General features: G+C 33.1%; 1 protein-coding gene and 4 long non-coding RNA genes across 5 annotated transcripts; 3 read left to right on the top strand and 2 right to left on the bottom strand.

Moving 5' to 3' along the window:
• Positions 1–22,162: 22,162 nt before the first annotated feature.
• Positions 22,163–37,047, bottom strand: LOC114717830 (uncharacterized). Its single transcript, XR_003737756.1, has 3 exons — positions 36,860–37,047; positions 36,289–36,295; positions 22,163–22,173 (listed from the first exon to the last, which is right to left on the bottom strand). It is a non-coding gene; the product is annotated as an uncharacterized LOC114717830 (long non-coding RNA).
• On the top strand, positions 35,134–37,243 carry LOC114717829 (uncharacterized). The gene is made up of 4 exons (XR_003737755.1): positions 35,134–35,503; positions 36,413–36,463; positions 37,033–37,114; positions 37,229–37,243. It is a non-coding gene; the product is annotated as an uncharacterized LOC114717829 (long non-coding RNA).
• An 8,725-nt stretch (positions 37,244–45,968) lies between these two features.
• Positions 45,969–46,547, top strand: LOC114717801 (uncharacterized). Its single transcript, XR_003737749.1, has 3 exons — positions 45,969–46,056; positions 46,149–46,264; positions 46,445–46,547. It is a non-coding gene; the product is annotated as an uncharacterized LOC114717801 (long non-coding RNA).
• Positions 46,548–53,024: 6,477 nt separating this feature from the next.
• Positions 53,025–54,913, bottom strand: LOC114717802 (uncharacterized). The gene has a single exon (XM_028902997.1). The coding sequence runs from the start codon at positions 53,918–53,920 to the stop codon at positions 53,324–53,326; it is 597 nt and encodes a 198-aa protein (XP_028758830.1). The 5' UTR covers positions 53,921–54,913; the 3' UTR covers positions 53,025–53,323.
• A 6,731-nt stretch (positions 54,914–61,644) lies between these two features.
• LOC114717803 (uncharacterized) lies at positions 61,645–64,857 on the top strand. Its single transcript, XR_003737750.1, has 3 exons — positions 61,645–61,778; positions 64,334–64,448; positions 64,577–64,857. It is a non-coding gene; the product is annotated as an uncharacterized LOC114717803 (long non-coding RNA).
• The last annotated feature ends 7,232 nt before the right edge of the window (positions 64,858–72,089 follow it).

The following is a 72,089-nucleotide window of genomic DNA, read 5'->3' on the forward strand; positions in this document are numbered from 1 at the left end:
TTTCAGTTTGGAGTGATGCCATGTATATGTTCACGACCTATGAAAAAGATTGAATTTATATGTTTATAGATCTTTTAGAAAACTAATAAGAGAAAGAGGAGATAAGAGTCCAAAAATCTTTATGTCATCACTAAACCATTTATCCTCATCCATAAACTTAGACAATGCTTTCTTTGAAAGTATCCAATGATTACAGTCGGCACACTTCGACGTTTTAACTATCAAGAATAAATAGAAATTAGATTACACTGTTTTTAGAATAATGCAAGTTTAAAGCCTCTGAACAATGTGGACTTACTTCTCAACAAGTTCATTGATGCAGCCATGAACAATGTTACGCAGCTATTTCTCATTAGACTATTCGGTTGTTACATCTTTCAGGAAATACACATTGCTTACCTTTACAAGATCTTTTCTCTCAACACTCTCCTTAAGCTATTGTATTTGTGTTTCCTAGGCAATAGTCATTCATGAAAAAAAAATTCAAATTCAAATGCAAGCAGCAAATGGTTATTAAGCTAAACCTTTATAACTTACAGGTGATATAGACTCGCCTGTTACTTTTACAATTCCAATTCCAATGCTCTCTGCCTTTGGTGGGGGCTCCTTTGGTTGGGGACGTGTAGTTTTGACGTGCACCACAACAAAAATTATAATAGATCAATATTTTCATTTTTAAGATTTTACTAGGACAAAAATAATTGCAGTAAACTCCCTACTCTTCTAGTATACACTTTTGGTGGTGTTACAAGACCTCCACACTTTAGTGTCTTCCTCCTTTAGTGCTCTTCTCCTTCTAGTGATGGAAAGGGTCTGCTGTTAAGAGTCTTTATAAGCCACAATAGAACTTTTCTTTTTTCACTTATCTTTGCTTTTTTTTCTACATGTTGGTTAGGTGATAGAATGGTATCTCCTCTTTCAAGCATCTGCTTGTATTGATCCACATCCATGACATCAACTTGCTCCATTAGTGGTTGTGTCAACTCTAATTCAACCTGCTCCGTTAGTGGTTGTGTTTGCCGTTGGATCTTATTTCGTGCATCGATGACATCAATGGACAGTATCCCTTTCCATACATCATAGTAATCTTTTATTCTTGGTCCTGATACATAAAACAGAGAAGTGAGACTAAATTAATGTATAAAACAAGCCTATATTCTAAAACAAGAACAAAAGACTTGAATTTGATTTCATAGTAAATAGAACAAGACTAACATAGACAAAGCAATTTTCAGACAAGAGCAAAGTTTACCTTTTACTAATTCACTTATTAATAAACTACATTTTTTTCCTTGCCTTAACCTCATGCTCTATCAAATTCTCCATCTCTCTAGATTGCATTTTAGAGAGCTGAAAATGTAACGGACAAACATAATGCCTGTTATAAAGACCTAGGTTCAACTTGAGCATTGGTAGTATTGCCAATTCCATTTTTTCTTGTTGTTGATAGGAGATTGGCATATGCTCTAGATTACTCTTAAAAGGATTCCAGTTAATGTCATCTTGCATATGCACCAACATGCATTGAATATGAAATTTGCTAAGTCAAATTAAAATAAGAGTACTGACAGGAACTTACATTTGTCAAATTTCTGAAGCAACTTTCAATGTCATTGAAGTCAACCTCAAGATATAACCTCTTGAGAGTCTTGTTTGTTCTTCTAGCCCAACTACTAGCCAAGGGGAATGTTGCAGGGAACTATTACAAAGTGTATAGATTGCTTAAAGGCTTGATGTATTCAAAAGAAAAGGCCTGAAAAATTATAAAAGGAAAAGACAAGTTGAATATGTGCTAAAATAAATATAGTCCAAAGAAACATAGGCAATGTACACACTAGTAGAGTAGTTGCACTCCCTCCAAGGCTAACTTTTTTATTCTTTGATTTCCTATCCTTGTTTTGTAATATTTCTTCCACACGTGTCGTATAAAATTCCAAGTAATGGTGAATCTCCACCACAATAGCCTCTCCCTATGCAAAATTCCCTATTTCGTCTATATTTTCCACAAATTTTGCTAACAAGGGATTGACATAATGTCTAGAAGAGCTAGGAAAAGTTAAATTAAAATTCTTAATGAATACAAAAAGGTTGTCCTTTTCCTTATTCCAAACTATGAGTATAGGCATCTCCTCTTCTTTTTATGGCAATGTTTTTCAACTTATTGAAACACATGCCCCTTTCACTAACAAATACTCCAAGTTCTAGAAAGACAGTATTAGCTATAGTTTTCCCATTAGCTTCAACCTTCATTATAACAGCTCTTCAATAGCTGTATCTTTGAGCCTATTCTCTTTACATTAGCTGATAATTGCTCGTACAACTCTTTACCTCTATTCTTCTTTTGATATAGTTCCTAGCATTCCTTCAACTTTTCTTTAATCTCCCTTCTCTCTAACCACTCAAGCTCTAAAATTTGTCTTATTTTATTAGCCTCTCCTATATGTTGGGCTACTCTAGTGACCAAAATCTGCTCTACTTAGTCAAATTGTTTTGTTTGAATTGCAATTTATCTCTTGTAAATAAGCTCTAGTATGCTCATGTTGACAAATTTTTTGTCATCATCAAGTTCATCGGAAGGCTAAGACCTGTGTTTCATTCTTTTATGATGATGGTCAATTACTGGGTTGAAGTGTGCGAGACAAGAGAAATGAGAGAGATGAAGAAGATGAGAGAAACTAAGAAACTTCTTCGGGAAGAAAGGAGATGGAAATAATCAAGCATCTAATAATGTATAATCTATCTAGCCTTTGACAAGCTTTCCCCTTCATATATAAAACAATCACTTACACTTTTCGCTTTATTATCATTGCTACTAATCTTTCCTTCATTAGCCATTTCAAACTTACCAATCATATTTGCCATTTTTGCATCTAACTTGGCTCTCTCAAATTTTCTAACCATAATCATATTTTTATCATTTGCTAGATTCTTAACTTGATATAGTGCAGGTATTTTCACTACAAAGCGACACTTCATCATTTGATAGAGTCCTTGCAAGGTCATGATATCATTCTCTCTCTCTCAAATTAGTTTCAACTCTCTACTAGCTCTAACGTCATTCATTAGGTAGCCTTTTTTGTGGGGTTTTGTCTTACGTCTTTCCTGTCATTGATTATGACTACTAAGAATGTTTAGAGGAAAATAAAAGGAGGGAGGAGGAGGGGATGCATCTTTCCCTCGCTAGGGTATTTTAAATTTTAAAGCTTGTTTTTGTATTTCTCTTCTTTACTGGGTACAAAAGATAACCAGGTAGTGATATATGATTTCTCTTACTCATTGAGTGTAAGGAATTTTATTCATGTGAGTGAAACCCTACCTTTCTTAATCATATCAACTGCTATAATTCTAATACCTGATACATTCTTGTTTGGATTTTTTGAGGACTACATAATGCCCGCATAGGTATCACCATTTCTCTATGGAATATTAGAATCTATATTGTTATTTCCAGAATCATTGCCATTAACATATATTTCATCATCAATTTCTATTTCCTTTTTAACTTTCAAGAAAACCCACGATCGACACCATAATCCCTCTTGTTTTTTTGCTCCCCCATCAACAATTACATTTTGGATTCCATCATCAAAATCTGGGCATTGCACTCCACGAATTTCTCCTCATACATATTCAACTCACCCTTTAGTTTTTGTTCTTAGCCTTGAGCTCTTTAATAGTCGTACATAATGATGTTGACCATATGATCAACATTTAATGGTTAGTTGAGAATATGAAAATTTATACTTCTTAAACCAAAGGAGGAGAACCATAACTCTATATAAGTTATTTGATGTTCTTGTTGAAATTGTGAGTTTGGTTGACTAAAAGAACTTTGACGTTACATGGGGAGGACTTGATGAAGGGGTTCACTTTTTGTTTGATCCATTTGATACCATGTGCAAAACATGTTTGAATAAAGATTACCTAAATATGTAACTAAGGCACACAATACTACTAGATGATAACATTGAGCTTTTACTAATCTTGAGAGGTCTAAAATGATCATCGGAAGGCCATTACTAAAGACTAAATTCTATAGAACTTAAATCTTACAACTTTTATTTTTTCCAGGAATGTTCACATGCTCCCTTCATTAAATTTAAATTTCTCTATTTGTATTAGCTTGGTTCTTCATCCTCAGTTGAACCAATTCTTGATATGCCTCTTTGTGTTTCTTTACATCTGATAAAGTTTACTCTCTATGTCTCACACCTTGTACAATTATTTATGTTTATGTTTATGTTTATGTTTATGTTTATGTTTATGTTTATGTTCGTTTATAACCTCATATGTAGAGTATTCTAAATTTTCACTTATTCTCTCTCACTATTTAATTCAGTTTTAACTTTCCACCAGCTCTGACTTCACTCTCTGGGTAGTCATTTTTAGGGTTTTATGTCACGGCTTTTTTCTTATTAATTATGACTGGTAAGAAGGTTCACTCTTCTACTGTACCCACTTTTTAAAACTTTGATGTGTTAAAATGAGAGAGATGAAGAAGACGAAAGAAATTAAGAAACTTTTTTTAGGAAGAAAGGAGACGACAATAATCAAGTGTCTAATAATGTATAATCTATCTAGCTTTCAACAAGCTTGGATTCCTTCCTCTTTTCCTCTTATTTTTTTATCAGTAATAGATCTTAGATCCCGTGCCTATGTCAACCATAGTGTATATTTTCCTAGGTTTACTATGGGAGCTGCTTACTAGAGGGACCTTTGTCTTTGACAGTAAAGGGGATTTTAAAAAGCTTGACAACTTGTTAAATGATCCCACTCAAATAATAGTATCTTTTTTTTTGGGTGAAAACAAGTTTAGGTAGGTTCGGCACCGGTCATCCCACCAAGGCCAGGGCACAACCCCAGGGCTCAGAGAGCACTTACAAGGGACTTACGAGATCGCCTACCAACAGAGCCCTCACGACGGCACGGGGAGTCGAACTTGCGTCCTTGTAGGATACAAGGCCTCTCCTCTAACCATCTGTGCCAACGTCTGTTGGTAAATAATAGTATCTTTATAACGAAGGAATGTAGTATTTACGTTCCCTTTTTTGGTGTATAATGGATAGATTGCAAGAATAGACCGGTTTACCATGTAAAACTTTTTTTTTTGGCTTCATCTAGAGAACTGGCACTATGGGGAATCTGTTATCTTTAATGTTAATATCTTAAAATGGTATTAGTACAGCTGAAGATTGAAATCTATAGAATGCAAATCTTGCAACCTTTATAAGAGTAGGAAGATGTTTCAAGGAATGTTCATATGCTCCCTTCTTTTGATCTCATAGGTGCAAGAACATGCACATTCTTTCAAAAAAGGAGAGGAAGAGTGCTTATGTACCTTTATACTTCTTTGGTTATATTGACATGTTGCTGGAATTTATTGTAATGCATATGTAATGGATATTTGCAAAATTCAGCTAGCTTCAGGGTTAAATCCTTAGTGGCTTCATTTATGAAGATTGCAAGTGAAAGAAAAAAAGTTACTACTAATTCTATTTCATTTTCCAAGGGAGCTTATAATAGATGTCATGTGCTATAACCGTGCAAGGGAAGCCACACTTGAAGAGACAAGAACCAGTACAAAAAGATAATTAATGTTAAAATAAAAATTGATTAGGAAATTAAAAAATTTAAGTATGGAAGTAAAAAGGGTTAAAGTGCAATTTTAACAACAAAATTTACTCTAAAGGGCACTGGGCATGATAATATTCATTTAGGTGCAAAAATATACATGAAGTTGTTAGAAGGGGGCATTTGGCACCAGGCCATTAACATCCATTATGATAATGATTATTTTTATAATTAAATAGGTATAGATTTTGAAATATATTTAGTGAAATCTGTGGATAATTTATACCTATTTACTCATCTTTTATTAATGTATCTTCTTTTAAATTAATTGTAAGATAAAAGATGATTTTGCATAAAATCTACTCAAATCTTTTATTATCTTTAATGCAGGAGATATAAAATTATTGAGAGAAGAAAATATCACAAATAAAAGATGAGACAAAAAGGAGCAAGATATGCAGCAAATAATATATATATATATATATATATATTCACATCACATATGACAATCAAAGGCGTGAAGAGGGGAGAAAAGAAGAAGCCGTGGGTCCCGGTCAAGAATCAAGGAACAAGTCAAATATGATATATTGTATTATATTGATTGAAGGAAACAAGGAACCGTGATATTAAGCACAACATCATGATATAAGATAATATATTATATTCTATTGGAGATATATGGATAGATATGGATAGGAGGCGGTGGATTCAAGTCAAGGGAGAGAAGAGATGCAACACTTATAAATAGGAACCGGGGAAGCAGCAAGGGGGTATCTCGACTTCTTCGTGCTATTGAGCGGCAGCGAGAGCTGAAGGCAGAGAAGAAGCAGCGAGTAGAGAGCGGCAGAATCCATTTGTAATTCTTGGTTCCGCTGTGACGGCAGTGAGGAATCGAGACGAGCAGACTGGAGGTGGCAAGCAGAGGCGGCGATTCTCTTTCTAGCGACAGCGGAGAAGGACGCCTCATAGATTTGTTTTCCTCTTTCCATCTTTATTCTTTTGTTAAATCTGAACTTTCTTTTCAGTTTGAATTTTATTTTTATGGATTTTATTTTAGCCATGTGTGGCTAGTTTTCCTCTAGACTTAGAGTAGCTATGAACTTACGTATGGATTAGACTTTGTTTTCATTTAATGAATTATGCTTGATGTTAATTTTGGTTACTTGATCTTGGTTTAGTATATCTGTTTAATGTTTGGCCATCATTAAATATGAGTTTGAGCATTGAGGTTAGCCTTGACGAAGGAAATCTTAATTAGGCTCTAGGATTGAGTAATATGGGATTAGATTTTTATCTGATTTGCGAGTAGGATAGAAATATACCTAGGAGCCCCATATAATTGATGAAGAGTGAAATTATTTTATCCTCTTAAGTATTTGAGTTAGACATAACCTTATTACTTAGGAGAGAGTTATAAGTGGATCGAAAGACACTTTTAGCTATAAATACTCTAGATTAACTAAATTAACATTGAGACTAATTAGTTAAATAAAAAAGCAAAAGTCTATGAAACTAGTAAGGGATTAGTAACTCTAAGTTGCCTTTAATATTGAATTTTTTCTGTCTTTATTCTTTTTATCCGATCGTTCATAATTCAGCTTGCTTAACTTAATTGAAAACAGGAACTTTAGTGCCTAAACACTATTTTGTCTAATTCTCTGTGGGAACGATACTCTATACTTACTTTTTTATTACTTGATCGACACGTGCACTTGCGTTATTCACAAATTGTGTGCATCACATTAGTACACCATTAAAGGGAAAAAATAACAAAATTTTTCAACTCCCATAAATGTCCATTAATTTTATTCTTTTGGGTCCCACCAAGTGCTATATTTTTGCTCCATTAATTTCTACTTCCAAGTTGTTCCATCTTTCTCTCATCATAGTCAATACGCACATTATTTTTGTCATATCGTTTTTTCAGCCTCCAATCCTTTTACATGTATTTAAGCAAAACAACGCCTTTCTCTTCTAAGATATGAGGTTCATTGCTTACACCCAAGTACTACCTCCAACCCTTAATATAGGACTCAATAGACTAATTTGAGGAGATTAAAAAAAATTAAATAAATTACTTTAGAGTATTATATTTATTGTTTTTCTCCAAATTAATTTGCTTGGCTTATAAACTAATATATAATCAAATGATGTATATAAATATTTTAAAAAGATCATATACTATATGCTATATTTAAGTAATTGTTTTACTTATTTAATTTTTTTTCAAACGTATCCATTATACTACGGAGAAGAGGAAGTAAGAATAAGTAGAGAGAAAAAAAATGATATTTAATGGGATAAGAAAATAAAATTAATAGACGTTTATGGGAGTTGGAGATTTTAGGAAGGTCATGTATAATATTACACCTAAGTAAGTTTCATGGTGCCTAATGCCCCTTAATGTAAACTTTGTTGTTAAAAATACACCTTAAAACTGACTTTGTGGTCCCCTCTAATGGTAAACTAAAAGATGTTAATGGTGTAGTGCCAGATGCCCCCTTTTGATAACTTCACATGCATTTTTACACCTAAATAAACTTTATGGTGCCCAGCACTTCTTAGGGTAAACTTTATTAAAATTATACCTTAACCAAAGTAGAAAAGTTAATTATCACAAAACACGATCATGAAAAATTTCAAGCTACTAGCACAACAAAAATAAGCTTAAGAAGAAGAAAAACACAATAGGAAATGTAAAACTACCTAGAAGATGAAATTGAACTCATAGATAGGTGTTGGCCGAAAACTTCTTCAACTACTCTAGAGTCTTATCCAGATTTTGCAATCATTAACACAACAAATATTGAAAGAATAGACAACTATAAGAAGGTGGAGCCCTATGTATTTTTGCATTTTATATTACCAAAATATTTATCTGAGGCATATAATGCTACCGACCGTTATGATCTATTTTGGTGTGATCAACATTTAAAGGTTAGTTTAGAATCTAAAAATTCATACTTCTTAAACCAAAGGAGGAGAACCATAACTCCTTATAAGTTATCTGACGTTTTTGTTGAAATTGGGAGCTTGGTTAACCCAAAGAACTTTGGTGTTACTTGGAGAGGACTTGATAAAGGGGTTAACTTTCTCGTAGATCCATCTAATGCCATGCGCAAAACACATTCCAATAAGGATGTTGTCTTGTCATTAAAAAAGAAGAAGATGTTTTCTCTTTTAAGGGTATAGAGAAAGAAGTAGTGATCAAGTATGACTTTTAGGTAAGATTCTTGGTTAGAGATATAATGAAATCGAGATAGGATGATACATTATCTACATATTTAGTTATCCTATCCTTTGACAATGTTGGATTCCTTTATCGTATCCTTTAATTGTTTATTAGGAATAGATTTTAGATCCCTTACTTGTGTCACCCAAAGTGTACATTTTTCCAAGTTTACCATGGGAGCGTTTACCATGGGAGCTGTCTGCTAGAAAGGCTTTTGCCTTTATTAGTGAAGGGGATTTTAAAAAACTTGATGACTTTTTTATCTGCTATGTCTCTCTCATTGTACAATTGTTTAAGCTTAGCATCCACACTTTCAAGGTTTCTAATCCAAGTCTCAAAATTAGAAAAATATACATATAGAAAACAATCACTTACACTTTCTCCTTCATTATCATTATCATCAATCTTTCCTTTGTTAGCCTTTTTAAACTTACCAATCACATTTGCCATTTTTGCATCTAACTTGGCTCCCTTAGGTCTTCTAACCACAATCATATTTTTAGCATTTGCTAGATTCTTAAGTTTACGCAGTGCTGGCATATTGATTTCAAAGTGATACTAAATCATATGATAGAGTTCTCACGAGGTTATGACATCATTTACTCTCTCTCTAATTAGTTTCAACTGACTTTGACTTTATTCACTAGGTAGTCTTTTTTTGGGGTTTTGTCTCACACTTTTCCTCTCATTCATTATGACTAGTAAGAAGGTTCAGGGGAAAATGAAGGGAGGAAGGAGGAGGGGATGCATCTTTCCTCCACTAGAGTTTTTAAAATTTTACAGCTTGTTTTTGTATTTCTCTTCATTATCAAGTATAAAAGATAACTAGGAAATGATATATATGATTTCTATGCCTCATCAAGCGCAAGGAATTTTTTATTGGTGCTAAGTGAAACCCTACCTTTCTTAATGATATCGACTGCTATAATTCTAATGCCTGATAAATCCTTGTTTGGATTCTTCATGGATTGCATAATGCCTACACAGGTATCACCATTTCTTTGTGAAACATTAGAATCTATATTGTTATTTCTAGAATCACTGCCATTAACATGGATTTCATTATCAGTTTCTATTTCCTTTTTAAATTTAAAAAAACCCCATAATCAGTACCATAATCCCTTTTGTTTTTCCTCTCCCCTATCAACAATTGCATTTTCAATTTTATCGTCAAAATCTATGCGTTGAACTCTATAAATTTCTCTTCATACATGTCCAACTCACCCTCTAGTTTTTTGCTTTTAGCCTTGAACTCTTTAACAGTCGTATTTTTGAGCCTATTCTCTTCACATTAGCTAGCAATTGCTTGTACAACTTTTCATCTCTATTTCTCTTTTGACATAGTTCCTAGCATTCCTTCATCTTTTCCTTCATCTCCCTCCTTTCTAACCACTCAAGCTCTAAAATCTGTCTCATTTTGTCAGCCTCTCCTATAAGTTAGGCTTCTCTAGTGGACAAAATCTACTCCACTTGGTCAAATTGTTTTGTTTGAGTTGTAGTTCGTCTCTCATAAATGAGTTCCGGTATGCTTATGGTGACAAACTTGCTGTCATCACAAAGTTCACTAGAAGGCTGAGACCCAGGTTCTGTTCTTGTTTATTTGTGATCCATTCCTAGGTTGAAGTGTGCAAGACGAGAGAAATAAGAGAGATGAAGAAGATGAGAGAAACTAAGAAACTTCTCTGGGAAGAAAGAAGATGGCAATAATCAAGTGTCCAATAATGTATAATCTATCTAGCCTTTGACAAGCTTTTCCCTTCATATAGAAAACAACCACTTACACTTTTCCCTTTATTATCATTGCCACCAATCTTTCCTTTATTGGCCATTTCAAACTTACCAATCATATCTGTCATTTTTGCACCTAACTTGGCTTTCTCATATTTTTTTTAAGCATAATCATATTTTTACCATTTGCTAGATTCTTAACTTAACGCAGTGCAGGCATTTTCACTACAAAGCAATACTTCATCATTTGATAGAGTCCTCGCAAGGTCATGATATCACTCATACTCTCTCTTTAATTAGTTTCAACTATCTATTGTCTCTGACTTTATTCACTGCATAATCTTTTTTTGGGGTTTTTCCTCACGCCTTTCCTCTCATTCATTATGACTAGTAAGAAGGTTCAGGGGAAAATGGCATTATGAAGGAATGTAGTGTTCATATTTTCTCTCATTCATTATTCATTTGTCTTTGATAGTGAAGGAGACTTTGAAAAACTTGACAACTTTTTAAATGATCCCACTCATATAATAGTGGCTTCATTATGAAGAAATGTAGTGTTTATAGTTCCTTTCTTTAGTGTACAATGGATTATAAGAATAGACTAGTTTACCATACAAAACTCTCTCTATGAGACTCAAGCAATAGAGATGTGCATAACAGAGTTACAATGCTCACAACTAGGTGCAGTCATCTCCATGGAATTAGGATTCCGAGTGTTAGTAGGGGGAGTGTGAGATGCAAGCTTATTCAACTGTGTAGTCAAAGCAGCAATTTGAGAAGTGAATGTGTCCAATTAAGGAATGTAGACTGAAGAAGGATTAGCATGCATTGCATTGATATTTTTAGACTCCCTGATGCTATACTGTTGATGGTTCAATGTCATTTTCTTGATAAGTTCCCATGCCTCCTCAGCAATTAAATCAATAAGAGAACCCCCAGAAGCAGCATCCAACATCCCCTTATCTTGGGTCTTAAGTCCATCATAAAAGTATTGGACTAACTACTCATCTGGAATCTGATGGTGTGGACATCTAGAAAGCAAGTCCTGAAAAAGGTTCCAATAGTCATAAAGTGACTCATCATAATCTTGCTTTGCAGAGTAGATCTCTTTTCTCAATGTAGATGTCAGGGAAGCAGGGAAATACTTCTCCAAGAATGCTTTTCTGAGGTTGTTCCAGTTATGGTAGGCATCTGCCAATAGGCAAGCTCATGTACCATTCTCGTGCTTTGCCCTCCAGAGACAAGTGGAATACCTTCCAAAGAACCTCATCCAGATTAGCCCCAACCGGCTTTATGCTAGCACATACCGTAGAGAGAGATTTCAGATGATTGTATAGGTCCTCACCTGTCAAACCATAAAATTTAGGCAAATAATTAAGTAGTGGACCTTTAATCTCAAAATTAACATCAACATTAGGGCATGCAACATTAAAAGGATCATAATTTGCATTAGAAGTAGTGGCTTCCCTAATGGTTCTTCTTTTAGGGTTATCTCTATTATTCTCTCCTACTCTATCATGCTCCCCATTATGTCCATTGCTCCCTCTGTCATTACCACCATTGTTGTTACCATTAAGATTATTAACTGTTTCCATTATGTCACCTAAGTCAACCACCAAATCTAGACCAGTTGAATTGTCTAGTTGAACCTCACTAGTCCTTTCTACCCTTTGGTCTTGTCTAACTTCTCTTAAAGAACTTTGAAGCTCAAGATTGGAAGGAACTAGGGTTTTAGACCTACCCTTTCTTGGCAAAAACAATCAATCAACCAGAAGCAATTAAGCAAAAGAAAACAGATGAATGTAATGCAATGCAAGTGTATGTGTATGAGAATGAAAAATGCAATGAATGAAAAATCAAGATATTTAGTTGTATTTTTGAAAATTTTTGATGCAAAGGAAAGAAATGCTATGAAAAATCAAAAGAAACAAATGCAAACTACTAAAGAAAATGCAAAAACTAACAAAAATGAAAACTAAAAAGGTTTAATAAATGAAAATCAAGGCTACTTGACACTTAATTACTAGAGAACCAATTTCTTGGCTCTCGGCGCCACTTGAAGTTAACTGCCCTTAATTGTCGCTTTGGGGTTACTCCAAAAATTAACCGAACTAATGCAATATAGTGCACAATCCGGGTCGTATTCACTTTGAGGAGTCGAAAACAAAATTAAACCCTAGTAAATAAATGCAATAACCTAAATTATAAAAAGGATTTTTGATTTGATTTTGAAAAATTGCTAACTAAATGCCTTGAATTAAATTGAAATTAAAATACTTTTTTTTGTTATTTTCTTTTATATAAAAGATGATTGAAATAACTAAAGATGAAAGAAATGAAAATGATACACACAAATAACACTGATGATAATCAATCCTCCAATTCAACAATATAGGCAATCATCACTCGAAAAGATGTTGGAGTTAAAACAATGAATTAAGAATTATAATTAAGCTTTTAATCCAACAACCGAGCCACCTCGAGTTGCCACAAAATATTTTCCTAAAATCCCAACTTACTAACTGCAACCAGAATAGTAAAATGGGATTAAGGATGCTAAAAACCAATGCTTAATTAGAACTCTTAAATCCAAAATAACAGAATTAAAGCTAGCAAGAGACAATATGATCCAAAATTCCAAGCCACCTTAGAAAATCACAATATATTAACTCCAAAATCAATACAAATGTCAACCACAACATTATAATTGAAATCAAAGCTATAACAGCCCAATGTCAAATGCTAAGCAATAATCCAGTCACAATAATTTTCAAATATAATCAGATTAAGCAATACAATTATCCCAACAATCAAAAAAACTATCCTAAGACCTAGGAATTGTTAAACAATTATTGAGTAAGAAATTAAAGCAACTAAAACTCCCCTTTGATGATCCAAGCTCTTGCCATTATTGTTGAATTAGAGAATTATGAATTAGCCACGGTTTGCCATCAAATTCGCTGCCACCAACGCTCTGTTATGGTTTTCCATGGAAGAAATGATGATGGTGATGGTGTATATGGATTGGGTTAAAGGAAGAAAGGATGGATGATTTTGAATTGATGGAGGTAAATAAATGGAGTCAGACGAATGGGATTGAAGAACACAGTGACTTCCGTTGAGCTCACGCTGTCGCCCCCAGCTCTACTGCGTCTTGCTTGTGCTGCTCGTGGGTTTCGTCTCCTCCAGCTAGAGTGTTCAGCGTCGCCCTCAGCTCATGCTCCCCACGTATCAGCTTCGGTCCCCTGTTTTTCCCAGCCGCCGTCTGCGTCTTGCTCTGTTTTCTCCAGCCGTGCCTCCAGCTTCTGTTTCTTCTCTCTCTCCTTCCAGCTAATGATGATTATTAGGTTGGGCCACCTTATTATTATTATTTTTTCTTTTAATTTAATTTTTTTCCTTTTTCTTTTCTTTTTTTATTTTTTTATTTTTGAATCTTCCAAGAACCTGTAAGCAAAATTCAAGGATAATGTAGCATTAATTGTCCTAAAAAATCAATTAGTCACAATTAAACCAAAATATGACAATTTTGCCCCTATAGAATAATAATTCAAAATAAAACATGTTAAATCCATTAACAATCAATTAAGGCCAAAAAGACTAATTAAGTTGACAAAACCCATATAAAAGATCAAAATATATAAAAAATAATTGAGTTTGTCACTTCATCTAGAGAACTAGTGCTATAGGGAATATGTTATTTTCAATATTGGTATCTTGAAATGGCATTAGTACCGCTGAATACCAAATTCTAGAGAATGTAAATCTTACAACTTTTATTGGAGTAGAAAGGTGTTTCAAGGAATGTTCACATGCTCCCTTCTTATTTGCTTGATCTCGTAGGTGCAAGAACATGAACATTCTTTCAAAGAATGAGAGGAAGAGTGCTTATGTAGCTTTATACTTCTTTGGTTACGTGGACTTGTTGCTGGAATTTACAGTAATGCATCTGTAGCTTATATTTGTACAATTCAACTAGCTTCAGGGCTGGATCCTATAGTGGCTTCATTTTTGAAGATTGCAAGTGAAAGAAAGTAAGTTACCACTAATTCTATTTCATTTTCCAAGGGAGCTAATAGATGGGACGAGGTGTAACTATGCAAGGGAAGCCAAAACATTAAGCATAAATGTGATCTTCTTGAGTACCTATATAAAATGTTGATTTCTCATTAGAGCCAAAATATAATGTAACTCAGCTGGGATTTGGTATAACCATATAAGCGAAGCCAAAATATTAAACACAAATATGGTTTTCTTGAGTGTCTATACAATAGGTTGATTTCCTATTAGAGCCAAAATATAATGTAACTCACCATTTTTATCTTTATCAAAGGAAATGACAATATATGGGGTGAAATAGGGGTTTGGAAATAAAGAGAAGTATTATCTGCTATGTCTCTCTCATTATACAATTGTTTAAGCTTAGTAACCACACTTTTAAGGCTTCTAATCCGAGTCTTAAAATTAGAAAAATATACATATGGAAAATAATCACTTACACTTTCTCCTTCATTATCATTATCACCAATCTTACCTTATTAGCATTTTTAAACTTACCAATCACATCTGTCAATTTTACATCTAACTTTGCTCTCTCAAATCTTCTAACCACATTCATATTCTCACCATTTGCTAGATTCTTAACATGATGCACTGTAGGCATTTTCACTTCAAAGTAGAACTGCCAATAAGGGCCAGCCCAACCCTAAAGGGCTAGCCCTTGAAGGGCTAGGGCCTAAAAGTGCTAGCCTTTTATAGCTCGCATATTTTAAAATTATCATATTATTAAAGCCCGACCGTCAGACGTGTGGGCTTAAGGCCTAAAAAGGCCTATCCTTTTATGTCATTTTTTAAAATTTAAACTCTTCTCAATTATTTTGAAATAAAAAATAAAACAATGAAATTTTTAAAAAAAATTATTCAAATTATAATATTAGTAAAATAAACTAATGATGTATAGAGAAAAACATCAAACGCCAATGAATTATTGTCCAAACTAAAAAAAACAAATAAAATAAGAAAAGCAAAAAGATAAAAACTAAGTAACTAAAGATTAACATCATTAATATAATTATTATGTTCATTTTCATCACCATCATCAAATCAACAACATTTGATTGTTCTTCACCAGAGGTGGGCTCTTCTTCAGTCATAAAAATATCAAGATTTTTGCTTTTATCACCTTTATCTATACTAAAACTATGTTGTAGTTACAAATACGAATAAGACCTAAACATTTGTTAAAATAAGAGAATTTCTATACTTTGTTAAGACATGTGAATCAATAGTAAAGGAAGATTCACTAGGTATTATAGTTATTGAAATGCTAAGAATATCAATTGTCATCCTTGAAAGAATTGGAAATTGATTTTAACTATCATTCACTAGTTCAAGACATCTAATTATTTTTTCTAATTTAGATTTATCCGTAAAATACTAATTCATAAATGTATAAATATCTTGATAATAAAAAAAGGGGCTAGTTTAAAAGGGCTAGTCCTTGGCCTTAACAAGCTGGCCCTTTTATTTTTGAGCCATATAAGGCTAATCCTTTTAAGTCCAATTTCCTTTTGAATCTCTTAAAAGTTAAGCTCGACCCTTCACTTAAAAGGGCTTAAACAGGTTGGCCCGATGGGCTCAACTCGTTTTGATGACTCTACTTCAGAGTGATACTTCATTATTTGATAGAGTCCTCGTGAGGTTATGATATCACTTACTCTCTAATTAGTTTCAACTTTCTACTAGCTCTAACTTCACTCACTGGGTAGTCTTTTTTAGGGTTTTGTCTCATGTCTTTCCACTTATTCACTATGACTAGTAAGAAGATTCAGGGAAAAAGGGAGGGAGAGAGGAAGAGAGGAGGGGATGCATCTCTCCCTTGATATGGTATTTTAAATTTTGCACCTTGTTTTTGTATTTCTCTTCTTTATCAAGTGCAAAAATGAACTAAGTATGCAAGGAATTTTATTCGTGTGAGTGAAACTCTACCTCTCTCAATCATATCAGCTGCTATAATTCTAATACCTGATACGTCCTTGTTTGGATTTTTTAAGGACTACGCAATGCCTACTGAGGTATCACCATTTCTCTATGGAACATTAGAATCTATGTTGTTATTTTTAGAATTGCCGCCATTAACATGGATTTCATCATTAATTTCTATTTCCTCTTTAACTTTCAGAAAAACCCCTCGATCATCACCATGATCCCTCTTATTGTTTTGCTCTCCCATCAACAATTACATTTTGGATTCCATGTATTAAACTTCATGAATTTCTCCTCATATATATTCTGCTCACTCTCTAGTTTTTTGTTCTTAGCCTTGAACTTTTCAATAGTCATATCTTCAAGCCCATTCTTCCTTAAATTAGCTAACAACCGCTCGTACAACTGTTCACTTCTATTTCTTTTTTGACATAGTTCCTAACATTCCTTTAACTTTTATTAAATCTCCCTCCTCTCCAACCACTCAAGTTCTAAAATCTATACAATTTTATCAGCATCTCTGTAAATCAAAATCAATCTTTAAGCTAGGGACTGTTTTGGACTTTCAATAACTAGATGGTCAGAGGGCTTTTCTTTTCACCTTTTCCCATCTTACCCATGAATTGTTCCTATTAGTTTATAAAAATCATATCTATGATGAACCTTGCACAACCATGTTTTCTTAGATTTTTCATAAATCTACATTAGCTACTGTAAATCATTTGATTCGGTGTTTTCAGATGGTAATAACTTTAAGACCTCCTTATCTTTGGACACCACCTCAAAAATTTAGTGAATCTATAGATAGTTTCTTGTATAGATATCCATACTTGAGCATCAGACCATCAAGAACCTCAAAGACCCTGTCAGTGTTATGATGAGGTCTAACATGATATGTTAAAAATTCCTTCCAAAAACAATGCACACATGTTATAAAATCCTAAATGCTCTTTTGCACATACCAATAACCAATTCTTATTGTTCCATATATTAATAAATCTCATCCATTAATTCAATGATTTTTAAAAATTAACAGTTTTGATCTCTTAACTTGACGCACTGCAAGTATTTTTACTTCAGAGCGATACTTCGTCATTTGATAGAGTCCTAGCTGGGTGATAACCTCACTCCCTCTCTCATTAGTTTCAACTTTCCACTAGGTCTAACTTCACTTATAGGGTAGTCTTTTTTTAGAGTTTAGTCTCATAGCTTTCCTCTCATTTACTATGATTGGTAAGAAGGTTTAGGGGAAAAGGGAGGGATAGAGGAAGAGGGGATGCATCTTTCTCTTAATGGGGCAAACCGTTTTGGAAGTTGGGCCCGTATGAAGTGTTATCAAGCCGTTATTAGACAAAATCCGTCTTTAAGCGGGGAACCATTCTGGATTTTCAATAACCTAACAGTTTAAGAGCTTTTCTTTTTGCCTTTTCCCATCTTATATAAAAATATTATCTCAGTTTGATTAGTTTCGAGTTATAAGGGTCCCATCTCAGTTTCATGTTTTAAGTTATAAGAGAGTCAAGTCTTTAAAATAACACGACAAAGCCAAGAGATTTAACCTATCAAGTTTTAGTAAACTATATATAAAAAAGAGACAAATAAATAAGGACTTATAAATAGGTTTATAAGGATTCTAGAGTCGTAGAGCTTACATGGTTACTATTTTTGTTGCAAGAGCTCAAATTTCAAGTTTGGGCAATCCTCCTATCAGAAAATATCCTTGGGATACACCATAGATCAAAGAATTTTTAGATCTCCATTTGGTTATTAAATAGTTAGAGAGAAGCAAGTCTAAATACATACCTGGATTTGAACAAAAAGCTAATAACATAAACTCATATCATGAACTCAAATTGTAGACTCTTATCAATATACACACATACATACACTCCCTTATATCATGAACTCAAATCATAAACTTATATCAATATACACATATGCCTGCACTCACATGCATTCATGTGACACAAATTTTTGTGTGTGTTTGCATGAGAGAGAGAGAGAGAGATGGTGATGGTATCTCAACCCTATTTGATGTTTGTTTATATAGGAGATGAAGTTAAAATCAACTGAAATTGCCTAGGCACCAAGATTGATTGATTGAAGGCTTTCTCTCTTTAGTGGCTACGTTGGGCTTTCTATTGTGTCCTTAAAAAGCTTATAACTTTAATGTTTTGATGCATATGTTTTGCAAGGAATGTAATCTTAAAGGTGCCTGTTTGGTATTTGATGAAACAGGAAATAGATGTTTGCGTCCTAGATTTTTAGTTTTAATCCTTTAATCAATGGATATTGTACATTAAGAAACCAAAGTGAGGGGTTTCGATTGAAGAGTGTTATGAAAAATGAAATTTTTTTCTAGATCTTCACTTTTTTTAGTTCTTTGATTAATGAGTTGTATAAAGAGTGCATGTTAGATGAGGTAAATAATCTATTTGATGAAATGTTTAAGAGATTATTTTCAAAATTTTCTCTCTCATGAGCCATAAAATTCCATCAAAGTTTATTAATTTTTTTTTGTTTATAAGTTGCTATTGAGCAAACTACAACTATTATCACTGGATGCTTGAATTTTTTGGGCCTACAAGTTTGTTATTTTGTTCTTGAAATCATATGCTGCTCCTACTCAATAAAAGAGAAAAAGAAGAGAAAGTATGAATTCTAAGAGAGAGGAGAGGAGCATGTAACATGGAGAATAATGTAGGAGAGAGTTTGGGAGAACTTTAAAATAATTATTAATTAATTAATTTTTTATTAAAAATAATTGATCAAAAATAACATATAGGCTATCAATTAGTGAGAGTTAAAATATTTAAACTTGTTGAGTCAACATTTTCTGTTCATAAGGTTAACGATGTTAAGTTTAAATGACTAAATGTACACTTTTTAAACTTAAATGACTAAAGTGAAACTTAGTGCAAATATAAAGGACCAAATGTATATTTTAGTCAAAATTTATTTATTAAAATTAATTTTATTTTTAAATTAATAATTATATAGCTGGACAAAATAATTAATATAATCATTCAGTAATTAAAATTTAATTAGAATAATCAATTATAATTAATTATAAATTATTTATAGTTGAATTCTAATTTTAGAAAATTTTATTATTATAATTTGGATTATATAATTATAAAAATTAGAATTAAAAAAAATATATACTCCTTGTGATCCTTAGTATAAGAGCTAGATGGATAGAATAAGGAAGTTAGTTATGTCAATTATTTGTAACAAATATGATTTGATTTTCTTAAAATGCCATCTTTAACTATGATTACTTTTAGATGGAAACCCCTTAATACATGTAATCCATAGGGAGCTTTAAGGGAAAAAATTATAAATTTGGGAAACAAAGTGGGTTAGGATTTCATATTTACGACTAAATCTAACCATCTACTAGCTCTAGTTTGAATTTTATAATTTGAATCCCTAAACCTAATTCTCTCATCAGAGTTGCTCTACGATCTCCACAATCAGTCATCCCTCCTCCTCTGCCACTCAGCGCACTCTCAGATCGGTTTTGGCTCCTCCCCCCATCACCTACCTCCATCGTTGCTCGTCCAGTCCTACAGTTGCACTCGTAAAGTTCATGGATTCCCTTTTCTTCTTCTTTTTCCCCTTTCACTGAATCCCTAACCTAATTTCTCTTATTGCAATTTCGCAATCCGACTCATTTGGTTGTCACTCCTCCTCCGCCACTCAATCGCACTTGCAAATTGGCTTTAGCTCCTCCTTCTCCCATCGTCAACACGTTGCTCCTCCACTCCTACAATCATACTCGCAAAGTTGCAGGTTCCTTTTTCTTCTTTTTCCCCTTTCACTCTAATCTAATTCGGTTTGCTCCTTATCCTTATTTGCTAAGTTGCTATCTTTGTTTGCTCCTCATCTCCAGTTTCTCATTCTCTGTAATTATCTTCTTAGATTATAAAAATACATTGCTATTGCCCAAATTCCATCGTATAAATGCATGCTAAGGTTTTTGGTTAATGTAGTTTTGTTAATATGGTGAGTTACTTTTTTTCAGCATGTTCATATTTGTAAACCTTTGATTATTATTGTAGAGAGAAGTCATCGTATTAGATATTGTATCTATTTCTAAGCATATTCTCTTTTGTATATAAAATTCAATTTTTATGTCCATTGATCATATATGTGCTTGCCTTTTCTTTCTTTGTGAAGTTGTGATTGTAAAGCCATAAAGTTTTATAGAATATAATCTAAATTGATTGTGTGACACTTATTAGATTTATTTCAATTTGAGAAAGGGCCAAATTTTGCAGTTTATATGATCAGTATCAATCAATCAATTTCATTATATTTGGGAGTGATTAATGATGGGTGTCACTATGCCTCTCTTTAATTAGTTTAATTTGTCACCTGTCAATTAGTTTCTTAAACCAGAAAAATTCAGAACAAAGGTGTTGAGCATGGGCCCAAGTATACATATGTTAGAAAGAAAGCCCAAATGTAGCCCGTTCCATTGAGTAATATAGTGATTTTGGAGTAGTTTCCATTAGAAGGCAATTTTGACTTGGACTGAATCATAGGTTAAATTCCACATCATGTTTATTCATTGCAAGATTGCGTGGTTTTGGATTGTTCTAAATTAAGTTTATAAAGTTCATCTCTTTCCTGTTGATTTCTTCTATATTTACTTGCTCTCTCCTTTATTTTCCTTTTTTTCCCCCCTCAAAATCTCTCTCTTTACCTATCAATGTTACACTCCTTTATTGAAATATGGTAAGATATTTTATGTAGAGATGGGAGGCGGCAGCCCCACTTTTGCTTCGTCTTTTGAAAGGAAAAAGGAGAAGGAAAAATTTTATGTTGTCTTTGAAGGAAGAAAAAGAGGGGTTTTTTATAGTTGGGAGGAATGTGCTAATCAAGTTAATGGTTTTCCCAGTAATGTGCATTGTTCCTACAAATCATGGGATGCCGTAGTAAGGGCTTTTAAGGCATATAAGCTTGGGAAAGCAGGAAGCTGTGGTGGTGCTTCCACTTCTAAAGGAGAGGAGAAAGAAGTAGGGATGGGAAGCAGCAGCCTTACTTTTGCTCCTCCTTCTAAAAGGAAGAAGGGGGAGAAAATATTTTATGTTGTCTTTGAAGGAAGAAAAAGAGGGTTTTTGACAATTAGAGGAATATGCCAGTCAAGTTAATGGTTTTCCCAATAATGTGCATCATTCCTACAAATCATGGGATGAGGCAGTAAAGGTTTTTTAGGCATATGAGCTTGGGAAAGCAGAAAGCTATGGTGGTGCTTCCATTGTTAAAGGAGAGGAGGAGGAATCATTTGTTCAGCTTGAGAATGCAGACAGCTCTTGTTCTACTTCAATGAGCCATAGTTCATTTAGCCTTGACTCAGATGCTATGAAGCATATCCTGTGCTTAGAATTAAAGGTTCTAAAGGCACAAAAAGAAAGAGATAAGGCTATAAAGGCAGCATGATATGTATGAGGAGGTCTTAAGTGAACTAGAGATCCTGCCATTGGAAGATTAGTTTAGCCTGATTGTCCAATATTTCTTCCTCTTTGGTTCTTTGGCTTTGTATGGTTCTACTGGAAGGAGTAGAGTAGGTTGAGGCTCTTTGGCTTTTTTAAAGCTTCTGTTATTGGTTTTTGTCTAATGTTTTTGTTGTTTAGTTTTGTTCTGGCTGTGTGCTTTTGTGCTTATCAGGTTTTGGTATGGTTTTATGGGTTTTTCTCTAGCTTCGCATGGTGCAGCAAATGAGAAATGGCTACTTAAATCTGATGATTTCTTCCTGTAAGTTTCTCCTAGGTATTTCATTATTGGATATAGGCTTCATAGAGCTCACTTTTGAATAGCTTAATTTCAGGTATGCTAATCATCCAAATGCATATTGGACTGGCTACTTAGGAAGTTTGAGACTTTTATCTAAATTTAGACATGAATTTATTGATTACAGCTTTTTTTGTATTCTGATATTCCAATTGTTTTACAGATTCAAGATTTTGGGACAGACTGGGATCTACAAGTAAATCAACCAATTGTTGGAAATTATTACCCTGTATGCTCTTCAAATAAAATGCTCCTAATTCCTATATCTAGCTTCTGTAAATGTTCAATGTTCAACTTGTAAACTATATAGCTTGAAACTTTCATCCTGGCAAGCAAACAAGTTTTCTTCCATTTTTTTTTCCAGAGGGGGCATTTGATAGATAGATCTCAAGTCCATTAAACTCCAAAGGGTTTGACTTTTACACTGACATTTGATAGATGGATCTCAAGTCCATTGAGCTCCAAAGGGTTTGACTTTTATGCTGATTCAAGCGTCAATATTTTTGGAATAAAACAAAAAGTTTCAAGTACGTTTTATTCTTGCTGTTATTTATATTTTAAACTATCTTCTTAATACTTCAAATGGACATTAATGTATGTTATGCTTCCTTTTTTGCAAGTTAATTTAGGAATACATTTGCAAGATTGTAAACCTTCAGTAGAGTGTTACCTATCCGTGTTCCCTTTTATTTCTCTGTTCTAAACTTTTTTTCTCTGCAAAATTTCTTTGTTCAGTTTGGATGTTTGGCTAATATTTCTTTGTTATAAACTTGTCTGTCTATGATGTTTTGCTAATATTTCTTTGTTCTAAACTTTTTTGTCTCTGTAATCTTTGTTCAGTTTGGATGTTTTGCCAATTTCATGTTTCCTATTTGAAATTATTTGCATTATTCTCTCTGTAAGCTACTCCCATGAAAAGGCACCCAGCCTCATCAATAAAGTGTTACAAATTTCATAGAGTACTTTAATATTCTGGAAGATTCTGCTTAGGTCTATTAGAGAGAGAGAGAGAGTTGGTGAGATTTTTAGTGCTATTTTCTAATGGAAAGCGTTCCTATTTTCTTCTTCTCTTAGTCTATAGTTCTAGGTCTAACTAGCATCATAACAGTCATTATTCTCTGTTTTAGCCTTTTCTCATTCTAGTCTCTTAATCAAACTCAACCCTTGAAAAAGTTTTAAACCTCTTGTTATAGGTTTCAAGCATGTGAGCACTAGTGGAGAAGGTTATAGTGGGCTTTGGTGTTGAAAAAAACTCACTGCTTTCCCAGATCTCCATTTTGGTACCAAGAATTATAAGCTATCCTATTTTCTTCTATTACTTAGTTAATATTACCAGTTCTAGGTCTAACCAGCATTATAGTAGTTATTGTTCTCTGTTTTAGTCTTTTCTCATTCTAGTCTCTTAACCAAAACTCGACCCCTAAAAAAACAAATTTAAAACCTCTTATTGCAGGTTTCAAGCATGTAAGCAATGGTAGAGAAGGTTATAGTGGTCTTCGGTTTTGAAAAAAAACCCACTTCTTTCTCAGATTTATGTTTTGGTACCAAGAATTATATCTTTGAACATTTCACATGTAAATCTACTGCTAAATCTTTGAGAGATTATGCATACCTTTCTTTGCTCCCTTGTTGTAGGTTCTTGTTTTTTTTTTTTTTTGCTCCCTACTAATAGTGGAGGAGACTGTAAGGTTTTCTCATTGATGTCATCAGGTTGATTACTGAGGAGTTTGGTTCTTTGAAAGATTTTAATTTAATACACCACCAACCCACACAAAAGCTAAATGTGTCAGAAGATTCCTTACTTTTTTCATGGTTCCCATGTGTTATCTAGGAGGAAGCTGCCAATATATGGACTGCCCTTGGTCCTTACGCGTCCCCATGTGTCCTCCACTCTTGGCTTTTACATGTTCACATGTACAATAGTTGGGGCTCACAATAACAGCTATGGATGCTGGAGATTTTGGTCGGTGTTGGGCCTTTTGCATCACTCGTGAGGACAATGGACTTGATGTCATTTTCATGTTGGTCTTTTCTTTTCTTTTTTTCTTTTTTACCCTCAACATTTTCTTGTTGGGACGGTAATGTGAGAATGAGATAGGAATATGCTGATGAGATTTATCATCCTTTTGAAATGTCTAGAGCATGGACTATATGCATTTTTCTATTATTGTTTAATTGGAAAAAACTATTTAATATTTTTATCTATTATTTGTTAGATAACTTTTTTTAAAATTTAATAACAAACAATCAAGGAACAAGATGCCTCTAGCACTTTAAAGTTTTTTTTAGATGTGTTAAGCATTTTAAATCATTTTTTGTGTTTATTTTTAAATTAATAATTATATAATTGAAAAAAAAAAATTAATATACTCATTTATTAATAAATAATATTTTTCTATTATTTGTGAGATAAATTTTTTTTTAGAATCTTAAGTATCTGACACTTTATCTTTTTTTTTTTTTTGGTGTGTATAGCATCTTAAAGTATATTTTTGGTGTTCATTTTGAAATTAATAAATTAATAATTATATAATTGGATTAATAATTAATTAGAATAATTAGTTATAATAAACTATAAATTATTTATAATTATATTCTAATTTTAGAAAATTTTATTATCATAATTTGAATTTTACAATTATAAAAATTAGAATGGAAAAATAAAAAAAATACTTCTTTTGTTCCTAATTATAAGAGCTGGAGGGGAGGTTAGATGTGTTTTTAAATACTACCTCCGATCCTAATTATAAGAGCTAGCTGACTAATTTGAGGAGATTAAGGAAATAAGTTAAGTTAGTTATTTGTCACAAACAAATGTTGTATTTCCTAAAATATTCTTACTAATCAAGTGTAGTGGCTAGAACTACTATTAATAGAAGGACTACTTTGGAAAAAAAATACATAAATATGAGAGATAAAGTGGATTGGGGTCTTATATTTAAGACCAAAATAAAAGTCAAACAAGACCTTATATTAAGAACTGGAGTTAGTATAAGACTTTAATCCATAGTCTCTCAAAATTATCTTTATAATAATTATATTCTAATTTTTAGAAAATTTTAGGGTTAATACAAAATTTGGTCTTTCAAATTTTTCTTCATTTTGGTTTTGATTCCTCAAGTTTTAAACCAAAAGGTTTGGTCCTCAAGTTTCTTTTCATCTAAAATATTGGTCCCTATAATCCAATAAAAATTTATATCATTTTGCCCCTTGAGGGACCAAAACTAAAATGAAAGCAAATTTGAGGGACTAAAAATTATATTAATCCAAAATTTTATTATTATAATTTGAATTTTATAATTAGGAATAATTAATATGAAAGTTCTTATAGTCTCAACCGATTTTTAATTAGAGCCTTATAACTTTTTTCTTTTTATCAAATCCTTATAATTTCACATGTTTTTAATCAAGTTCTTATAATTGTTTTCTTTTTATCATATCCTTATTATTTTACCTTATTTTTAATTAGGTGTTTTTATTTTTTATTCTTTATTCTATAAATAATAAATTATTATAATAATCTTATGTATATATTCTTTTAAATTTTGAGTTAAACATATATATCATTTATTTTTCAATTCTAATTTTTATAATTATAAATAATTTATACTTAAATATAATTAATTATTCTCTTTAATTATTAATTACTAAATGATTATATTAATTATTTTGTCCAATTATATCATTATTAATTTAAAAAGGAAATTAATTTTAAAGAATAAAGTTAATAGATAATTTTTTTTAAAACTACAAAGGACATAATTAAAAAAAAAGTGAAACTATAAGGACTTGATAAAAAAGAAATAAATGGAGAGGCTTAATTAAAAACACATGAAAGTAAAATGATATGATAAAAATAAATTTTTATAGGGATCTAATTAAAAATGAGATGAGACTATAAGATCCGGAGATTAATTAGCCCTTATAATTATGAAAATTAGAGTTAAAAAATAAATAATACTATATCCATTCCTAATTATAAAATCCATTTAACTAATTAGGGCAGATTAAGTAAGTTAAGTAAATTAGTTTAATTATAATGATTATAATTGTATTCTAATTTTAGAAAATTGTATTACTCCTCTTGTTCTTAATAAGACATAATTGTTGAGTTGATCTTAGTCCTACATATAAGACTTATTTATCACATTTATCAATTTTTCTAAATTATCTTTAGTGGTACTTTCTCAACCATAATCAAATAGGATATGGAGGAAGGATATTAAGAAAGATAATTATAGTATTTTTAAAAAAATATGACATTTTTTTTATAATTAACTAACTTATCTAAATATTTTAATCAAATCCAAATAATTAAATAGGTCTTAAATTAAAGATCGAGGAGTATTATAATTGTAATTTGAATTTTATAATTTGAACGAATCACTAACCTAATTCCTGCTCCTTGTTCGGTCGTCCCTCCTCCGCCACTTAAGTTGTACTCGCACTCGCAATCTAGTCGCAGATCAGCCTTGGCTCCTCCTCCCCCTATCGCCTCCCCCCATCGTTGGTCCTTCGCTCCCAGAGTCGTACTCTCAAAGTTCGCAGATTCCTTTTTCTTCTTCTTTTTCCCCCTTCGCTGAATCCCTAACCTAATTTCTCTCATAGCAATTTCGTAATCCTTCTCATTCGGTCATCACTCCTCCGCTCCGACAATCACGCTCGTAAAGTTCGTGGGTTCCTTTTTCTTCTTCCTTTTCCCCTTTCGTTGAATCCCTAACCTAATTTCTCTTATCGTAATTTTGCAATCCTACTCGTTTGATCATCACTCCTCCTCCATACTCAGTCATACTTGCAGATTGGCTTTGGCTCTCTTCCTCCTATCATCAACATGTTGCTCCTCCGCTCCTACAGTTGCAATCGCAAAGTTGCAGGTTCCTTTTTTCTTCGTTTTCCCCTCTTGCTCTAATCTAATTCGATTTGCTCCTTGTCTTTGTTTGCTAAGTTACTACCTTTGTTTGCTCCTCATCTCCAGTTTCTTATTCTCTATAATTATCCTCCTAGATTATAAAAGCAAATTGATATTGCCCAAATTCCAGAATACGCGAGAGAACTCTAATCTAGTTCAATTTGCTCCTCGTGTTTGCTTGCTAAGTTGCTGTCTTTGTTTGCTTCTCATCTCTGGTTTCTCATTCTCTGTAATTGTCCTCCTACATTATAAAATATCTTCAAAGCTTGCCCTGTGCTTCACGGGTATACTTCTCTCTCTCACACACACTTCAGCTCTCTCTCTCTCTCTCTCCCCTTCTTGCGCCTGCCAGGGGGAAATGAATGGTAGGGGGTATTTAACACCCCCACACAATTATTGGGGGAGGGGAATTTCAAACCCAAACCCCACGTTTTCCACCCCCCTCCAACTTTCCACCAAAATATCGGTGGAAATTTGGACCTTTTCTTTTTTTTTAATAATAAAATATTATTATATTATATTATATTATTTTTCAATTTTTTTAAGGATATTATAGTTATTGTGTTTATTGTTTAGTCCTAAAGTACATGGCACCATTATTGATTCAATGAAAACAAGCTAATAATTAAATATGTTGTTAAATAAGTTATCAATTAGATAAAAGTTCAACATATCTTTACATTTTCCACATATCTCTCATTGTATCTAACTAACTAAAACTTACTCCATGATGATGTAGGAAGAGAAAGAGAAGCAACCCAACAAAAAGATATTCATATCTTAACAAGACAATATAATCATATCAAATTCTTAGGAACTATATTCATATCTTTTAATTTAACTTCATAAGTTCAAAAAATATTTCACGTCAAAAACTTGCTCCAATAATGAGATTGATTAACTTTTATTTTCTTATGAAAAATATGTATCAATCATCATATTTTTATATATTACATAAATTATTCAAATATTATAAGAAAATTAAAAATTACATAAATTTTGCTAGCAAAAAAAAATCATAAATTTTGCATTAGCGACACAATTAGCAACGGATTTCTGACGAAATTTAGCCACAGATATTTTTTCTGTTAGAAATTCCGTCGCAAAGTTGGAATAGGCTAACCCCACCTCTTCTGCAAATTACCCACGGATTTGCGACGGAAATTCCGTCGCTAATTTTTTTGACGGAATTGCGACGGACTTGCCACGGAATTTAGTGATGGAAACATTCCGTCCCAAATTCTGTCAGTATTCGTCATTTAGCGACGGAATTCTGACAAAATTTAGCCACGGAAATTTTTTCCATCAAAAATTCCGTCGCAAAGTTGGAATAGGCTAACCCCACCTCTTCTACAAATTACCCACAGATTTGCGACAGATTTGCGACAGAAATTCCGTCGCTAATTTTTCCGACGGAATTGCAACAGACTTGCCACGAAATTTAGCGATGGAAATATTCTGTCCCAAATTCCGTCAGTATTCGTCATTTAGCCACGGAAATTTTTTCCATCAAAAATTCCGTCGCAAAGTTGGAATAGGCTAACCCCACTTCTTCTGCAAATTACCCACAGATTTGCGACAGATTTGTGACGAAAATTCTATCGCTAATTTTTCCAACGGAATTGCACGGACTTGCCACGAAATTTAGCGACGGAAACATTCAGTCCCAAATTCCGTCAGTATTCGTCATTTAGCGACGGAATTCTAACGGAATTTAGCCACGGAAATTTTTTCTGTCGGAAATTCCGTCGCAAAGTTGGAATAGGCTAACCCCACCTCCTCTGCAAATTACCCACAGATTTGCTACGGAATTGCGACGGAAATTCCGTCGCTAATTTTTCTGACAGAATTGCGACAAACTTGCCACGAAATTTAGTGACGGAAACATTCCGTCCCAAATTCCGTCAATATCCATCATTTAGCGACGGAATTTTGACAGAATTTAGCCACCGAAATTTTTTCTGTCAGAAATTTCGTCGCAAAGTTGGAATAGGCTAACCCCACCTCTTCTGCAAATTACCCACGGATTTGCAACGGAAATTCCGTCGCTAATTTTTTCGATGGAATTACGATGGACTTGCCACGGAATTTAGCGACGGAAACATTCCGTCTCAAATTCCGTTAGTATTCGTCATTTAGTGACAGAATTTGTGATGAAATTATTCCATCGCTAAATTCCGTGGCAAGTCTATCGCAATTCCGTCGGAAATTAGCGACGGAATTTCATTCAGTCGCTAATCCGTTGTTTTTTTGTAGTGGATATAGAACTTTCATTCCATTCAAAGTCCATGGCATTTTCTGAGCCTCTCGTGGTTAGTTTTTGAAAACACACCCATCTCTTATATAAATATATATATTACTCCCTCCGTTCCTTATTATAAGAGACATTTGGTGCTTATGGCATGTTCCTATATATAAGAGACACTTAAAAGTTGTCTCTACTTTTTTGTGTTGATTTCCTATTTTACCCATATTTATTGTCTCCAACTCACGCTCTCTCTCCTTCCGACTTCTCTTTCTTTTAATAAATTACCATTGTTCTCTCTCATGTTCTCTCTCCTTATTAATGAGGGCATTTTTGGAAAAAAAATTATACTTTTTACATATTAATTGTTCTTAACTAATTTTAACTGTTTTTTTTTATCAACGTAATTTGGTTATTCGTCTCTTATAATAAGGAACAGAGGGAGTATTAATCAATTAATGATTAAGGGAAGATCGAATCATGTATGTACGAATGTGGGTGAAGTTTCTATTGGAAAAGATGAAAGATGTGAAAGAACTGAGCTTCGGATGTGAATTTAACTAAACTTGAACATCTTTTCGTGTTTGGAGTTGGAGAGCCTGGAATTGAAAAATGGGTGTGATTCCTAAGCTTTCTTATTTTAAGTTTCATTCTTTTCCATTAATTTGTAATTCTAGATGTCAAACCACATTGTTTTTCTTTTACACTTGCTTTTGTGAATTGAGCTCTTTTTGTTAAATTTGTCCTTAAATTACAAGCTAGCTTATCTCTAAGATTTGGGTTCTTATTGTATCTAACGGCCATGTGGCTATGACTATAACAGGCCAGTATTCAATATTTCAAGCCGTTTAATGAAACTCCAAATTAAAAGGCACAATTTTGATAGCACATTATTTTCTCTGCCTTAAACCTGTTCTAATCAGAAACTCACTTTACACGCACACGCACGTATGCACACACAGGCACACACAAACATTTTATCTCAACGACATAAATTTAAGCTGTGTAATGAAACTTCAAAAGCTTACTGTTTAGATGGTCAATTCCTCTACCATCACTACAAAAAAATTAAACTTTCAGTGACGACTTTCAGCAGCGACAAAAGAAGTCGCCGCTGAAAATATGACTTTCAGTGGCAACAAGAAGTGTCGCCGCTGAAAGTCAAGTCCTTTTGCGGCGACAAAAATGTCGCCGCCAAAAGTGATAGTTACGGCGGTGACTTTTCATTGTCGCTGCTGTAACTGCAACTTTCAGCGGCGACAAAAGTTGTCACCGCTGAAAGTGTATACTTTCAGTGGCGACATTAGAGTCGCCGCTGAATGTCTTTTCAGCGGCAACCAAAAGTCGCCGCTGAATCTTCTTCCAGTGGCGACAATTTATATCGCCACTGAAGCGACTTTTAGCGGTGACACTTGGTCGCCGCTGAATCTCTTTTCAACGGCGACACATTGTCTCGCCACTGAAGCATTGTCGCCGCTGAATCTCCTTTCAGCGGCGACTTTGAAAGTTTTTTGCACATTTTTTAATTTTTTGTAAAAATTTTATATTATAATCTTTTATTTGTGTAATTAAGTAACTTTGATAATTAATGTTATTTTATGTATTTTTGTGTTAGAGAGAGACTAAAAGGAAGATAATGTGGTGTTTGAGAGAGAAAGGGAGAGGAAGAAAGTTTGGAGTTTATATAAATGGCATACACTATATCCAAATATTTGAGAGATGGAATAGAAAAACATTGTGCATGGGAGAGAAATGAGATGGAGACATGCATGAGAAAGTAAGCAAGTTTGAGTGATGGGGAAAGTAGTGAAGGATAGAGTGTGTGTGTGTGGGAGAGAGAGAGAAGGATATTATAATTGAAAGAGATAACATAATTAAATATATGAGAGAGATTATTATAATTAAATTAGTGTGAGCTTACTTAATTAACATAATCATATTTGATGATGAACATATGTATGAGAGGATTGAGAAATAAAATTATTGAAGGAGATAATATAATTAATTAAAAATGTGTGAGAGATATAGATAATAAAATCGTGTATATAGTTAATTAAATATTATTACTATTTATATTTTTTATTTAAAATGTGATTAATTAAATTTTGTATAACATATACGGTTGCATATTATATGTATATATATTTTCTGTTCGCTGATGGTTTCAATCAAATTCGTTGTCCTGACTGGCCAGGTCTGTTTATTCTAATCTGGAGGTCCTGTGTTCGAATCTAACAAATCCCCATGTTTGATTTTTCACACTTTCATTTTGGCTCAAAAAGGTTAAAAATAATTTGTCATCTGACTGGTTCGAACAGGGGACCTGGTGGAGGTTAATATTTCCCCCCGGCCAATGAAGCCACGCGCGTACTTGGCAAGGGTGGCGAATTGTTTTTATATATAAACTTTCTCATTTTGAAACCCAAAACAATTTAACCCGCCCCAATCTTTTGAAAATTTTACCTTTCCCTCTCGATCCCCAACGCCGCGCAGCAAAAGCTTTGAGCGTCTGACTTAGCTTCCAACGTCCATTTTTGTGTTTATTCCATCACTTCCAGCGTTCTTTCTTGCTGTCATCCTTGTAAGTGTGCCAATCTTCTTCTTCGCTTTTGAAGTCTCACTAGTGCAAAATACCAATTTAACTTCTACTTTTGGTGTCAGTTATACAGGAAACAGAAGTTGTATGTTCTTTCAACACTTTTCACTTCTGACCTCCTCGAACTTGATGCCATAAGCTTACATATGGCTTCTGTTCAATTTTGAACAAACTCCATAAATATACCAAATAATTTTAAATTATATTTCATTTCATATAATAACATTAGGACATCTTCTTCTATAAGGTATAAATGCATTATTACGTACTATGGTTTCATTTTTATTTAATTAATTCCATTAAAAATTTTAATTTTTTAAATTGAAATAATATATTTTTTAATTCTTTTTTTTCTTTTTCAATAACTGAATAGTTTTTAATGAGAAATTTTCTTTTAAATGATTTTATACAATTAAAAACTTGATTTATTTCAAACTAAAATTAAGAAATTATCTATTTATATTAGGTACAGCATCTAGTATATATCTAACCAAATGTTGTATGCAATTTTTTTTCCTACAAGCTGTATGTAATTTTTTTTATGCCTATTGCGTCTGGCCCATAATAGACCAGCAGCCGTAGTTTGCTATGGCTTCAGTCCTGACTCGGTTGATACTTAAAAAAAAATTTCCCTTCCCTCCATATTTTCATCAGCGCGCCCTCTGTCTTCGGTAGTTCGGTCATCAGCTGTGTTCTTCTTGCCCCATTCCTCCATATCTGTCTTTATGGGTGGTCTAGTAGGTCTCGAGCTAATCGTCTTGCTTTCTGCTTATTCTATCTTTGAATTGGTTCCGAGTCTCGCCTTCTTCGTTCTGTCTTCAAGGTGGCAGTTGGGACTGGCGTTCTTCTTCTTCGCGTTGGGTTCGAGCAGGTTCGTGGGTCTCACCTTCTTCTTTATCTATCTTCGAGTGGCACTTAGAATCTGCCTTCATCACCTTTTGGGTATCACCGAAGCTGCTCTGCTCTTTCTTCTTCACCTTTGTCGATGATGCCTTAGGTCCTGCATATCTCAATGCTGTGCGTTGACAGTAATTTGTTTGAAGCTTAGGTTCTAGTGAGTATTTTAGTTTTGCTGATCATTTTGGATTGTTGCTGAAACTGAAAATTGCTTGATCTGTTAAAGAATCGTGTGATTGCCGTATACTCTGTTCGTTCGGTTTTTTTTTTAAATTGTTTCTGTGGGATTTTCCACGATCTCCTGTTTATTGTACATAGAATGGTAGTTTTGCAGTTGTAAATGAGATGAGAAGTTATTTGGTTGAATGGGTTATACTTGCTAACATGATGACCAATCCTTACCGTGATTTAGGAGTACAAATTTTTGTTGTGTAGGAAGGGATGCTGTCAAGAATGCGAATGTCCTTTTTTGTATTAAATTGCACTATGTTATGCGAAAACTACATTCTGATCAAACTAGAAAAATGGAGCAATGGTCATTGAACCAATTCACTTGATAGAAACACAAACCAATAAAAGTAAAGGAATGAGGTTGCGTGATTGATAAAAAAGATCCAAAAATCAATTCTGTTGCTGAACCAATACCAGCCAATTTAGCTGTGAACCTATCAAAAATCAGTTCTTATGCTTTTGGCACCAATTAGTTTAACAAGTAAGACTTTTGCTGAAATCTTGTGCTGATGTGCGGCAAGTCAATGCACCAGGTTTTTTTTTCCCCCTGAAAACTAGTTCTGAATTCTCTTGTTGAAATATTTGTTTGTTGAAATCTGTTTCTGTTGCTAAACTCTGGGTTTTCAAATGTAACAATTTTCCTGAAATCTTATTTTGTTTATGTAGCAAGTAATAGCTTTTCAAATGTAACAGGTTTTGTTTTTTCTCCTAAAATCTTGTTCTGCAATTTCAGTTGCAGAAATATATGTCTGTTGAAAGATGTTTTTACTGCTGAAATCTTCTAATGTCATGACTTGGAGTGGATATGTTTGGTTTATGGAATAACTTTTAATTAATTTTGTTTTTATCGTGTATCTACTTGCAAAATGTAGGAAAAGATTTGTGATAGTCGGAATCTATTGATATATGTGGGTATTGAAGAAATCTTGTAAAATCTACTTAAAGCCAAGTATGAACTTCACATAGTTATGAGGATCAAGGATAATATTTCATTAGGAACTGATTTCTAAGCTAAATTTAAAGGAAATTTATTTGAGATGATTATTTCATGTTCTTAAAAATTGTTAGGTCGATCATGTTGATATAATGTGATGAATGTGAGCACTTACCAATAATCAAGTTGTTGGGGTTTCAGCTCTGCTTGAAGCTGCAAGAAGGACTAATTTTAAGGGTAGCGTCAATGAAATAACGACATGATTTGCAGCAAAAAGGTATATTTTACATCTACATCTTCTTTCATTTTATTAAACGGAGTTGTTGCAGTGAATATACATACATATATATATATATATATATATAACTATTGTTGCTGTTCGAATAGATGACTATGAGATGTACAAATAATTTTGCTTGTGTGTGGCGTGAGGAGTGAACTTTAGAAGTCAACTAACACTAGTGCAAAATACAAATATAACTACTACTTTTGGTGTCAGTTATGTAAGGAACAGTAGTACTATGTTATCCAAATACTTTTCGCTTCTAGTCTCCCAAGACCTGATGCCATAAGTGTGCTTATGGCTTTTGTTCAATTTTGAACAGAAGCCATAAATATTCAAAATAAATTTGAATTATTTTTCATCTCATAAAATAACAATATGAAATAGACACATTTTTATTTTACTTATATTTTTATTTAATTCATGTGACAAAAACTTTAATTTTTTTAACTCAAATGATTTAGTTTTAATTAGTATTTTTGTTTTTTCTTTTTACAAATTGAAAATTTTTATGAGAAATTTTCTTTTATAGCATATACAATTAAAAACTTGATTTTTATTTTTAAATTTTAATTGTCTGTCTATCAACGGCGTTTGGTGCAAAGTGGACCAGCCACTGTTGCCTGGTTATGGCGTCGGGCCCAAGCTGGGCTTTTAAATTTTTGGTGCCTGGTCCAATTTAATTATTAAAAAACTTGGATTCCCTCCATATGGTGCACCCTCCCTCTTGCCCTTTTCTCTCAATCGCGCTCCGCTATCTATTCCTCTTCTTCTCCGTTTGTGGGTGGTCTCCACTGGGTGTCACCGGATCTCCTTCCCTCTGTCTCGTTTTCCTCTCTATCTTGGAGCTGATTCGTGGGTCTGACCGAAATGTTCTTCGTTGAGTCTAGCCTTCTACTTGTTTCGTCTTCAAGCTAGGTCGCGGTTCTCTGTTGGGTCTGATCAGAAACCTCTTGCCTCATCTCTTCTTCCTCTTTCCTTCATCTTGTTCCATTTTCGAGCTGGTTCATATGGGTCTTTGATGGGTCTCGCCTCCTTCTTCGTTCTGTCTTTGTTTATGATCTCTTCCCTTTTGACAGCAGTTGCTTCAGTCCAAGTAAGTTTTTTGCTTATGCTAATCATTTTGGATTCTTGCTGTAACTTAAAAAATAGTTCATCAGTTGAGGAAAGTTAGATTCTTGTGCTGTTTTGTTAAACAATTTTGTTCTTGTGTATCTTATATTGTTGAAATCTTGCACTGAATTGTGGCTAAAGTTCAAGTACTTACTGAAATCTATGTGGCTCTTGTTGAAATTTGTCCTTTTTTGTTTCGGTTGAATTTGCTGAAGTGTGGCAAATCACTGCAATATTTTTGCTTTTGGCACCAATAAATTTAACAAGTAACAGTTTTCCAAATGGCATTGTCTAAGGAAATGAATATCTGATTCAAAAATAGAGTTGCTATAATGAATATATATATGTATAATTGTTGTTGGTGTTCAGATGCATTACAGGGGATTATTATACATATAAAAATCTGTTTCAAAAATCTGATTCAAATAGATTATTATATTAGAGCAAAAACCATTTACATTTTAGAGTATGAAATCACAACAATTTCATTTATATGTGTATGTTTTTTTTGGGGGGGGCACTAAATCCATCTGTCCTACCTAAACAATAACACCTTTTTTGTTCGTTCTCCGAATGACATTAATGGGGAGGCACACACGCACACACATATATGAGAATGCCCTTTGTTTTATTTCAATTGTTTTCCCATCCATTTATTTACACACACACACATATTCTTATATAGTCAATTCTATTTAACAATCAAAGAAACAAAACAAAACATTTTGATTTTTTGAGAAGTGAAGCAAAGCATGTATTTGATTAGACTCCATATCTGTAAGCTATTCAATTTTTTTTTAACTAACTCATTGATTATGATGATGATGATGATGATGATGTGCACTTTACATTCATTGTTTCTTGTTATTAAATTTCTTTCAATGACTTGAAGCCCATCAAGTTGAGCGTCGAGGAGCAACCTTGGAGGCTGTGACATGTTATGGTATATTTTTCTCTTTATATACGTAATTTAGGTTTTTAATTACATTGCAAATTGTATGAGGGATATAATTTTAGATATTAAAGATTCATCCTTCGATGACTATTCGGTCCTGAAATGGTGGAATAAAAATTCAATTCTTGAATATATGTATGTATATTGTTCTCTTAGGCTTAACAATAGATGATTCAGTTTCGATTTAAAAGTCTAGATTGGTCATGTCTAGTTGTAGATCTTGTAAATTTGCATAAAAGTAATGTCCCTAATAATAACGGATTATTCTATTGTTCTTGTATTAAGTGTTTGAATATTTATTATATAGAAAAGAGATGGATGGCGGTGATGTGATTACTAAGAGGCCTCTTGTGAAGGTGTTATGTTATTTTCCTATAATACCACGATTTAAGTTTTTATTAGCTAATGTCAAGTTACAACTGAGGTATAAATAACCATATGATTTCTTTCATTTCCCAATTAGCACCAATTGTAAAAAGGTATGTGGTTCTAATTCATCTCTCAATTAGGTCAAAACTTTCTTAATGATGTGGTGTTCATATAAGTTTATATTGTAGCGGTTATTGGAGGCTTGCTGCTATCTATCCATGTGATTAGGCTATATATTGGTTTTGTTCTTTGCAACGGGTCCATTTAAAGGTATGGTGCCATTAGTTTCCTACATGAAGATTTTTAGAGCATATAGCAGATTTGGTTCTGATATGATCATCAATTATTCTATCATATTCACGAGGCTTGCTATTATAACTGTAGGTACTCACAAGTCTCTGTTGGATATAATTGCCAATTTGTAGATGTTGGTCATGATGAATATGGCACTGATTGCAAGTCTCTAGGCTATCAAACGCATATAGATCCCTACTTTGCCTTGTGTGTAAAGCTTTTGTGATTGTATCTATTAGCAACATTTTGGGAAGTTGTAATTCTTCACTTTCCATTGGATCAGTTGCGTCCCCTTCTGTCGTCCTATCAGGTTAGATCTCTTCAGCATTCCAAAACAATTTAAAACCTACCAAAATACAGATTAAGTAACTCACTCTTTTAATTAAACTCATTACCTAACCCATGCTTTTGCTGTGAGAAGATTCTCTTGTTTCTATTTAAGTCGTGGCTTTGATTCTAAATTCAGTAACCAGATCTAGCTTTGATTTTGGAAAAAAAAATCTGGCTGTAATTGTATATGTCTTTTAATGTGACCAGATCCCAATAATAATTTTTGAACACTACTGCAGTTAATAGATTTTATTACAATCAAAGTCCAAAATGGGCCCTGATCTTGCTTCCTTTAATCAAACTTTTAGATTGTCTTTTATTCACATGACATCAAAAGCTAGAACCGCTTTCCCCTGTTTTGATTATTATTTGTAATAATCTACTTGCTGCAATGATATTAATTCATGGCCGAACCTTGGTTTCTTCTCCTGATAAATGGTTCAACTGAGGTTTATTGTTTATACTCCTATTAGTAGGTCTGTTTATTGTTTATACACTGTCATGTGGGGAATAATTTTAAATCACGCTTCTACGTCTTGGCCTTTTAAAGTACATCAGATATATAGTTAGGATGGATATATAGTCAGGACGGATAGAGTTTTTATTCATGGCCGAACCTTGGTTTCTTCTCCTGATAAATGGCCTTTTTCTCTGTTTTTGTTAATGCTAGACATGGAGATATTTGTACAGTGCTCAGCTTTTATGAAATAGAAATAGATAAAAGTTGGTTGGATGTTAAAGATAGAGGCAACCTAAGATATATTAAAGGAGTAGATGGTTTTCTCGAATGGGCATTCCCTCATAAGGGAGTGACAAGCAAAATACGATGTCCCTGTAAAAAATGTATGAATGTTATATTCAAAGCGAGAAGAGATGTCAGGGTTGACTTATTGAGTAAAGGTTTTTGGGATAGTTATAAGGTGTGGGACTTACATGGGGAAATTCTTAGATGTCAAAGTAATTGTGAGACTTCAAGTACAACAGCAGAACATGATACTTATGAGGAGAACCTTACAAGAATGGTATGTGATGCATATTCCCTTCTATGAATGATATGAACAATGAATTAAATGAGAATGAAGAGCCTAATGTGTATGCCAAAAGGTTCTACGACTTGTTAAAGGATGCAAAGATAGAACTTTATCCAGGTTGTGAGAAGATGTCAAAATTGTCTTTTATTGTAAAATTGCTTCAATTAAAGTGTCTTAACCATTGGAGCAACAAATCTATGGACGCATTGTTGGCCCTATTAAAAGATGTTCTTCCAGAAGGGGCTTTAGTGCCAAATTCATCCTATGAAGCTAAGAAGATAATTCGTGATTTGGGTTTAGATTACCATAAAATTGATGCTTGTGGAAATGGGGGGAACATGCAAATGAAGAATCATGTCTTAAGTGCAAGATGCCTAGATGGAAGTTGAACAGGCAAAAGGAAAAAAAATTTCCCAGAAAGTCTTAAGGCATTTTCCGATAACACCTAGGTTACAAAGGCTTTATATGGCAAGAGACACTGCCAAAGAAATGAGGTGGCATAAGGAGAAGCATATAAATGATGGTGTATTGAGACATCCAGCTGACTCTCTTGCTTGGCAACACTTTGACCCACAATACCCTAGCTTTTCTATTGATCCAAGAAGTGTTAGATTAGGTTTGGCAAGTGATGGATTTCAACCTTTTGGGAATATGAGTGCCAATATAGTATTTGGCCTGTAGTTTTGGTACCATATAATTTGCCACCATGGCTTTGCATGAAAAGTCCATACTTTATGATGACACTTCTTATTCCTAGTCCAAAGTGTCCAGGTAATGAAATAGATGTTTACTTACAACCAATGATTGAGGAGCTGAAACAATTGTGGGAAGTAGGGGTGCAAACATATGATGCATTTTCTGAATCAAATTTTATTATGTATGCAGCAGTGTTGTGGACAATAAACGATTTTCCCGTATATGGAAATCTTTCAGGATGGTCAACTAAAGGCAAGTTTGCATGCCCTTGTTGTCACAAAGACACGCATTGCATTTCATTAAGGAGCAAGTTATCTTACATGGGTTATAGGCGTTTTCTTCCACAAAATCACCTGTGGCGCAAAGATGCAAAATCATTTGATGGAAAAGAAGAACTCAGAGCTCCACCAATTCCATTAACTGGAGATGAAGCACTTATGCAATTAGAACAATTGGGTAATATATCATTTGGGAAAGGCCAAAAACGAAAGTGCCCTACAGATAGTAAGGCTTATAATTGGAGGAAAAGAAGCATTTTTTTCCAACTGCCTTATTGGAAAAATTTGTTGATACAGCATAATCTTGATGTAATGCATATAGAAAGAAATGTTTCTGATAATCTTGTATCGACAGTGATGGATTTACTTGGAAAGACAAAGGACACATTAAAAAGTAGGTATGATCTGGTGGATTTGGGCATTAGGAGTAATTTGCACCCGATTAAGAATGGTAATGATGTTTATAAGCCTCCTGCTCCTTATACGTTATCCTTTGAAAAGAAACAATCCCTTTGCAAATTCTTGGCTAACTTAAAAGTACCTGATGCTTTTGCATCTAATATCTCAAGGTGTGTCAACATTCATGAGCGAAAAATATTTGGTTTGAAGTGCCATGATCACCATGTGCTATTGCAGGAAACATTTCCAATTGCAATACGTGGTTTACTGCCTCCCCAAGTATGTGAACCAATAATACAATTGGGAAGATTTTTTAAAAATCTTTGTTCAAAGTGTTTAACATGTGAAGAACTTGACAAACTTCAAAGTCAAATAGAAATAACTTTGTGCAAGTTAAAGACCATATTCCCACCTGCTTTTTTTGACGTAATGGTTCATTTGCCTATACACTTAGCGGGAGAGGCAAAAGTTGGTGGGCCAGTTCAGTATTGTTGGATGTACCCCATAGAAAGGTAATTCACTTTAACAAGGTTACTTTACAATTATATTTATAATCTATCATTTAAAACCATTCAATAAGGCTCGACTTTTTGTTGTAGGTATTTGCGAACTCTCAAGTCATATGTTGGCAATAAGGTCCAACCTGAAGGATCAATTGCAGAAGGATATTTGGCAGATGAAAGTCTAACTTTTGTTCACGATACTTGAAAGACATTCCTACTAAATTTAATGTGCAGCATCGGAATGATGACATCAATGATAATAATATCAGTAATGAGCTTTCAGTGTTCAAGAAAAGTGGTGAAGCTAAAGGACATTTTGAATCAGTCTCTCTTTCTTATGAAGAGTATTGTCAAGCAAGAATGTATGTGCTCCAAAATTGTGAAGAAACTTGGCCATTCATAGAGTACGTCAACTTAACTTAATAAGAGTGAATTTGTTATAATTTATATTTTTCTCACTTGTGTAAAAACATGTAGGGAACATAGGAGAGAACTTGAAGCTCGGGGATTAATGAGTGAGCAAAGGCAATATAAAGAGTTTCCTGATTGGTTCTGTTCACGAGTAAGTTCTAGACTTTGAGCTTTGAAGTTTATATTAATAATATTCATGCATATTTAAGAAATGATTCTTCTTTAATAGGTGATAGCGTTGTCCACACAAGGCTTTGTAAGTCCTGAACTCAAAAGTTTATCAATTGGTCCATCAAGAGTGGTCAATCGTTACTCTATGTTTATAGGCAATGGATTTCGCTTTCATGCAAAAGATCGGGCAATAGGGAAAAAAACTCAAAATGATGGAGTCATGGCCAAGGGTGATGACACTAATGCTAATAAAGAATATTATGGTGTGTTAGATCATATTTATGAGTTATCTTACATAGAGAATAAAAAATTATACTTGTTTAAGTGTCACTGGTGGGATGTCGCTAATTATGGCAAAGGATATAAGGTGGATAAGTATGAGTTCACAAGTATCAACACTCAATGTTCATTACAAACTAATGAACCATTTATTTTAGCATCTCAAGCAGAGCAAGTTTTTATGTGGATGATATTGTTGAACCGGGTTGGATTGTTGTTGTCAAAACAATCCACGTGACTTGTTCAATATGCCGATTGAAATGTTAATGTTGGTAGTGGTATTAATATTGCAATGGTTGATGAAGAGCCTTATCAACAATTGGTGGTTAATTTAAATGCAAGTCTTATACATCATGATATCTTTATTGACTTGTGTGGAGATGATGTCCAACCCCAAACTTTCATTCAAGTAGGAGAACCATCACAAAGAAGTAATATTCATACTATGGAGACTGGATTTATTGATGATAGTGAATCCAATTCACTAGTTCATGAAGATAGTGATGAAGAAGATGTGCTTGATGATAATGATAATGATACTGAAAAAGAAAGTGACATTGAAGGTGAAATAGAAGATAATGATAGTACCACAGAGGACTCAACAGAATGAAACTATAATCCTTATAAATGGTAGTTTTTACTAATATATTCTTGACAAGTTAGATTTTGTAATTTTTGTTAATATGTACTATGTTCATAAAGAGTAGTTTTATTAACATAAAAAGCAATCTAAATTTTGTACATTATTACAGGATATGTCAAGGCTAAAGAGAGGACAAGGTGGGAGAAGCTCTTCCTTCACACAACATGGCAGCACAAGTAGTGGAGGTATTAGCTCTACCCCTGCAATTAGACCTACCATTTCACCTCGACCACTCCAAGTGCAATTTGAGGAATTGCCTGCCGACTCTCCCCTACTCAAAACAGTAGTGCAGGTAAATTTTCTTTACTTTTATATAATACAAGTAACTAATCAGCATTACATACTTTTGACTGTATTATTTGTTCACCTAAATGATAGGGTCTTCTAATATAATTAAGAAAGGTAGAGGAGTTTATAAGTTGCTCAATGTGGACTTAATGACTAAATTTGGAGGAAAGATTGAGCTTACTTTCACAGATGACATGACAAGAGCAGTAGGGCGAGGAGCAAGAGAGCTAGCTAATTATTGTGGTTATGTTATTAGAACCACAATATCTTTGAAGGATTGTGTTGAATGGAAGAATGTTTACACAAATTATATTGATGTTATGATTTTAAAAGTGAAGGTACAATTTATGTTTAGTAAATATATATCTTAGTTTATTTATGCTTTCAAAACAAGTACTTATGTTGATATTGATTTTTATTTTAGGAAAAATTTCAACCTGCTGTTGCAACAGATGAAGAGAAGTTCCAAAAAATGATAGTGACTACATTGCAAAATGCTTTCAGAAATTGGAAGACCAACTTGCATACTCACTATAAGAAATTTGACACTGATGAAGAAAGGTTGGCAAATCCACCTCAAACTGTAAGTTTTAAAGATTGGGAGTGGTTATTAACATATTTTCAGTCAGATCCATTTAAGGTATCTTACTAAATACTAACTATTTAAATGGATAATATAACTATATCATTCAACATGCTTAGTAGTTCCTCAAATTTCATGTAGAACAAAAGTGCTAGGAACACACAAAACCGAGCAAAACAAGTAACAAAGCATACATGTGGTCCTCGATCATTTACAGAGGTTGAGTTCTCTGTAGTAAGTTGCCTCTTCACTACATTTTATTTTTCTCATCAATTTTTTTTATTTTTCGAGATTTGTTATTTTTGTATATTATGCTTTATAGAGAGACCCCACCACTGGACAGCCTGCCCCCCCAGATCAGGTTTGGGAGATAACACATACTAGGAAGACCGCAGATGGCCAGTTAGAGGGTGGATCCGCAATCTGAAGAGATTCATGTATACATAATATTTGTCCTTTATGTTTAATTAAATAATTTTATTTTTTCATTAATGTAATTTGTAATTTGTCACTGCAGGATCGTATGCATGAGCTCGTTTAGCAGCAATCCTTAGAGAGTGATGCTCGAATGACCTCTGATGAGATATTAACAGCTATTCTTGATGAGAGGTCAGGATATGTTAGAGGAAAAGGTTATGGAGCAGAGCCTCAAAGGAAGAGACTTCACACTCAATCTAGTGATTCACTTGAGAATGTACGCACACAGTTGTATGAAGAGTTTGAAAGAAGATTTCAAGAGGAGCGAGAAAAGATGGAAGCAAATCTTGCTGCAGAGCGAGAGAGGATGGAAGCAGAACGTGCAGCAGAGCGAGCAAAGATGGAAGCAGAGCGTACCCAACTTGAACAAAGGATGGAGCAACTGATGGAACGGAGAATACAAGCTCAGTTCACTGCTTTCATGCAAAAGATGCAGTTAAATGCTCCTGCAGATACCCCTACTTCTAGCGTCCCTCCTTCTACATAATTTTTCTTTAACATTATGTAATGTATCCTTTAATTGAATAATTTTTTTTTTAGTTAAAGACACAAAAACACTTTGATGGTTATATAAATCTTATCATTTAATATATTATATTTGTGTGTTAATTACTTTATTTTTATTAAACCTTTTGATAATATTTATCAGGAATATAAATAAAATTTTTTGCATAATTAATATATTATAAAAATAATTAAAATCACAAAAAAAGGGTAATCAGCGGTGACATTAGGTTGCCACTGAAAATATAATCAGCGGCGACAAAAGTGTCGCCGCTGAAGCTTGTTTTAGCGGCGACATAAGTGTCGCCATTGATTATGGCTTCAGCGGCGACAAAATGTCGCCGCTAAAAAGGATTCAGCGGCGACACTTTTGTCGCCGCTAAAAAATGATTCAGTGGCACAAAAGAGTCGTCGCTGAAGCCACAATCAGCGGCGACATTAGTCGCCGCTGATTCTTATGTTTCGGTGGCGACTCTTTCCCGGTGGTAAACTCTCACCTTTCAGCAGCGACAAAAAGTCGCCGCTGATATGACTTTCAACGGCAACTTTTAGTCGCCGCTGAAAATTCACTTTCAGCGGCAACTATTTTTGTCGCCGCTGATAAGTTTCAGCCACGGCCGCTACGGCAACGACCTGGCGGCAACAAAATGTCGCCGCTGAAACTTTTCAGCGGCGACTAAGGTCGAATTTTTTGTAGTGCATCTAGCATCTAATTTTAAATTAACCTAACTAACATATATAATTTTTAAAAAAATCAAGTTATAAGAAAATTATTGAACTTTGAAAGCAGCGATTTTGTTCCGTCGACGGCCAATACCTAAGTAATCAGCAGCGAGACCGTTTAGTGGCAGAACTCATTGATGAAGAAGCAATGGTGAATGATCCATGGAGTGGCAGAGCTTGACAAGGAAATTTGGACAAAATAGTTTCAATGAAGATGGTGGAGTGTATGAAGAAAAAATGGATCCTTAAATAATTTAGACTATATATTATTTTTATTTTACTTTCTTTCCTTTATTAGTGCTTAATTACACAATCATCATCTTCGTTTGTTATGTTACTTATTTTCTGATAAATGAAACTAAGTGTTAAGATTACTGAAATTTAATTAAATTTACTAATTCAGAGAGCCAAACGTATATGCCTTTATTTTTTGGAAAAAAATGTGGAGGCTGAAACGAACACTTTAGACTTTAAAATAATAAAAATATCAAAAATCAGAACGAGAATTCGAACCGTTTAAAACTTTTCTGAGACCAAATTCGACAATCCAAAAATAAGATAGCCAAAAAAAAACAAAAGAAAAAAAACCCCAAATTTTGTTCCCCATAAGTATTGCAATTTGCCATGATAACGGGAAACTTCACCAAGACACCAAACCTCTTAGATCATTGCATCGAAAAATGGTTTGCTATGGCAAAAATGCTACCAGCATGACAACCCATATGCTTTAATTTATTTTTAAGTTACGAAAAGTAAGGCCATAACTAGTTTCTATGACTATAAAAAGGAATGACTTTTTTACATGAAAGGAAACGGAAATAATCAAATCAATCATGTTGAGGAAAAATGACACAGAAATACTATTTGAATTTCAAAATAACAGAAAGATAAGGTTCACATGTTAAAATGTTTATAAGAATAGTCAATACCTTTGCAAAAACAGTGAGCACCACCATTTCGGCATTTTAAAATTCAAGAGGTATTTTTTGGTCTTTTTTCTTTATATTTATGTTAATATGAGTTTCCTTACATCAAGCGTAAGGAATACGCTAGTATTGCTTTCAAATTGTATTACTTTAGTTGTTTAATCTCATCCGTTCATGAGACTTGGAAAACAGTTATATGTCGTACTCGTATCATTTCGAGATTCGAATTTCTTTATCGTCCATCTTGGGATTCAATCCACATTTTTCAAGAATATTAAAATGTTATGTTTTGTCCACTACTCACCAGATTAATGACTTTCATGAATCTGAGTCATTTATTGTAAGAAATTTGAGGCATTTAATTAAAATATATATATTATTTTGATAGCCCATTGATTTTCTTATCATAAACCTAATATCTGATAAAACTTCGGCACACGTTGTTTTAACTACCGATTGTTTTTTTCACCTCAAAACTTTATATCTATAAAACGCCATTAGATTATGTGTTTAGATACACAAACTTGCAAATTGATTCTTATGAAATTTTATTTGCTCTGGATTTCATGAAGAAATTGCTAATGAAATCTAATGAAGAAAAAGAAGAAAGTATCGATGCAATTGGCTTCCCCTCGAGTTTGCTTTTGAATAAATCAGATCAATGGAATACCAAAAGGTATTAAACTTAATTTAAGCATTTATTTTTTGTTTGAGTTGTTTGATATGATTCCGATGATGCTGATCCTTAATTTTTTTGCGGTCATAAAGGGATCGGAAGAACTTGGCCAGCATGTTCTTCTTGGGAACCACCGAGATGCGTAGTCATGTTGAGCATTTGGGTGGATTCGATGAAGGACAATTGGGATGCTGAGGAATTTGGAATGGTATAGGCACTAATTTCGTCTTCACTTTTCAACCCTTATATATTATTTGTGTTCTAAGATAATTTTTCCTTTTTTTACGGCTTTATGCTTATATATTTTCATTTAGTTTTCCTGGCACATTTTGGTAGTTATACAACTTGTAGTAGTAAGCTCTCTAATCAAGTTTATTTGATTATGCAGATTGGTTCCAAAGCTGTAGCATACCCAAAGGTAGACTTCCGCGCGCTTCTTGGAATTGTTTTATTGCTATAGCTCCACCCTCAGCAATGCATTATAATTAACATTCAGGCCAGTATTTCACAATACTTTGGGTTTTTTTTTTTTTTTCACTGATGCAATGCTGAAAACTAACACTACATTGTTTTTTGCTGGGTGATTATAGCAGATTTTAAGGCTAAGTGAACTTGATCGCGACTCCGATTTTGGGCTCTACATTTGTTGGTTACATGGATCGCACATATAGCATGATTAGTACTTGTCGATGATCAAATTTTTGGATAAATTGTTAACCAAGAAATTTCACTCAATAACTTCATATTGATTATTCTTTCCGGTCTGTGAACATGTCTGTTGTTGCGCAACATGGAAGAGTTCCATCTATTGACGTTATGGATGAACAAAAATGTTTGAAAAGTAGGCCAGCAATGAATGCTATTGCTTCTACAATTTCTTCAAAGCTTGACAAGATCGACCATTATTGATTAACCTCAAAGTCCAGTGGCTTGTGCTATGTCAGAAGGTAGATGATTCACCAGCAGCTATCAAAGACACGTCAATTGATTGTATTATCTGATTGTGTACAAGCTATTCACTTGATTACAAGAAACTGAAATATTCATTTTCATTTGTTTCTTTTGCAGAGAGTTTGATAATTATGCTATTGTATTAGCTAAACAGGCTCCTAGTTTACAAGTTTTTTTTTTCTTTGGTCAGCGAACATGATTGGAAAGATTCCTAAACAATGGGAAATTTCACACATGAAGGCATTTGTTCTGGTTGATGTAATATTATATCTAGCTTGGGATTTGAAAGGAACTTAAGCTTCTGGTGATGAGGTTGATTAAGGCTTGTTTCTTTTCATTTTGTGGATTATGGACCCAACTGATCTGGGTTATAATTAATAACCCTCAATATCATTTAAATAGTACCTTTCGTCTAGTCATGTAATTGATTGCTGTGCGAATTTTAGCCGTTCATCAAAAGCAAATTGAGTGATTTGATGAAACTTTTAATGTCAAAACCCACCTATGTAACGCATTCCAAAGATCCAAGTTTGGTAGTTGAGTTATCAATAAGAAGAGATCATACACAATTGGTTTTCATGGCTACAAAGGGGAAATATTTTTCATAAGGGAAATCTATAATGATAATTAAATTAATCATATATTCATGTCCATTTTATTTTATTTTATTTTTAATATCTAGTGTAAGGAGCTCAATAGTATTGCTTTCGACCGTTCATATATAATATCTGAAAAACAACTATATATCATCATTTAGAGATTTAAATTATACTTTTCAAAATGATTAAAATGGTAAGTTTCGTCTACTCAACTCATGTAATTAACGACTTTGTGAATCTTAGTCATTCATCAAAAAGATCTTAAGTGAATTGATGAAACTTTGAAAGCAAACTCTTTTGAGATGGCTCATTACATCAAAATTAGATAGGTTATGTTATCGTGAAAAAAAAGTCAAAAGACCCTAAAATTAGTTTCCAAAATTAGAAAATGGAAACACTTTTCATGTGAAGGAAACACTTATCTAGCACAAGAAGCACGCTAGTATTACTTTTATAATTATACTACCTCTGGTTTTAATTATAAGATCTCGTATATAATTAGCAAACGAAGTCTTATAAATAAGACCAAAGGTAATATTACTTTCATTGTTTAATCTCAACCATTCAAAAGACCTAAAAAAAAAGCTATTTGACATATTATTTGATGTTAAAATCACATTTTTTAAGATTATTAAAATTATTCATTTTGTCCACTCATGCAGTCGATGATATTTGAATCCAAGCCATTTTATTGTAAGGGATTTGAGTCATTTGATGATATTGAAAAAATACATAGTTTTAATAGCCCATTGTTTTTAATCAAGATCCTGAAATCTTGTGGAAGGCGTGCATTGTTTTTCCCCCAATCAAAAGCTTAAAATCTGATGAAACTTTCAGCACATAGGCAGCTCACTGTTTTCTCCATCTTAAAATCTTATTTGCATCTATAACAAGCCTTTAGCTTATGTATTTGTATGTGTTTTGACACAAACTTTCAAATTGATCATTAGTGTAATTGCTTGGGGTTTCATTAAGAAATTGCTTATGAAATCTAAGGGTGAAGAAGAAGAAAATAATGATACCACCGGATTTCACAAGACTTGCTCTTTACAGAAATAAGATCAATAGAATATCGTTGAGTTTGTGTACCCTTATTATCGTTAATAACCAATTTTCCCTCACATATATATATAATCATCTATCTATGTCTAATTCTTTTTTTCCTTTTGATATCAAAATCATATCTAGCCAACGCGGGTGATTGATTGGTGCTGTATTTTAACTCTTTATATGTAGAATAGCCTCAATGCATGGGACTGATAAAACTTTTAATCCTTTCACGGTCCATCGAAATTGGTTGGCCTCTTATGGTTAGTTTGAACATACAACACACACTCACACAAACATCTCCCTGATATATATATATATATATATATATATATATGGCACTGATATTATAAATTAATGTATGATTAAGAGAAGATCTAATCACGTATGTATGTGGAAAGGTTGGTGAAGTTTTTATTGGAGAAGCTGAAATATGTGAAATAATTGAGCTTAAAATGTGAATTTAACCCTTGTTGGAATTTTTATTGTAGAAGGCAAGCCACGGTTTGTTAATGCTAAACTTCAAGATCTTTTTATAATGGAATAAGGTTTGCTGTTGTTGTGGACAGATGAAGCTGCGTGCATCAAATCAATGTTTGAGAGTATTCTGCTGTTACTGTGATCGACTGAAGCGTACGTGCGAGAAGATTGGGCTTTCGAAGAGTCCTTTTGACAATAAAACATATTGTAACAATGATGATGATTAATTGTTGAGAAAAAGGTTTAAGGTGCAATTTTAATAAAAAAGTTTACCGTAAGGAGCACTGGGCACCATAAAATTTATTTGGGTGTAAAAATATACATGAAGTTGTCAAAAGGGAGCATCTGGCACCATGCCGTTAACGTCCGTCAGTTTACCGTTAGAGGGGCCTAGAAAGTCAGTTTTAAGGTGCATTTTTAATAACAAAGTTTGCATCAAGGGGCATTAGGCACCATAAAATTTACTTGGGTGTAAAAATATAAATGAACTTTGTAAAAGGAAAAAAATAACAAAATTCTTCAACTTCCATAAACATCCATTAATTTTATTCTTTTCGGTCTCACCAAATGCTATATTTTCTCTCTATAAATTTCTACTTCCAAGCTGATCCATCTTTCTCTCATCATAGTCAACACACATCCACACACTCTCTGTCATGTCATTTTCTGAGCCTCCAAGCCTTTTATATGTATTTAAACAAAACACATCTTTCCCTTCTAGGATATGAGGTTTATTGCTTGCATCCAAGTACTACCTCCAGTCCTTAATATAGGATGCAATGGACTAATTTGAGGAGATTAAAAATAAATAAATAAATTACTTTAAAATATTATATTTATTGTTTTTTCTCCAAATTAATTTTCTTGGCTTGTAAACTAATATATAATTTAATGATGCATATAAATATTTTAGAGAGATCATGTACTATATGCTATTGTGTCAAATAAATAAATAATATAATATTTAAAGTAATTTATTTATTTATTTTAATCTCCTCAAATTAGTCCATTGCATCCTATATTAAGGACTGGAGGTAGTATCTGGATGCAAACAATAAATATCATATCCTAGAAGGGAAATATGTGTTTTGTTTAAATACATATAAAAAGCTTGGAGGCTCAGAAAACAACATGACAAAGAGTGTGTGGGTGTGTGTTGACTATGATGAGAGAGAGATGGATCGGCTTGGAAGTGGAAATTTATAGAGAGAAAATATAGCATTTGGTGAGACCGAAAAGAATAAAATTAATGGATGTTTATGGAAGTTGAAGAATTTTGTTATTTTTTTCCTTTTACAAAGTTTATTTATATTTTTACACCCAAGTAAATTTCATGGTGCCTAATGCCCCTTGATGCAACTTTGTTGTTAAAAATGCACCTTAAAACTGACTTTCTGGGCCCCTCTAACAGTAAACTGACGGACGTTAACGGCATGGTGCCAGATGCTCCATTTTGACAACTTCATGTATATTTTTGCACCCAAATAAACTTTATGGTGCCCAGTGCTCCTTACGGTAAACTGTTTTGTTAAAATTGCACCTTAACCCTAAGAAAAATTAGTTCACTTAGTAAGAAGACGGCTAACTGCAAGACTATGAGTTCAGAACCCATTATGATGTGAGAACCTTGTTGATAGGTAATATATTTCTATTAGCATTTTCTAAGTCAGAAGGCATGCCCTGACTTTGGTAAATTTCTGAAATCCAACCCGCCTGGACTTTTTTTGTACCAAAACAATGGTAATAATTAATTACCTTGAATATGCGTGTGTGTATATGTATGTATGTATTGAACTACATGTAGATTTAATTACTAATTGTTTCCTAAGCCTCTGATTGGGAATCCGTAAGAACAGAAGAGTATTATGAGGGACTGAAGGACTGTAATTATGAATCATGCTTTTGAGTTTTCAAATATTTAATTTAAGATTATGTTTAGTATGAATTTAGAGCAAACATGGGATCGAAAAAACTAAAATCAACAAGCCGTAAATGGAGTTATAAGCTCAGATTTTGGAAGACAACATTACTAATAATTGGAAAATTGGGGTTTTATGCGTCCCAAGAGTGGCGATTTGGGTGCGATTCATTGGCCTTGTATTTTACTACTCTGTCCTTTATTATAAGGTCCTTCTAACTAAATTGTGCGGTTTAAGAAAATAGTTAAAATTAGTTAAAAGCAATTAATATGTAGCGCATATAGTTTTTTTCCCCAAATATACCCCTATATATAAATGGATAAATGTGAAAGAGTAATAGTGAGATAAATGAAAAAAGAGAATGTATTAAATACATTAAATTAGGGATAAAATAGGTAATACTGTATTAAATGCTCAGAGAAAATCAAAGAGGATCTTATAAAAATGGACAAATCTATTCAAAAAATTGGATCTTATAATAAGGGAGGGAGGGAGGGAGTAAATTCCATTTTCTTCTATTAGTTTGTGATTTATTTAATGTATTGAAAACAAGACCGGTCATTGAATCGATCAAGTTAGTGGGTTAAATTAGAGTTGACTCGAAGTCAGACCAGTAATAATTAAAAATATATAATTTATATAAAATGTACACAAAATACTTATATTTAATTATAAAACATATTTTCAAATTATCATATGGTATATAGTTTAGTAAAAATAAAAGAATTGTATGAATTTCCATTTGCCCCTTCTTATATAATTAAAAATAATTTGTATACACTGATGCATTGATTGATGTAGGAGGATGGGCGAGCTTTGAAAAATAAAGGAGGAAAAATCACTGCCACATGCTATGCATGTCAAGGAACAGCTTGAGGCTATGATTATGACCAACCTTTTTCTTTTTTTCCCCCTCTGTTTTTCTTTTCAGTTTGACTCTACACGGTGCTCCACTGCTCCCTTTGTTTTCTTCTCTCTTGCTCTCTGCCTCTCATATTCTTTGAGCAATGTGTCTTCTCCGGTGGTCTAGAAGTGCTTCCTTTGTTTTTCTAATTGCGCTCTTCCTCACATGGTGTTCTTCTCAATACATGGTACTGTCAAACAACAAAAGCTCTTACTCCTTAAGAATCATTCTCTTCTCTTTTCTATGATTTCTACATTGAAAACTTCTTTCCTTCTTCTTTTTCCTAATTGACAATAAACTTGCTTCTTCTTTCTCAGAGGATTTAAGCCTCTGCATTCTTTGGATAATTTTTTTTTTAAGGAGTGACTCAGCAACCCACCCAACCCAACAGGTCTCTCGGGCTATGACCGAGTTACCCAGGTTACGGTGGGGCTATCCCTAGTTAGAGGCCTGGTCGAACCAGACAAGTGATTGGATCACCGGTTTCTGGCTCAACTCGGGCTGTCTGATCCGGTTTTTAATCCCATGGATTTACTAGGTATCCTTTGACCCATTAGGATCCGGAAATTAACACTTGTGTTTTGGGTCTCAAAAACAGAGGTCAAGCCACTTTCTTTTTTCTTTTTTCCAGGCGCGTGCTTTTGTTATCTGGGCGCTTTTTGTTTTGTTTTGTGTTCTTTTTTCACTTTTTTGATATTGGGTTAAGCTCCAAACGCCCTGTCACTTTTATAAGCTAGCTTGTCCCAGTCATTATTGTTGATCTCTCCGACATCTGTGTTCTTGTATCCAACACTGTCGTTAATTACCACATGGCTCCGCGTAACAAAGCAAAAAAGCTCACTGTTTTGACAGTTTAAACCTAATTTTTTAATCGGACTTCTAAAGTACACGGTTGTAAAAATCTACAGAAGCAACATATTCCCAGCATAATCTCAAAAAGCGGTGTGCTCTGGAAAACACAAAATTCAGATGCGGAAGTAATGACTATTGTATTTGAATCAAGTTGTTCTAATTCTGAAAGTGCACCTGCCAGAAACAGATTACTAGCACGAACCAAATTAAGAATCATTTTTGCCAAATCAGCTTAAGTTACAAATTGAACCATCCAAGTCGACTAATTCCGCAAACATTGTTACATGTATAAGCTAGCCTGAGTTATGATACAATACAACCCTTATAACTTTCCTGTAAGGAAAATGGCAATAATAACAATGCCAACTATTTTCCTCAAATGAAAAAGAAAATTCTGCGTAAATCTCTATCAGGTCTGAGTGTATGTATGTTCAACCCTCGAATTGAACTCTAACCTTATTTATGTTAAGCGCAGTTTGAAGTATAGATCCAGAACAGCGAACAGTCAATTGTCTTCACTCTTCAGTATCATCAGATAGAAAAGATTGCTCAAAATCAGAATCCATAATAACGCCATCCATAATATGCATAACAATCTTCCTTTTTCTAATATCTGTGATTTTTGATCGAATCCTGTTCACAGATAGCATTCTATCTATGTCTTTTGCAACGTATAATTGGAACCCAGATAAAGAATCATAGGACACCAGCTCATCAAGAGGTACCTCAACTGAAGATAGCTCCCGAGGGACAGCTGAGAATCCCAATATACGAGTGAGAATTGCATAGGTATCGTTAAATTTCTCTGGTGTCAAGCTGTCATTTACAGATAAATGCAAATCACGCTTGAAAGCTTCCTCTGAAGGAATAAAAATAGTGAAGGAAAGATCTTGAGGTAACATTTCAACCATCATTTTTCCAAATTCACCTAATTTGAAATTCTGAGGCACTTTTCTGGATTTGAATGTTGGATGGTAAATCCCCATTTCCCTATTTCTAGGCGACGCCTCCGGAAGCTTCAGAACAGTAACAATCACAATAAAAAAGCAACTAACACATACCAGCATGCCCACAAGAGCAACTGAATGCTTCAAGACCAGCCTCCTATTCATTTTCCTTCACAAAAACAGTATCTTGCTAGCTTTATGGGTGCAATTTTCCTCAATTTTCAGAAAGTACGAACAAGATAATTTAGAATACAAGCTTCAAATGTTAAAGCTGAAGATTAGTGGGACAAATTTTTAGCCAAATCGCACTTTGAGTCGTATATTTGATGTCAAATATGAGACCACAAAACTCCGAATTAGGAAGCCAAGAATGACGACTCTGAAATCAAGACTGCCTGAATCCACAAGTCCCTTTGGATTCTGGATTGATCGAATCATCAAAAGGATATTTGTAACCAAAAAACTTACAGCATCAGAAGCTAAATCCACAGATCGAACGGAAGATTCTGCTTGCCAGAGAAACAGTATTGGCTCTCTCTTTCCATTTTTTTGGATGTTCAAAGTTGGGTCTCATCGAGCTTTAGAATTACCACTCAATTTGTTGCCACATCAGTAACTTTCAGCAAGTGAAAAGCTGCGTTGAATCTGGGGGGAAATCAGAAAATAATCCTTCAGCATGACCGAAGTTATTTCCCTCCAAAAACTTTTCCTCTATGTTGCCGCTAACTTAATTCAGAGAAAGAAATTTCACGGTCCAAAAACCGTCGTCTCTGTTGACTCTGTTTTCGTTCTTTGGAGGAAGAAATTGTTCAGGGTCGTAGAAAAATCCCAGATTTGACATACGGATTCATAGAATCAAATTAATATGATTGAAATGCAATCAAATCTAACAACTCAATGCTCCAATTTGAGCCAACAACAATGTGTGACTATATCAATTCAAGAAAATCTCAAAGCTCCAATGAAAATGAGCCAAAGAAACAAGAGATTGACCGAATAGGAAATTTTTACTGAAATGAAGAGAAGTAAAACCGCAAAGGACAAGGAAGAAGTGGATCTGTTGCGCCAAAACGGCGATCGGTTACTCTCAACTTCCGACGATCTGTTTCCAACGATGGAAAGGAAAGAAATAAACACAATCTGCTTCTGTTGCTTTCTTCGCTGTGAATGGGTAGTACTAAAAGGGACGATCTGATTCTTTCATCTCTCTTCGGCCTTCATGGATCGCGGGATAGGATTGTTTTTATGGAGAATTCCACAAAAGTCCCACAATCTGAACTTAATTATTTGTCTGGCCCAAGACAATCTGAAATTTCATTCCATTCTTCTTGTCCCAAAATGAAACCAAGTTTACAAGGAAAATGACCGTGTTGTTTCTAAATATTTTAACAACCTCATATATAAGGTTGGAAGTTGAAACATACATTTTAACACTAGAAAATGTTAAATATCAATTGTACGTATGGAAATTTATGACTCTCAATTTTCATAATAACAGTATGCAAGCAAACTTAAAGAATTTACAAGCGGTCGTAAATAAATTTGAAGGTCGGAATTCATAATTTTTAACAACAAAAAATAGCTAAATAAAAATTGTACATATAAAAATTTACAGCTCTCAATTTTCATAATTCTAGCTTGTGAATGTAAAAGATTTACGAGTACTTATGGATAATTTTTCAAGTTGAAATTCACTTTCAACAACAGAAAAGATAAATAAAAAATTGCACAAATGAAAATTTATAACTGTCAATTTTTATATTATACTTCTTATAAAATACCCCATTCCTTTCTTATAACATATCCACACACTTAGTTATGTGAATTTTTCATGTTCACAGCTTATCATTATGAAAACTGAGTTCTTCTTGTACAATAAACATCCATAATTTTATATACATTTTTTTGGGGTAAAATTTTCTCCATCTCTTCCTTGATGTCATTTTGTGTTGGTGGTGCCTTTACAAATATGGATAAAAATTTTTGAGAAAATAACAGAAAAAGAAGTGTGAAATAGTAAAAAATTTGGGAAGTTAATAATTCGTAATACCAAAAACAGAAGAAAATCTTAAATTGACATTTTAAAATTAAAATGAAATGACATAAAATGTCTCTTCTTTGAAAAAGAAAGTTCGCAAACTCCTTACTAACGACCCTAGTAGCAAACATTGACTAAGGCCAAAGGTCCCCCGGCAGAGTTTCGGCATCGAGACTAGTTGCTTGCAAGTGGCTTTTTACCCCCTAGAAGTAGTGGAAAGTGGTGATTTTTCCACCAGTTCCCTAAAAAACAAAGGAAATTGGTAATAGACAAATTTGTCGCTAGATTACAAGTTTCACTCAAATTTCTAAAGCGGCCCACGAAGTTTTGACAGCCCATTATTTTTCTTATATTATCTCTTATTAAATTTTTGATGAAGTCGTACGCATAGTTTTGAAGCTTATTATTTCTCTTATATTAAACCTAATCTCTTAATCAAACTTTTAAAAAGTGGCACACATAATTTTGACAGCCCATTGTTTCTTTTGCCGTAAATTTTATGTGATAAAGCTTCTAGAATACATGGATTTAATAATTCATTATTTCCAGCCCACTATTTCCCTTATGTTAAACATGATTTCTATCAGATTTCTGAAGTGCACATAGTTTTAACAACCCATTGTTTTCTGTTCCCTAAATTTTATCCACCAGCCATATAATGCCATCAACCTAGACGAGTTAAGGCACAAAATTGTAAACGAATCTCTATCAATTTTTATTTTCTCTAGTCTTTGCAAAGCAATTACGAATGAAATCCAACATAGATGAAGACGAAGGAGATGATGCCAATGCTACAACTACAAAGGATTTGCCTTCTCAAAGAAATCAAATCAACAACATACCAAAAGGTATTAAATTTAAGCTTATTTCCATGCCTATCTGATATACTGATCGATTCAAATAGTGTGGGTTTATGCTTTTTCTCTCCGTACACAACTATATAGACCATCGGTAAGTCCCAAATAAAAGGTGGCAAAAATGTTTAATGTATCAGAGAGTAGGTTTCACCTCTTATTGTAATGTGTTTTAGCTTTTACTTTCATATTCAAGTGTAAATCCGTTCTTATTACAATAAGGACCATAACAGATACATTACGAATACAGCAAAAAGACATTACAAACTCTTGAATTGACAACATATTTTAATGTATCAGAGTAGTGTTTTACCTCTTATTGTAAATCTGTTCTTATTAGTTATTATAGTAAGGGTCTAATAGTTTTGAAAAGGATCATAACAGATACATTACGAACAGCAACAAACACATTACAAATTCCTTTGTTTCAGGTTTAAGGAAGATAGGATATATAATGGCCCATTTTCAACTGGATCGATGTCAGTTAGTTCCTCATCTTCAAACTCACCATGCCTGCTTCTGTTCAGTTGAAATGTCATGTGTGCTATATGTAGTGCTTCCAGCACTTGGGCTTATTATGTTCAGTACAGCATGTTGGATTCATTTCCCTGTTCAGAAACTCATCTACAGCATGTTGGATAATAATGTGGAAACTATGTTTGGTGGCTTTCTTTGCAGGATGGAATGGGACTCATATCGAGTATTGTCCTACCTTCTTGAAGTGATGGCCATATATTATCAATGGAATTCGTCGCAAAAAGAATAATAAAAATGAACTATGTAGCTTTTCTGGTTGGAAATGGACATGTCACATGTTTTCCTAAGCTATGCAAAGTTAAATAATTACGTAAAGCTCTTTGTAAATAAGTGCAACGGAAAGGCCAAAAGTAATTGTACTTCTGTCATACAGCCCAACTTTCCCCTTCGTAATAGTTCTTTTTGTACCATAAACATTCATAGTAGTTTTAGATATATATCTTGCTTGGGAGAAATTTTTCTTCATCTCCTTCATGATGTTATTTTGTGTTAGTGTTACCTTCATGAATGAGAATAAGATTTTTTTTTTATTTAAATAGTTACTCCCTAACGACATTAGATTAATTATAGGTAGGATCAAATCTGTGACCTTCTAATTATAACAAAGTTTTTATGCTATTAGACGACAACACCATATTAGCAATATGAATAAGGTTTTTAATTCACAATAAAGAAGATGAGGGCAAGTAATTAGTTAATCTAAAGTACGTGTATACGTATATATTGCTTGAATTTGAATTAATCAATTATTTTTTATGGTTAATATATATATTCTCAATAGTTAATGGTAGCATGCAATTAAAAGTAAGAGATATCTAATATCATAACAATAAAGAATAATGCTTTGATTCATAAGTATCAAGTCTGAAACAAAATTACGGGGAAAAAAAACACAAATCTTAAAAATAAGGCGCAAAAGAGTAGGATGACTTACCTATATCATTTCTAGTGTTTCTTTAAAAATGAGAATGCTTTACTTGTCCAATCTTAATATTCAAGACCTTACAAACAACCAAGCACATATGCTCCGCATCGCTTCTAATGCCCAAGTTCAAAAGCACGATCCTTAAATTGAAAGAAGTATTGCGTTTTCGTTTAACTATTATAGTTGGCCTATTACAAGAAGTTTGAGCCATCTTGTATAGTTTTCAAAATATACAGCTTCAATATCTCCCCTTTTTCCTTATCTTAAATCTAATGTTTAGTGAAGTTTTAGGAACTTAATTTTTCTTTTTTGAACAAAAGGATAGACACGAATGGCTTAAGGTGCAAGTGAGATCAAAATCACAACATCCAATTTATAGGAGATTTTTCAGGTGACTAGCCACATAGCCATTGACTTTAAAATATAATTTTAACAACGAATTATCTTCTTTTCTGTATCTGAGATTAGAAAGTAATAAAGTCTCTTATAAATTTTAGTACAAAACATGGAGACATTGAAATTTAGCTTACGAGTGTTATTCCCTTGCTAATTTACAAATACTTAAATTGACAACATAGTTGCAAGCTACGTGCATATGACTACATGAAATTGTAGAGGACATAAAAAAATACCTCACTAGTCCATTACCAGTTTTACCAGGAAAAACAAATTAAATTGGATATGGTAGCCATTGAAGCCTAAATTACACAACAATTCCTTTCTTTCAGGTTTCAGGAAGAGTGAATAATGCCCATTTTCAACTGGGATCGATGTCAGTTAGTTCCTCGTCTTCAAGCTCATGCGTGCTTCTGCACAGTTGAATACTCATGTCACGTCTGCTGCTATGTAGTACTTCCAGCATTTTGGTTTATCATGTTCAATACAGTATGTTGGATTCATTTCCCTATTCAGTGACTCATGTACAAGGTTCTACAATATTTGATGTCAAAGATGATCAAATATGGGACCATAAAACTCCAAATTACAAAGCCAAGAATGAAGACTCTGAAATCAAGACTGCCTGAATCCAGGAGTCCCTTTGGATTCTGGATTGATCGAATCATCAAAAGGATATTTGTAACAAAAAAACTTACAGCATCAGAAGCTAAATCCACAGATCGAACGGAAGATTCTGCTTGCCAGTGAAACAGTATTAGCTCTCGCTTTCCATTTTTTGGATGTTCAAAGTTCCGTTTCATGGAGCTTTAGGATTAACTCTGAATTTGTTGCAACACTAGTAACTTTGAGCAAGTGAAAAGCTGCGTTAAATATTGGGGGAAATCAGAAAATAAACCTTCAACATGACCGAAGTTTTTTCCCGCCAAAAGCTTTTCCCCTCTGTTGCCGCTAACTTAATTCAGAGAAAGAAATTTCACAGCCCAAAAATTGTCGTCTCTGTTGACTCTGTTTTCGGGCTTTGGAGGACGAAATTGTTCAGCGGTCGTAGAAAAATTCCAGATTTGACATACGGATTCACAGAATCACATTAATATGATTGAAATGCAATCAAAGCTAACAACTCAATGCTCCGATTTGAGCCAACAACTATTTGTGTGTATATCAATTCAAGAACATCTCAAAGCTCCAATGAAAATGAACCAAAGAAACAGAAGATTGACTGCGGGAAGTAAAATCGCAAAGCACAGTGAAAGGAAGAAGCAGATCTGTTGCCCCAAAACGGTGATCGGTTACTCTCAACTTCCGACGATCTGTTTCCGACGATGGGAAGGAAAGAACTAAACAAAATCTGCTTCTGTGGCTTTCTTCGCTGTAAATGGTTAGTACTACAGGTCGGGTTAAAGGCGTAAGTTGACTAATTTAAAAAAATTAAAAAATAAGTTAAATTAATTATTTGTAATAAATAGATTTTGTTTTTTTAGAATATTCTTATTAATCAAATGTATTAGTTAGAACTATTATTATTAAAAAATATAAATTAGAAAAAAAATATAAATATGAAATATAAAATAGATTAAAATCTTATAATTAAGATTAAAATAAAAAATTTTATATTAAAAACAGGAGCACTGCGAAGAACGATCTGACTCTTTCCTCTCTCTTCGGCCTTCACCAAATCGCGCGGCAGGATTGATTTTATTGGGAACTTCATAAAAGGCCCACAATGTGAACTTAATTATTTGTCTGGCCCAAGACAATCTTAAATTTCATTGCAGTCACCTTGCTCGTCCAAAAGAAAATTGACGGTGTTGCTCCTAGATATTTTAACAACCTCATGTGTAAGGTTGGAAATTGAAATATACATTTTAACAATAAAAAATGTTAAATATCAATTGTACGTATGAAAATTTATGACTCTCAATCTTCATAATAAAAGTTCACGAATATAAAAAAATTTACTTTAAAAATCGAAATACATATTTTTAACAACAAAAAATAGCTAAATAAAAATTTTACATATCAAAATTTACAACTCTCAATTTTTATAATTATAGGTTGTGAATATAAAAGATTTATGAGTACGTATGGATAAATTTGCAAGTTGAAATACACATTTTAACAACAAAAAAGGTAAATAAAAATGTACATATGAAATTTATAGCTGTCCATTTTTATAATATACCTCTTACAAAACAAACCATTCCTTTCATATCCCATATCTCTACACTCATGTGAATTTTTCATGTTCACAACTTATTATTGTGAAAACTGAGAGTTCTTCTTGCACAATAAACATTCATAATTTTATATTTATCTTTCTTGGTGTAAAATTTTCTCCATCTCTTCCCTAATGTTATTTTGTGTTGGTGTTGCCCTTAAAAATATGCATAAAATTTTTTCAGAAGATAACAAAAAAAAAAGAAGTGAAATAGTAAAATGCCAATTTGAGGGGTAATAATCCGTAACACCAAAAGGGCAAAAAAAAAAAATCATAAATTGACATTTTGAAATTAAAACGAAATGACATAAAATATCCCTTCTTTGAAAAAGATAAAGTTCCCAAACTCGTTACTGACGACCCCACTAGCGGACATTGACTAGTGCCAAAAGCCCCGCACTCGAGCTTTGGCATCGAGACCGGCTACTGGCGGGAGTTTTTTCCCCCTAAAAGAACTGGTTCCTAAAATGATAGCAAATTGGTGACAGATAAATTTGCCATTAGAATTTCTAAAGCGGCCCACAAAGTTTCAAGAGCCCATTATTTTTCTTGTATTGAATGTAATCTCTAATTAAAGTTTTGAAGCGGTGCACATAGTTTTGAAAGCTCATTGTTTCTCTTGTATTAATCCTAATCTCTTATCAAATTTTTGAAGCGGCGCACACGGTTTTGACAACCTATTATTTCCTTTATCATAAATCTTTTTTGATAAGGCTTCTAGAATACGTGGTTTTAATATGTTATTGTTTCCGGCCTATTGTTTTCCTTATGTTAAACATAATCTCTATCAAATTTTTAAAATGCACACGGTTCTAACAATCCATTGTTTTCTGTGCCCTAAATCTTATCTACCAGTTATATAATGCCATCAACCTCGATGTGTTGGGGCACAAAATTGTAAACAAATCTTTATCAATTTTTATTTTCTCTAGTCTTTGCGAACCAATTACGAATGAAATCCAATGCAGGTGAAGATGAAGGAGATGATGTCAGTACTACAACTACAAAGGATTTGCCGTCTCAGAGAAATCAAATCAACAACATACCAAAAGGTACTAAATTTTTGTAAACTTATTTGCTTGGCTATCTGATATACTAATCCATTCAAACAGTGAGTTTTTGCTTTTCACTCCTTACAAAACTATTTGGATCATTGGTAAGTCCTGCAAAAAAGTGGCAATATTCTTTAATGTATCAGAATAGTGTTTTACCTCTTATTGTAAATCTGTTCTTATTAGCCATTACTGTAAAGGTCTAATATTTTTGAAAGGGATCGTAACAGATAAATTACAAATAGCAAAAAACACATTACAAATTCCTTTGTTTCAGGTTTAAGGAAGAGAAGATAATGCCCCATTCTTAACTGGGTCAATATCAGTGAGTTCCTCATCTTCAAACTCATCATGCCTGCTTCTATACAGTAAAAAAAGGCACGTGTGCTATATGCAGTGCTTCCAGCACTTGGGTTTACCATGTTCAGTGCAGCATGTTGGATTCATTTCCCTGTTCAGAAACTCATCCACAGCATGTTGGATAATAATGCGGAAACTATGTTTGGTCGCTTTCCTTGCAGGATGGAATGGGACTCGCCACAAAGGGAACAATGAAGATGAACTATGTTGCTTGTTCTGGTTGGAAATGGACATTGTCACATATTTTCTTGTACTATGCAATGTTAGATATGTAAAGCTCTTTGTAAATAAATGCAACAGAAAGGCTAAAGAAATTGTCTTTCATAGAGCCCAACTTTCTCTTTCATAATAGTTCTTTTTGTACTATAAACATTCATAGATTTTGATATAGCTTGTTTGGGGGAAAATTTTGTTCATTTCTTTCCTAATGTTATTTTGGGTTGTTGTCTTCATGAATGAATATGAATAAGAGCCACTAGGTTACAAGGCTATTGGCAATATGAATAAGGTTTTTAGTTCACAATAAAGAAGATGAGTGCATGTAACTAGTTAATCTATGGTACATGTATCCATGCATATATATTGCTTTAATTTGAATTATTCGATTATTTTTTCATGGTCAATAATATAAGTGGCATACAATTAAAAGTAAGAGATATCTAATATGTAGTAAATTGGTGACAGATAAGTTTGTCATTGGAATTTCTAAGGGTGTTTACATGTCGGTCCTATCCTAGTGAGCAAGGACAGGACAAGGTTTTTGTCCCGTGTCCTGTTTTATCCTGATTCTATCCTGGTCCCATCAGGACCGGGATGAAACCGAGACATCCCGCTTCCCTTTTTTTAAAAAAAATTTATAATTTTTTATATGCATTTTTTATGTTATAATGTTTATTTTTTATTGGGCTTCTAAAAATAGAAACATTATAAGAAAATATTATACAGAAAGCTCAATTATATAGTATAAAAAAGGTGTAAAAACAATACTTAAAAAAAACCATAAAAGAAACACTATATGATGACTTTATGAATTATTTTATTGAGGAAGAAGATTTTGTTAAAATAATACTACAACTTAAGAGCTAAAAATCACTATAAAAATAGTAATTGTTATGAATATGTAAATCAAATAATCTAATAATAATTATTAATAAATAATTTTTAAAAGAAAAAAATCCGGTACAGTACGACCCTGTCCCCTGTCTTGTCCCAAAAAATTTTTGTCCCGTCATGAAATTTTTTTTTGTCCCATACCCTCTAAAACTCATCATTACCAAGATAGGATGATCGGAACAGGACAAATTGAATATCCTTATGAATTTCTAAAGCAGCCCACAAAGTTTCAATAGCCCATTATTTTTTCTGGTAAGAAAAAAAAACAGCACATTATTTTTCTTGTATTAAATATAATCTCTTATTAAAGTTTTGAAGCAGTGCACATAATTTTGAAAGCTTATTGTTTCTCTTATGTCAAACCTAATCTCTTATCAAATTTTTGTGGCGCACACGGTTTTGACAACCTATTATTTCCTATTTTCTTTTACCATAAATCTTATCTAATAAGGCTTGTAGAATACACAGTTTTAATAGCTCTCTTTTTCTTTTTCTTTTTTCAGCCCATTGTTTTCCTTATGTTAAAAATGGTCTCTATCAAATTTCTAAAGTGCACATAGTTTGAGCAGCCCATTGTTTTCTATGCCTCAAATTTTATCCACCAGCTATATAACGTCATTAACCTCAACGTGTTGGGGCACAAAATTGTAAACAAATCTTTATCAATTTTTATTTTCTCTAGTCTTTGCCAACTAATTACGAATGAAATCCAATACAGGTGAAGATGAAGGAGATGATGTCAGTACTACAACTAGAAAGGATTTGCCTTCTCAGAGAAATCAAGTCAACAACATACCAAAAGGTACTAAATTTTTGTAAACTCATTTGCTTGGCTATCTGATATACTAATCCATTCAAATAGTGTGAATTTTTGCTTTTTCACTCCTCACAAAACTATATGGATCATCGGTAAGTCATGCTAGAAAGTGGCAAAAATCTTTAATGTATCAGAATACTGTTTTACCTCTTATTGTAAATCTGCTCTTATTGGCCATTACCGGAAGGGTCTAATAGTTTTGAAAAGGATCATGACAGGTACATTACGCACAGCAACAAACACATTACAAATTCCTTTGTTTCAGGATTAAGGAAGAGAGGATAATACCCCATTTCTAACTGGCTCAATGTCAGTGAGTTCCTCATCCTCAAACTCATCATGCCTGCTTCTGTACAGTTGAAAAGTCACGTGTGCTATATGTAGTACTACCAGCACCTGGGTTTATCATGTTCAGTACAGCACGTTGGATTCATTTCCCTGTTCAGAAACTTATCTACAGCATGTTGGATAATAATGCGAAAGCTATGTTTGGTGACTTTCCTTGTAGGATGCAATCGGACTCATAGATTATTGTCCTATCTTCTTCTTCTTGAAGTGGTCATATACGATCAATGGAATTCGCCGCAAAGGGAATAATGAAGATGAACTATATAGCTTTTCTGGTTGCAAACGGACACTGTCACCTGTTTCCTTGAACTATGCAATGTTAAATATGTAAAGGTCTTTGTGAATAAATGCAACAGAAAGGCTAAAAGAAATTGTTTGTCATGTAGCCCAACCTTCTCTTTTATAATAGTTCCTTCTGTACTATACACATGCATAATTTTCTGATATGGCTTGTTTGGGGGGAAATTTTTCTTCATTTCTTTCCTAATGTTATTTTGTGTTGTTGCCTTCATGAATGAATATGGATAAGATTTTTTTTATTTAAATAATTTTGAAGCGGCGCACACAATTTTGGTAACCCATTGTTTTCCTTATGTTAAAACTAATCTCTTGTCAAATATTTGAAGTGGCGCACACCATTTTGATAATCCATCATTTTCTTTGCCATAAATCTTATTCGATAAGGCTTTGAGAATATGCAGTGTTGATAGCTCATTTTTTCCAAATGCACTATTTTAGAAACCAATTGTTTTACTTGTGTTAAACATGATCTCTTTCAAATTTTTAAAGTGCACACAGTTTTAACAACCTATTGTTTCTTTGTCATAAACCTTATCCATTGGTTATATAATGCCATCAACTAGGATATGTTGGACAACAAAATTGTGAACGAATCTTTATCAATTTTTGTTTTCTCTAGTCCTATGAAGAAATTATCAATGTAATCCAAGGTAGATGAAGACGAAGGTGATGATACCAATATTGCTACAACTACAAAGGGTTTGCCTTCTCAGAGAAATCAAATCAACTACATACCAAAAGGTATTCAATTTAAACTTTTTTCCTAGGCTATTCCATATACTGATAAATTCAAATAGTGTGGGTTTATGCTTCTTTCCTCCTTGCAAAACCACACAAATCATTGGTAATTCCTGTAAATAAATAGTGGCAAAAATATTTGATGTATTAGAATAATGTTTTACCTCTAATGGTAATGTGTTTAGCTTTTATTTTCATATTCAAGTATAAATCCATTCTTATGACAGCAAGGGTCTAATAGTTTTGAACAGGGGTCACAATAAATACATTACGAATACAATAACAAACACATTATTACAAATTCTTAAAGTGACAACATAATTGCGAGCTACCTGCGTATGACTATTTGAACTTGTAGAGGACATGACAAATACCTCACTAGTCTATTACCAATTGTACCAGGAAATTTAAATTGGATATGGTAACCATCGAAGCCTAAATTGCACAGCAATTCCTTTGTTTCAGGTTTCAAAAAGAGGCGATAATGCCCCATTTTCAACTGCATTGGTGTCAGTTAGTTCCTCATCTTCAAACTCATCATGCCTGCTTCTGTTTAGTTGAAATGTCGCGTCTCCTATGTAGTGCTTCCAGCATTTTGGTTTAATTTATCATGTTTAGTACAGCATGTTTGATTCATTTCCCTGTTCCGTAACTCATCTACAAGGTTCTGCAATATAATTGTCCATGACCAGCACATTAAGCAATAATTAGGCGAAATTGAATGCCAGAAAATTATCCATGTAAAACCAAGTTTTTATGAGTGATAAAGCAGAATTGGTGGTTGATTTTGGAGAAGTGAAGAAGTTATGTTCAGTGGCTTTCTTTGTAGGATGGAACGGGACTCATATTTAGTATTGTCCTATTTTCTTCTTCTTGAAGTGGTCATGAATTATCAATAGAATTTGCCATAAAGGGAATAATGAAGATGAACTATGTAGCTTGTTCTGGCTGGAAATGGACATCACTGTCATATGTTAGTGTCGCCTTCATGAATGAATATGGATAATATTTTATTTAAATAATTATCCCACTAGGTCACAAGGCCATTAGCAGTATGAATAAGGTTTTCAATTCATAATAAAGAAGATGGGTGCAAGTAATTAGTTAATCTATAGTACATGTATGCAAGTGTATATATTGCTTCGCTTTGAATTATTCGATTATTTTTTTGGTCAATAATATAGGTAGCATGCAATTAAAAGTAAGACATATCTAATATCATAATAACACAGTATATAATGCTAGGATTTCACAAGTACCAAATCTGAAATAAAAAAATACAAAAAGAAACAAAAATCTTAAAAATAAGGCCAAAAAGAGTAGGAGGACTTACCTATATCAACTAGTGTTTCTTTGGAAATGAGAATGCTTTAGTTGTCCAATCTGAATACTCAAGACCTAAAAAACAACTAAGTACATATCTTCCGCATCATTTCCAATTCCCAAGTTCAAAACACAATCTTCAAATTTGAAGAAATATTGCGTTCTTTTTTAACTATAATAGTTGTTGGTCTATTACAAGAAGTTTGATCCATCTTGTACAGTTTTCAAAATATGCAGCTTCAATATCCCCCCCTTTTTTTTCCTTGTCTTAAGTTTAATGCTTAGTGAAATTTCAGAAACATAGGGCTTGTTTGATTTCTTGTTTTGAAAACAATTTTTTGTTTTTAAAAACAGAAAAACAAAAAACCTTGTTTGGCAATGCATTTTTAGTTAATTGTTTTAAAAAACAAAAAAACAATAATATGTTTTTAAAAACTGAAAAACCAAAACAACTTTTACATTTTTTTTTGTTTTGTGTTTTTTATCTTTTTGTTTTGAAAAATTAGAGAAATCTTATTCTCTTCTCCTCTACTACCTACTACTTATCACTACTGGTGATAACTACCACTTGTCAAAGTGTACTTTTTTATATTTTTTTCAAATGTGATTTCTTAAAAATTATTTCCAAACAAATTTTTTTTTTATAAAATTATTTTGAGAATAAGAAAACAAAGAACAAAAACAAACAGGCCTGTAATCTTTTTTTTTGCTTGAATGAAAGGGATCGACACTAATGACTTTAAGGTTACAAGTGATACCATAATCACAACCTCCCACTTATAAGAGAGTTTTTGGACCACTAGCCACATAGCCATTGATTTCGAAATATAATTTTAATAACCAATTATTTTCTTTATTGTAATTAAGATCAGAAAGCACTAAAGTCTCTCGTAGATTTTGATACAAAATATGGAGACATTAAAATTTAGCTGTGGAGTGTTTTTTTTTTATTATTATAAACTTAGCAATAGCAAGGGACAATATCTCTCAATATTCTATCTTTAATCTTGTCAAAGATCATGTTACCATGGAATTAGAGACAGAATATATTCCTAACAGAATTGGTAAGGCTCAGTCATGTCGTCACCATTCTCTCAATAGATTAGTACGGAAGGCATCCAAAAGAAGTACACTATGGGTGACAATGGGCCCATGCTATATTATGGCTCATTGCCATATTAGTTGTTGGGCCCAACAATGCCTGCTGGGTCCTATGCTTCGTCATTACTATGTTGTCGCTTTGTTAGTCAAGGGGCCATCTTTCATTAAGAGTTTGAGTTATCTAATAAAGCTTCTAATTAAAAACACGTGATTTCGATTGTCCATTATTTTAAAGTACACTAATTATTTTTTTTATATTAAACCTAATTTCTTATCAAATATTTTAAGCGGTACACACAGTACCATTATTTTTTTTTATGTTAAACCTAATCTCTTATCTAATTTTTCAAACGGCGCACACAGTTTTGACAATCCATTGTTTTTCTCATGTTAAGCCTAATCTCTTATAGAATATTTGAAATAGCGCACAGTTTTGACAATTCATTGTTTTTCTCATGTTAAGCCTAATCTCTTATCGAATATTTGAAATAGCGCACAGTTTTGACAATTCATTGTTTTCTTTGTCGTAAATCTTATTTGATAAGGCTTCTAGAACAGGCGGTTTTAATAGCTCATTGTTTCCAAATACACTATTTTAACAGCCTATTGTTTTTTCATATTAAGCATGATCTCTTTCAAATTTCTAAAACTCATACAGTTTTGACAACCCATTGTTTTCTTTGCTGTAAATCTTATCCACCGGCCATATAATGCCATCAACCTGGATATGTTGGGAAACAAAATTGTAAATGAGTATTCATCAATTTTTGTTTTCTCTAGTCCTTGTGAAGCAATTAACCATGAAATCCAAGGCAGATGAAGATGAAGGTGATGATACCAATGCTATAATTGCAAAAGATTTGCCTTCTCTGAGAAATCAAATCAACAAAATACCAAAAGGTATTAAATTTATACTTGTTTTTTTGATTGTGTGATATGCTGATCAATTCAAATAGCATAGGTTTATACTTTTTTGTTAGTTACAAAACTATACAGATTATCAGTAGTTCCTACTGTTATTTCCAGCACCTACAACTAAAAAGTGGCAAAAATCTTCAAACTACAGCATGTTTCCCATTTGAATGTTTCCCTTCGAGGGTTTTTTTCTGACATGGGAAAACAAACCGAAATGTTTTACTGAAAATAATTTAGGAATGGGATGTGGATGTCAATCATATTGTGCTCTCTATCAACTCAAAGTGTACAAGTGATCCTTTTGATTTTTTACTGTCCCACGGATACTATAGGGATTCATCATCAGGGTTGTGCTTTGGGTGAAGTTCATTGTAACTTGTCAGGCCTACAGGACAATTTTTCCTCAAAAATGCCAAAGTTCCCAGAAATTTCTACAGCAACCTCCATGCAGTATGCTATATTGCTTTTCCAATATCAGCTGCTTCAAAGGTTGATACCAGAAATGTGTTGACACTTTGAGATTAGAATCATATTCTATTCAGATGTTCAATTAGACAGCTAGCTAGGTTGACATGAAATGTTGGTCCAAAAATAAAAAGAAAGAAAGAAAGAAAACCATGGTCAATCCATCCTCCTAAAGAAAAAAAAATAAGTAGGTTTGGTTGGTAGAATTTTTCACTTTTTATTTTTAATTTGTTATCTAGTATGTGAAGACCAGAGCCAGAGGATGAAAAGAGACTCATACATAGTGCTGCATGTACTTTCTTCTTCATGGGGTGGTTTGGACTGAATCTCTAGAAATGTAATGCCTCAAGCACTTGGGTTCATCATGTTCCAAATAGGATATGGGATTCTTTTCCTCATCCACTAACTCATCTACAAGATTATTCTGCAATATTATTATAGACCAACACATTAAGCAATAATCAGGCATATCTAAATGCCAAAAAATTATCAAAGCTAAAACCAAGTTTTTATAAGTGATAAAGCAGAATTAGTGGTTGACTTTGGAGAGGAAGTATTGAAACTATGTTTCATGGTCTTCCTTGCTCCATCTATTCGTCTTAAAATTTTATATATAATAGGGTGAGCATGGTTCTTTGATTAGTATTTAGTTACCTCTAATTTACTGCCCCTCTGGTTCTTAGTATAGAACCTAATTAGAGAGTTAACTTTGGTCCTAAATATAAAACTTATTTTAGATAACTCAACTTTTTTTCAAATTGACTCCATTAATGTTCCCTCAACAATAATCGAATAGAAGAGGAAGGAAGGGAATTAAAAAGATGCTTATGAAGTTTTAGAAAAAATATATCATATTAACTAATTCAACTAACATCTTTAATTTATTCAAATTAGTTAATTATGTCTTCTATTAAGGACTAGATGAGTATAATATTAATGTAATAATTTCAATATTATTTCACAATTTCAATATTATACTTGTTGAAAACAAAATTGGTGAATCGATTTTGTAGAGGAAGTGGTGGGAGCTATGGTGAGTTCAGTGGTTTTCTTTTTGTCGTCTCATCTTCAACTTCATTCTCATAGAATGCTTGATGAAGAGATAATTGACAGCCATCATAAGAATAGGTGAACTCTGTTCTTTGATTATTATATATTTCCTATACTAATTAGCATGATTGTGAATTTCTTTGCATTTGTTATTTATAAGTATTTTCCACTTTTTGTCTATAATTTGTTGTACTAATGAGAACAAGAACTTGCAGGATAGAATGGTACTCACATATTTATGTTCAATAGAATTTGCCACAAAGGGAACAATGAAGATGAATTATATGTAGCTTGTTGTTGGAAACAGACTCTGTAACTCGTTTTCTTGAACTATGCAATGTTAAATATGTAAAGCTGTTTGTAAATAAATACAACGGAAAGGCCAGAAGAAATTATCTTTCATAGATCCCAACTTTATCTTTCATAATAGCTCTTCTTGTATAATAAACATTCATAGTTTCATATATATTTTATTTAGGGAAAATTTTTCTCCATCTTCTTTCTTGATGTTAGTTTGTGTTAGTAGTGTCAGATATGGATGGGATTTTTTTTATTTAAAGGATATATGCTAACGAAATTGGATTATAAATTGTATTGAAATCGTGACTTTCTAAGAAGAGCTTTAATGTCATTGGCCAAGGCCAGTAACAATATAAATAAGGTTTTTAATAATAGAGAAGATGATACAAAAAGTAAGTGATATCTAATATCATAATAATATAATGCTAGCATTTCACACAAATATCAAAGCCTGAAATAAATATATTAACAAAAAAAAACTCAAAAACAAGACCCAATATAGTAGCAGCAATGCTTTCGTCTATTAGATGTTGAAGAGATAATTCAGAGCACTAAAGCCCCTCACTAGCTAGCTGCTGGCAGGAGTTTTATTTATTTTTGAACGTAAAGCTGCGCGCAAAATTCGGTAGTCCATTGTTTTTTCTTATATTAAACCTAATCTCTTATCAAAATTTTGAAACCGCGCCCACAGTTTTTAACAGCCCATTTTTCTAATTTCTAATTATAGAAGCGATTTTAATGCTATTGGGCAAGACCAGTAACAATATGAATAGGGATTTTAAGAATAAATAAGATGAGTGCAAGTTGGTTAATTTATAATACATTTATGTATATATTGCATCAATTTGAATTATTCAATTTATTTTTTAAGGTCAATATATTTATAGTCTCAATGGTTGAAGGTAACGACTTAATGTGACAAGAAGTAATAGTGATATCTAATATCATAATAATATAATGCTAGGATTTCACGACAAATATCAAAGCCTGAAATAAATATTTATAAAAAAAAACAACAACCTTAAAAATAAGACCCAATAGCCACAGCACCAAAGCCCCTCACTAGCTAGCTGTTGGTAGGAGTTTTTTTCTTTTTTCTTTTTTCTTTATGAAGTAGTGGAAAGTGGTGATTTTTCCACCACTCTCATAAAAACAAAATAGTAAACTGGTGAGGGATAAATTTGTTGTTGGATTTTAATTTTTCCTCAAATTTCTAAATCCCCACACAAAGTTTTCACGGCCTATTGTTATTCTTACATTAAATCTAGTCTCTTATTAGATTTTTGAAGTAACCCGCATAGTTTTTGACTGCCTATTATTTTCCTTGTGCTAAACCTAATTTCTTATCAAATTTTTGAAACGGTGCACGGTTTTGACAACCCATTGTTTTTCCCCCCATAAATCTTATCTATTAAGACTTCTAGAATATGGGGTTTTGTTAACTCATTATTTTCAAATGCGCTATTTTAACAACCCATTAT

The sequence above is a fragment of the Neltuma alba genome, unplaced genomic scaffold, assembly GCF_004799145.2.
Source record: "Neltuma alba isolate B1F8T4 unplaced genomic scaffold, ASM479914v2 tig00011777_pilon, whole genome shotgun sequence".
Lineage (NCBI taxonomy): Eukaryota > Viridiplantae > Streptophyta > Magnoliopsida > Fabales > Fabaceae > Neltuma > Neltuma alba.

What these genes read in the sequence shown, in the direction of transcription:
- LOC114717802 (XM_028902997.1), bottom strand. Translation starts at nt 53,920, where the DNA reads ATGAATAGGAGGCTGGTCTTGAAGCATTCAGTTGCTCTTGTGGGCATG.